We start from the raw sequence: 67,299 nt of genomic DNA, 5'->3' as shown, positions 1-67,299 counted from the left end.
AATATATAATTTTTACTGAGGCAGAGATTTAACGAGGTGCTCCATTTGTCTAGCAGAGTCCCTCACTAATGATATATAGAATTAAAATTATATTTCCTTTATTTGACCCAATGAATTTGTAAGCAGTTTGCATCAAGTGGAACAATTCTGACAAGGAAGATTAAGCTCCTTTGTCACCTTTTCCTTCTGCAACAGCAGCTGTTGGCCTGATTGGTAGGGGAATTGGTATAGAGAGACCACTACATTGAATGGATATTCAGACACTAGTTGGATCAAAACCATATCTACTGTACCTTAGGTGAATATTTACTGAACAAATGAAACATATGCTCCTTTCTGCCTGAACAACATAAATAATGTATTGGGGAAAAGGGAATAGGCATCTATGAATAGAAGAAAAAAAAGAATTTATTTTCACAGCAGACAGATTTACTGAGGAAATAAAAATAAAGAATAGTGGAGTTATGGTATAATAGCACAAACACATCAAAAGGTCTGGATAACTAGGCTAATAAAGCTAGGATCAAATTTTAATCAGCAGAACTACAGAAGTTTAAAGTAAGCATAATAACACAGTACTGAATTCCTCTTCATCTATAAAGTGCTAAAAATTGCTCCGTAGATAATGTTAGAGATATTTTCCCCTATGTTTGTTTTAAGACTCCAGGTTTGTTTTAAGACTCCTAAGTTTGTTTTAAGACTAACCTGACAAAGACCCTAAACTTAGTGTCTATAAAGATTTTTTTTACAAGCAAATGCATAAAGTGGACAAATATGTAGTTTCTCATTTGATTTCTTTGATTTTTCCGATTTATAAGTACAAATTAAAGTAGCAGACACCATTAATTCTTCTTATTGATCACATACAGGTACTGTTTGGGTAGGCAATTAGAAAATTCAGGACAGGAGAATGACTGGCATGAGTATTGTTAGTAGTCTCAAACTATGCGCTACACTCCCTAATTTTCCTGTGGTATACCTCATTACTTTCAATGATTTGCATAACTAAGTATATGAAACCGTTGCTAGCTCCTCAGTAAAAGTATTTGACAAGTCAGCCACCAGGCAGGCTGAAATATTTGCACACTGCAAGAAAGTTGGATCAGTCTGGTCCTGTAGTTCTTGAAGGATGTTTTTCCTTTTCCCTCTGTATTGCCATGGAGCACCTCCTGCTGTAGTGTTAATGCATGTCAGTGACAGGTTGCAGTCTGCTGTTTGGTTTAACGTAGAAGAATTTGGAAGCCTTGTCAAGGCACATCTAAACTTCCTATGTCTAAATGGAAGGCTAAGGCTGCTAGTGTCACTGTGCTCCTCTTTCTGCAGCAGGCAGGGCCACGTGCATAGGATTAACCATGGAAAAAGTGAAATGAGTGAGGCATAATAGTTATCTTGCTGTGGTAACCTGGAGGACATAGAACTCATGAACAAAGGCAAGGGCTGTAAGAGGTTAGAGACGGTTGAGGGATAATTAATTTATCCCATCCTTCTGCTAAAAGCAGTCTGGCAGACAAAATGTGAAACAGCTCTTGAAGACAGATCTGGAAAAGAAGAAAGCTGCGGGGAGTAGCGGAAAGTAACAAGAGGTAACAAATCAAACCATGATGCAAGGATCTTGGCCCACGCTGACAGCCAATGGTAAACATCTAACCTTCCTTCAGCATGGCTACACAGCATCCTGAATTAGCACGGTTCTGGAATGAATTAACAAGACATTACAGACCTTACATCCTTAACAAGGACACAATGAACTGTGGTTACAGCACCTCAGCCTGTGACACTGTTGTGTTGATGAGTCAAGGCCTGTGACATCTGCCAGAAGTTTAGATGGTAAATTAATGTGGAAAATCCCAGCTACTGCAGGAGACTGTGTTGGTGCTTCTGTTGTGCTGTTTCCATTGCACAGCTTCTTCCAGTTCATCTCAGAGAGTGCATCATAGCTAGACAGCATTAGACAGATAGCTGTAAAATTGGAATGGTATTAGTGATGCTCAAATAACATGTTTGGTAGGATTAGAAATTTAAGCATTATTATCTGGATTTAATTAAATCCAGATTAATTCCTAATTATAGCCTGCAGGGCCATGTGCAGTCACTGTGTTCACTGGGAGAATTGTCTCGCACCTTGCTTGCTGGTTTCCCTCCCCAGACTCCACCACAGGTTATGCCATGCCTCAGCACTGGGTTGGTGTGATGAGCTTCCCATGTGATGCCATGCTGGTAGAGGCATGGAAAACCAGACACAGATTTCTAGCTGCTGCATAGCTCTGTAACTGTATACCCACAGCAACATCTGCCTTGTGACAGTGTGTGACTGCCAGGGGACTGAGCATATGTTGCCATGGTGGTGGCAAAGGATGGGGAGGGAAGAATATTGGGGCAGAGCTCGGGGCACAGGCATTTGAAAGGTTGCATTTTAATGGTTGGTCTTTTCTGACATGAATGATTCTATGATTCTGTGATTCTATTAATTCTTCTTCTAGCTATGGCTTTATTCTAGTTCCAATCTAATATTCTTCACCCCCTGTCTAAAAATTTTAACATTATTCTGGATTTTTTTTTTTTTTTGATTCTGTTTCAGTGACAGCTGTATGCGGGAGCAAGCAAACTAGTATATGCCTTGGAAGGAAAAGATGGCATATGAGAAAGAATTTTTGGCGAAAAGCTCAAAACATACAAAGAACAGCCTGATTTCCAGACTGGAAAAGAAATTCTATTTTTGACAAAGAATGCAAGAAAAAAATAAAAAGGGAATGAAAAGCAACAGATAAAAGAAACAGAATTATTTCCAGTCACTTATTAAGATAGAAGAGGCAATGTAAAGGATGAAAAAATAACAGATTCATTTTATTAGGAATGATGCAAACTTACAAGGTCTTGGCTGTTCATGTAAAGGTATCACTTTGACTTACAGAATGACAGACCCATCATGATCCAATTAGTGGTTCTTTGTGACTTGAAAAATAATTTTAAAATTTCAATACAGAAAATAAATCAAGTGTGATGTCAAGAGTAAAATAATCAACAGGTCTCTGCATTTCATTTTCACATTTGATACATGAAAGACCAAGAACTGGGAGAGGTATAATAAGGTCTGGCATTCAATTCTAATGCTTTAGTTATGGAGAGCATATATTAAGGCATCATCTGAAGCACAAATAGTGCTACAGTTTCCAATAATCAACATTTAAGACAACTGCAGTTCTTCTGAGTATAAAATAGTTGCCTATTACAAATTGATAAGATTTTTTACTAATGTCATTGATTAAAAAAAAATTACCATAATTAACTCCTAATATGTCTTAGGCCAGCTTTTCAGTCCTCTCCTTGTCTGTGAGTATCATTTGTGCCTACTTTTTGACACCTGAAAATACAGGAGAGAACAGCTTTTTGTAGGGGCATTGCTTGCTGCCTAACTGGAATATAAATCAAGAAAGAAGCACTGGGCAATGGATGGGGGAGTGCTAGATAAATGTTGTCATGCATAGTGAAGGCATACTTGTGAGAGTGTTAAAAGAGAAAATCACATGAATAAATCCTAAAAGAGGACATAGCAGACAGATAGCTATAGTAACTGAATAAAGATTAATAGAAAATCAAGCTCTAATCGTGTTTCTATGCTCATAGTTTACTAGGTGGCAATTTAAAATGGAATTTATCTGAAGTCTTCTGCAAATCTTGACACTGGATAATATCTAACATCAGCTGTGAAGAAATGGTGAAGAAAAAGACACTTTCTACAACACAAAGTACAGTTTTGTTTAATAATGATGGCAACGCACAAGTTTAGAAGTTAAAACAGAAATATATCCTGTTGTTGAAGGAACACATTAGGTTGGATTTTCCTAAAGGGATTTTGGTGTTCAAATTTCTCTTTTGGCTTTATAATGCGAGCCTTTTGGTATTAGCACAGAATTTTATAGATTTATGGTTGTGAGGGAGAGACTTAGTGAATATCTCCTTTTACTTCTATGTAATTGCCAGCCTTGGAACTGGGGAGCTCAAGGGTTTTTGTTCTCAAAAGCTCCTGAGATAGGTCTGTACAAAATCCATCTTAACCTGTATATCCATAGAGACCTGTGTCCTGTGGATGTTAGTTGGCACTAGCCAATTGATACCAGTTTGGAAGTCTCTGAGTGTTATAAGAATACTATAAGACTTTGAAAGGCTCTTTATTTTTAAAGGCTTCTGCAAGTGGAGGAAGCAAATTTCCATTTGAACTGTTTCCTCTGTTAACTTTTAGTTACCTACTTTAGCAACCTCTAAGAGAACTATTTTTGAAACCATTTAGGGGGTAAAGGTGTATTTTGGCATGCCTGTCAGGATTAGAAACAGGAATGGCTGCATCCAATTAAATTTAGGTGATAAAAGGAAGTGATAAAATTACTGTGATAAATTTTCCAGGCCCATGAACAGATTACAGGACGTAATCCTCCCTTCTTCCAACCTGGGAATAGTTAGGCACCATTCAAGACCTATCCAAGATACAGAAATTTTGTCCTGTAGAGTTTCTTTTTAAAAATGTAGGTATTCCAGGGAACCCACTGAAATTAACAACTGAAAGTAACCTACACCCAACACTGAGAGAAAAAAAGATTCCCGATGGATGCTTGAGGCCTGATTCTTTACTACTTAAAAATAAGTTAATTAAGAGTATGTAGAAATTTCCCCTTCTGGAAAACCAATTCGAATGGGAGAAGATTATGAACAGTGATAATTTTCATCTCTTCTCTGGAAAACATGTGAAAAAAACCCTGACATCAGTAGCTGGGATCAGAAATAGTTGTAAACCGCAGTGATGGTGAAGTGAGATTTTGGCCACTAGCCAGCAGAGAGCTCCCCTGAGCTGGCAGTTATCTGCTGCAATAGCTGTCATAAGAGAAGCTATCTCTCTTTTTTAGCTACTGAAGAGAGGCTAATGGGATAATTGAGCAGTTTCCATTTTCTCATTACCATGTATTCATCACAGTGCATACAAAGTATCTGTAGTTAAAATATTAACTGACCACTTTTGTTCATGGCTGGTCTCTGTGTTGTATTTCTGAAGTGTCTAGGTTTTTAGATTAATATTTGATAAGTTGTGGCTGAAGTCCAGCATATTTAAATTAAATAATTACACAAACTCATGATTTCAGTACTACATTCTAAAAGAAACAGAATGTTTTGCTTAAATCTCTGCTTCTCCTCCAGAGAACACGCTTATGGTCTGTTCTTTAGGGTCACTTTCCAGGGACGCTACAAAGAACATATATCCATGAAAACATTAGGGTACCTAGTACACCTTTGATGAGCTGTTAAAAATTAATTTGTAGCTAGTATAAGCTGAAAAAAGCATTTTTAGCACAATGTTGCATTTTTAATAGTCTTCTGAGTAAGTCTATTTCTTGAACACTGATAAACTCACAGATGCAGATATTGTCCTGCTCTGCTTTGTGACAAGTGGGGCAGTTCAGAATAAGGGCAGTCAGAGCACTTGAGTAGATGGAGTAACTGAGATGAGAGCTCCAGAGCCTTTCAGTGCATCCAAGTTGAGGAAGGGTTTTCAGAATCATTGTTTGGGTCCTGGGCACCTATCTTTATAAATTTAACTGAAGAAGCCAGAGATTTTTGTGAACTATAACTTCAAATACATAGTTGTTATTCTGATGGGGTAATTTTAACAAACTCAGTATTTTATTTTTGAAAAGTATGAAAAATTACTGAACCTGCTTTTTTGCACGATGAAGTGGTATTCTTAACATGATGCTCACGTGAGTTTATTGGGAGATCAGCTGCCGGCTGTAATCACACACAGTCATCCTCTAACATTAGGTCAGATAAAGGAATTGGATGAATGAAATATCAGTTAAACATAGTCCTTTGAATCCATATTAAAACAGATAACTAAAGAAGTATAAGAAAGGCAACCTTAGCTATCTGATCACTGATATGATTTTAGAGACCTGATGGAAAAAAAAAAAAACAAACAAAAAACAAACACTACAAAACAAACAAACATACAAAACCCAAATCCTTCTCCCCAAGTCTACAAAAACCAGATCCACCAGTATTAATTAGCTACATGCAAGCACCTAGAACAGCAGTCTAGTACTTTGTGTTGTTCTTGTAATGTGCTGTGCCTTTCAAATTCCTACCTCTGTGCCCTGATAACATACTGTTGTTATAAAGTCCAGTATAGGTTTTACCTCGAAGGAGCCTAACAATAGCGTCTGTTCTAGAACAAAAATGGCTTGCTACAGAGCAAAAAAACCTTTTGTGAGGAGAAAAGTTGAGCAAAACAGTTTTATACTCAGTTGTCTTTGTTTCCAGGCAGGCAGCTAATAATGTGCATTTGTTATTTTACTACTTTAACACTGTTCCAGAAAGTGGTGCTCTTGGCCATGACACATTAGGGTTGCTCTGTATGGTTCATTACCTGCATAGCCTTCTGGGAAAAGAACTTTACAGCAATTCTGTTTTAACTAACCTTTGTTTTGTCCATACCTATAAATACGGGATGTACTTCTATTAGAATTTTACCAAGCTATTTCTAATGGTGACTTGAACTAGAATGAAGTGGACATGAACGAGAAGAAAGATCTTACTCAGGAGGTAAGGGACTGACTGTGAATGATATCTGAGCAGATAATATGATATAAAATACATTTTATATCTGCTTCAAGATTTTAAGTGAGCAAATACTTAATTGTGGTGTATGTGTATGTCTTCATGCATGTGTGTTGTGCATGGTCTAATTCTGAGCCAGATGCAGGTCAAAGAAAGACTTCTGGTTTAAGCTCAAACAACCATTTACCTTAGAAAGCAAGTCTAACACATTTTAATTTCCTATATCTTTCATTTATAACTTTAGCAAAAGTATCAGAAATAGAGGTCTAAAATCTGACCCATTAATATTTGTGGAAAAGTAGATTGACACCATTAATGTAAATGAAACCACTAAGATAAATGTCTGACCTGAAAGTGATGCTCTTAATTTGTTCTAATGAGCTGAGTGGAGTTGGAGCTGCTTAGTTTCTACATAAGTGCATTTTAAAGCTGATTCTGACCCTGAAGTTGTAATAAATATTTTCAACAAAATTAAAAACAAACAAAAAACAACAACCACTGTTATCTTGGGTAGGGTCCAAGAGATCTCATTGTGAAAAACATGAAATTAAAATGTTTAATTAAAAATACCAAGAACGATATAAGGTAGCTTGGAAGTAAAGGTGAAGGCAGACTTCCTGAGGCTACTAAAATTTTTTATCAAGGTGAACAAACGAATACTATGCCAGAGATATACCTTCTCTGAGTCACTAGCTGCCTCCCAGACCATCTTTGAATATGAAATGAGTCATAGAAATTAGACATAAAAATCCTGTAGATCATTAAGTCCATTTCCTTGCAAATGTCTTCCAGAGAGAGGATCAGTCATGTGTTAAATGGATCCTGCTCTTACATCTCATTTACACTACTGCAAGTTGCAGATGACACCACCAATGTACTTTTCTGGTCCAAAGTCATTTTGAAAGCAGGATCAGTTTCTTAATTTTGAGACTCCATCTTGCTTTAGGGAATTTTCTTACATGTTGCAGGTGGCACAGTCCAAGGGAAAATATTTGCAAATAACTTTACCATAAGGACTCTGCAACCTTGAAGCAGTGAATCAATGACCTTGAGAGCTAATCTACTAATTGGATATGTAGCATGAAGGCTTTGGATGGGAGTAGCAGATGAAGGCAGATGTCAGATGTGAAAATAAGTGAGCTAAACTCTTCTATTCATTTTCCCATGAAGGACATTAATAATCCTGAGTATATTTAAAAGTTTCAAAAAAAGAAAGGAGACTTTGCTTCTGCTCCTAACATTACCACACATCTTCCCATGACCTATGGCAAGATTGTGCTTCACAGCTTCTCTAACTGCATAACAATCACATGTACCTAATATTTATGCCACTTGCAGGTCCTTCACAGGGAGGTTTTTGTAGCAGTAAATCACTCTCTGAGAACCACTTTATAAAACAAGGTCACTGAGAGAGAAATTAGTTACAGCAATAACTTGACAATGTGCTGTAATCTTCATGTCTCTAGCTTACAAACCACCAGTGTCTACTGACAGTAGCATACATTGTTTTAGCACTGCAGGCAAAAAAACAAAATCCTTCTCTGTTCCTGGAGCAACTCCCTGGAAATGTCTGTGCTGTCTTCTGTGGCATTCTCCTCCGTGGACCAACTTCCCTCCTGGTATAAATCTGAGTAGCTCCAGTGACTCTAGTGAAGCTGCATTAATTCCCAGCAGTAGATAATTATTCCATCATCCTCTGCTCCTTTGCTGCCTGGTTTCTGGAGCAAGCAGCTGGGTAACCCTTTCCATCTGTCAGGGGAAGAGACAGAGAAAAAAACTTGGACATGGATGTACTAGATTTACGTACACTGTTATATAATGTCTTAAGGAGCACCTCTTGTTAAGACTTGAATTTTAGTTTTTGAGCTTTGTTGCCACATGAAAACATTAATTAACTTGACTGTACCAAACAGAGGAAGCTGCAAAGGGTAACCTGGTAACAGCCAGAGTGGGTCAGAGAAAGTTCTTCAGCATTTACTGTTCCATAACAATTGAAAGATAAAGTGCAATACAAAAATTGGTTTACTTTTGAAGTCTGGAAAAATGCTCAAACAATGTGAATAAGGCCAGTTGTCAACATCATTTGAACAATATTTTAAGATTTTTTTAGACTGGAAATTAGACTGGAAACATTTAATTTAAATTTATCATCACTGACTTTTATGATAGAAAAACAAATTCAAACCCATGTGAAGCTATTTAACTTTAAATAAATAAAACATTCAGCCAAACACACCTTACATATTTTTGAATTTTAATACCAGATTTTCATGTCTTGATGTTCTATGCACAATGAGTCTTCCATTCTTGAAAAATCTTTAGTGATAACAGAGGAAGATCATCACAATTTGACCTCCTGACTCCCTGACCTCCTAACTAAATAATGGCTACAATTGGTTAATAATCTGAAAGAGTAGAGAAAACAAGAATGTGATTGATACACCAGTGCTGTTTGCTGAGTGGCTGCATTACGTTTTTGGATAGCCAGTAGCAGAAACATTGGGTTATCTTGTTGATTATATATATAAAAGCTGCTGCTGGAGTTTCACTGTACTCTCTTTCACTTTCTTCTGTGATATAAATCCTAGTGCAGCTATTCATCTGCAGTTACTCAGGGAATCTTTTAAACCATATTTCTTTTCTCCCTTTTTTTTTCCTTTCATGTGCTATAGTATGAGTTTTTTGTTATTTATTTTATTTATTTATTTATTTTCTCATTTCTCTGTCTCTCTCTGTCAGTAGATTTTTTTTAGAGAGGTTTATAAATCCCAATAATGTTTGAGTTCTTTCCTAAGGTCAGGAAGGAAACAAAAGGTAAGAAAAAATAGAAGGTTCCCTCTGCAACCTCTGAATTTTTCTCATAGTACATTGCAGATATATTTTGAGTCATCTATAAAAGCCTTTTAAGGCAAAGGTTCAAGAACTGTCTTGGATTTTCACCTGTTCCACACACCAGATATTCCTGTGCTTATTATTCCTCCCAAAGGCAACACTTTACATTTCCAAATGTTCTTGGCTTGTGGATTGGCAGGTTTACAGATGAACTGCCATTTGGCAGTGCTGTATTTCATGATATAGTTAATGTTCCACTTCAGAGCTTGAACAAAGCTGAGAAGTGAACACAAACTGATTGAGATAAATTGCTTTAGATGTATGGCTTTTGTGTTGCCACAAGATATAAAATGTCTTTCAGCTGTAGGAGCCTGATGACATGCCAGCAGTGGCATGTAATTGGGTTAAGTAGAGCAAGCAATTTCATCTGCACAGGGCTGAAATATTTGCTTGCTAATACTGTCTTCTATTCTCTACACCTTTTACCTGCCATTGTCATGTGAGAGCTGAACAGCAGGATATTCTCTTGTATAGCACCCTAATACAACGGTATTAGTGCTATACTTCATATAGTGCTATATTTTGTATAGCACCCTAATACAGTGCTGTAATACATAAGTGTAGCCCTGAAGCACTGTTTGTAGTTTGAGAACTTTGTTCTGTTGATAGTCACAAACATCCAGACTCTTGTGCACATGACATGATACACTAGGTGTCTAGTGAAGACATGCAAAGCTTTTATTTGTGTGAATTGAAATTATTTAATAACAAGACATTCAGTCTATTTCACCCCTAGTCTTCCTGCCTATTGTAGGACTCACAGTGGTCCACCTCTACTGAAAGCTTTCCAGGGCCAAATCCCCTGTGCAAAGGGGATCAGTGTACCAGCATGAGTTACAGCACTGGGGCAAGAAGTCCCAAGAAGTCAAGACTTGGCAGAGTACCGATACCTGTCAATGACATTTAACATCAGATACATCTTTTAGAAAACTTAAACTTTAGATTTATTGCATAGTATTGCATACAGTGTTTACATTTTGGAAATAACCTTTCTGGCAATCACCACCTGAGTATTTATGAGTTAAGAAAGAGAAGAAAACTTCAAAACTTTCAAGATCTTTGACTTAGTGTGTCAGTAAATATTTGAAAATAAGAAACAAACAAACAGACAAAAAAAACAACCCCATGAATGATTCTGAAACAAATGTTGGCTGAAAGAACTTTCACGTAGCTATAGTAGCTCCTGTTAATTGTTGCCACACGGTAACAAAAATGTAGGAACATTCAGTAATTTCAGTAATGACATAAAAAATAATTAGAACTTTTGCCATATTAGTGCCATGAATATTTTTTTTTCCTTTCTGCATAGCAGGACACATGGTTCAATGAAATTATGTCATGATCACTATCCAGCTAAGTCTTTCAAGCTGATACTTGACTTGATTCTGTATTTTGTAAATGAATCTTTCTAGAAATAATAAATTAATGAGAAAATTCTTAGGTCCTATTTCCTGGGTTCTTCTGCCTCTGTGTCCAAGCACTAGACTCTTTCTGGTGGTAGACACACACATAAACTACTAGATAGTAAGGCTGTATAATAACTCATGCATATGACTATTTTTAATATGAAAGGATGCTATAATTGTACCTTGCAAAAACTTCAGCATTAGTCCGCTTCAGAAAATGACATTAAATTACTTTAAAATGAAAATCCATACATATCTCAGTTTATTTAGAAGAATCATTCTTACACAGAGACAAAATCACAGAGTGCCCTGTGCTGAGGGTCCTAAGTAATGCATAGATTGTTCTCTGTGTAAATGTAAGATTTCGTTTTCTTTAAATGCAAAAAAGGTCAGTGTTCTTATTTAAGAGCAATGGGCACAATACCTTTTTCTATGATAAATATCCTACAATAAAAATGCAGTACCGTAGCCTCAACTTCTGTTGAGAAAATAAATTATTTGCAGAGTACTATAGCCACATTGGCCATTAGAATTTTATTATGAAGAAATGTTTCCATTAATGGATATACAAGTGGTCAGTCCTTATCCTTCTCTTCTCTGTTCAGAAGGAATTTGTTTTGGTAAAGATTATAATGTGAACCTTGTGTTCAGGAAATCATTTAGCATGGTTAACTACACGAACAGGTAGATTTCTGATGTTTTACATTTGTTACATGAACTACTCTTTGTCTGACTTCAATATCTAAGTATTATACAAAGGGACGTGTTCATATTTAGTTATGTTCAACATATTTTCAAAGATCTACAATAGGGACAACTGACAAGAATTGAATCTAACATTAGAATTTTCAGTAGTTATCTTTAAGCACAGAATACAGAAATGCATTATAGGGCAGAAATGCAGATATTGTTATGTTATGTTACTGATTTCAAGCTATTGAAGAAGACAAAGGAAATATGAAGACTTCATAAAGAGGAAATCTGAATATTTTAATGATGGCAGCCTTTGCCGCAAAGGATGTTTAAGTAAATATTTTTCATAAATTCATTAAAAATGCAATCCTTTAATGATTATAGTTTTCATAGATGAAACTCTTCTCTCCTTTCAGAAAAAAACATTTTATATATCTAGAAATTTAATTTGATGCCTATTTCATTTCAAAATGATTTAGGTTTCTCCATTTGGCAATCAGTAGTTCCCTAGCTTCACTTAAGCTGTATTACTAATGAGGATGTTAAAATGCTCCATTATAAGCAGTTCTTGTCTGCTTTGTTATTCAGGAACATTACTGAATGTAAATGAAGGAAACTTCATTACATTTTTATTCTGTTATGATACAGAGCTGTAGGAATTAGGCCTATTCTACATGGGTGAATGTGTAGAGGTATCAGAGTACACCCAGAATCATTTCATGAGAATAAACCAAAGCTTTTTGATGACAAAATGGAATCATTAGAAACTGAGTGCTAAAATTGAGGTAAGCAAAGATTTCTGTTGTCAATGAGACAGTAATCATGTCAATTCAAAGAGCCAACCAAGTCACGGTTGTGATATGTGCAAGGGAGTTACACACAGAGAATGTCATGTCCTTCTTAGAGAGCTGGCAGTCATCTGCTTTCTGGGCTAGCATGAGTGTCCCAGTGAGCTCCAAGAGAAGCTGTAGTTAAGTGCATCACAGAGATTCAGAGCAAGGGGGAGAGAGGAAGGAAATATTCCCTTGAGCTCTGTTTCAGGAAAAAAAAGTCTTATGCCTTTTTGACTGGGGCATTAATGGAAAACAGTGTAATGAGTGAACATAATGAGAAAATAGGAGGAATAATACAGAAAAAGGGAACTATTAATTATCTTAGTGGAAGCCATGTGACTGTTTCCTTCCATGTATGTTTCATACACTACTGCCTTTTCTTCTAAATGCTTTTGTCTGCCAGCAGGAAGCTCTTTTGCCTTATCCAGACTGGCATTCACTTTGCTTCTGTGCAGATCCCTATTTCTTCTGGAAATTCAGAAATTGGACAGAGTCTAGTCTTTGTGGAAAAGGTGAAGAACGGTAATAAAGATGGTATCTCTCAGTTTCCCAGTGATTTTACAGGTGTTAATTCCAGTCCGACCCAAGCAAACCAAGAACTCTTGGCTAAGTTGCTTAGTCATCCATAAATGCTTGAGCAGGATTTCGTGAGTAATATAACAGTTTGTGATCAGCTATGGAGTGATATATATTTTGGTTAAACAGTATTACAGAGTCTTCATTGGGACATCATGAAATGGAGAATTTGATCCCTACCTTGATAGTTTGTAAAATAATTAATTACGCACAGTGATGGGGTAATTACCCACAGTAATAGGACCACACATGGTCCTATCAGTTTACTTAGGAGAGGTGATTCAGACACTTCTTGATATTCTCTGGGATAATGCTAACAGATTAATTTTTGTTGCTTCTCTTTGCACCATCTCCATATTTTTTATATCAATTTAAAAATCTGCTCCCAACACTACAATGTAAATCATATCAATGCCAAATACAAAGGAAAACATCATCCTCTGGTTCTTTCCTCAATATATATACAAATAGAGGTTTGTTCATTTGACAGCTGCCCTTGGAGTTTAGTTATTTGGCCAAACTAGATCCTTGAAATTCAGTTAAAGCCAGATTATTTTTAGGTTTCACTTCCCATACAATCCCAAATGATTGGCAGCGTTTTGTGTTTTAAGGCAATTTATTTCTTTTATAAATACAAATGTTTTTGATATGAACAAGAACATGTATAAATGTAATGATTAAAATACACTTTTTCACATTTAAAAGCCACATTTTTTGGACAAATGATGTCACACAGTGTACAGGGTCTTATATTTTCATTTATTAAGTCTGCCTAAAAATTAAATTATGAAGGTACTTTGACCAGTTTTGTTTTAAAACCTAAGACCTTCTCACTCAATTTTCAGTAAGAAAATTTTATCCAAATAGCATAATTTGAAGGTAGTAAGTATCCACAGAGACCTCCATGACGAAGAAGTGATGGAAATGCCACAAGGTAAATGAAGCTGGTGCTAGTAGACCATTCCTATGTTCTGTTTCATTCATGCATATTATTTAGTTGTATATTTTATTGCTGGTTACAGAACACATCTGGAAGTGCCAATGATGAAGTTGATGGCAACAATATATGTAGTTTCAGAAAGAAAAAAGGAGTCAAAGGTACAACAAAGCATGTTCCTCTGTTAGAAAATGAGAAGACGGAGTTGTCTCATACCTCGAAAATCCCAGATCCTCATCATCTTCAAGGAATCACTGGTTGTTCAGAACCACCATCACATCAATCTCTTCAAAACCTGACTAATTTTCCTCCAGTGCAAAAAGACAGAGGGGATAGTGGCAGTTCCCATTTTGTCAGCAGCGTGAAAGAAGACATGTCGGGGGAAACACATGAAATCCCAGAAAATTCCGGCACTGGGAAAAAAGTAATAGAAAAAATGTGTAAGAAGATAGATACACCAGGCAAAACAAAGTTGCCTATGGGTGCACAAGCTGCCAGCAACACAGAAAAAGCTGGGTGTGCAGACACAGTGTACAAGGAAGAGGACAGTGAAAAGATGGACTGTATACAAGAAGAACAGGGTAGGATAGATGAAGACAGCAAGTTTCATATGACAAAGACAGGCTTCCTGGAGAGTACTGCAACCACACAAGGAAGAAGTACTGCAGAGTCCTTCACACCTGGCATTTCTGAACAAAGTCTGGAAGAGCTGAAAAAACTTCTAAGTGAAGGTCCTCTGCCTGACTATGGGCCCAATTGCAGTGGCAGGTCAGGTGGCACTTTTTCTCAGCAAAACCTGAAGCCTGGGGAGAAAATAGCTGACAAACAGGGCAGATCCTTTGAGATGTTTAGTCTCCATTTTGGAAAAGAGAATCAAAAGTACCATAGTTTCCACAAGGAGGGAGTGGGACAGCAGAGCAAATCTCTTCTGGTCCTCAGCTCTGCTGGGTCTGATCAGCAACAGCCAGCAGGCGGTGAGGTGGATCAACCTATTCTGAGACAACCAGCAACTTCTACGAGTGCAGAAAGCACTGCTCTGGAGATTGAGTTCGGCTCTTCTGCAAGCCACACCGGTAAGGATATTTAGCCATCACCTGCTGTGCCGTTAAAGAAAATGCTTCTGTTATTTTGTGGGGTTCTGTGAAGTTGCAAAATTCAGTCAGAACTAATGAGAAAATTGACACCCGTAGTTTCTGTATCATTGGGGTGGATCAGAAGTTCTACCCTACATCTATGTTGAGTTTTTTAGAAAGTAAGGCATTTATGATGCCAAGCTGCCTGCCAAAAACTGCCATGCACAAGTGGTCATGTCATGTTCATTAAAACTGAAATATTTCCTCATTTAAACTAAGTGCAGGCAACATTTCCCAAAGGTCTGCTAGACACTGAAAAACTCTGAAGGCATTTGGGCTTCTTAAAATTTCCTTTTTGTTAACATATCCAGCAGTGGAAATTGCTCCCATGTAGGGATGATGTTTGCAATTATTAGTCCTGTGAGAGGACTGGAATGCAAAACATCTAATATAAACTATAGGGGAAGAAAAGCAAATGAGGCAGAGAACTTCCACTTATCTTCATGCTGTTCAATAAGTCCATTTTGGAAGTGTTTATAGAGCCAATTAATTGCTACTAATAGGTAGTGGTTTCTTTGAAACCGTAAAAACTAAACTTCTGGGCTAGCTGGATCAGCAAGCTGAAAGTTACTATTAACTATAATAATGTAATGGGCTTGAGCAGTTAGTTGCTTTGTGTCTGCTCCAGGAAGGACGCAAACAACAATTTGCCAGTTGAAGAGATATCAGGTTAATAAACTTCCAGGAGTATCAGGATCAGATAACATCATCAGCTTCTCAGGGCAGATATGATGTCCTCTGACTTATCTGACTGATACAATAAATATGAATCTTAACTCTTCATTAATAAAAAAAAATTGTCCATCATTGATTATATAATAAAATGTAATAGTCGCAATTAAATTTGTATAACAATATTAAGTTATTCTGCTCTTTGAAAAGTCTGCTTTCAGATGGTAGAAACACGGTTGTATGTGCCCTGAAAACAGACAGTTTGAATATACCAAATTTTGTTGGCCACAGGAGGATTTTTCAGTAGACATTGTGTTAGCCAGTTTGAACAAATTTAAATAAGATATCCATGAATAGTTGTACTTAGTGGGAGGTGTCCCTACCCATGGCAGGGGGCCTGGAACTAGGTGATCTTTGAGGTCCCTTCCAACCCAAACCATTCTATGACTCTATGATCATCAGAGCTAATTCAGTGCACTATATGAGAAATATAAAGGTCTGAAAAGATATTTTGTGCTCAAACCACTCTCTATTTTTGTCTATTAGAATAAACAAGTTAGAGGATTATTTCTTAGCCTACAATGGATGTTGTTCCCTTACAATATTGCTTTTTATTTTTATTTTTTATCTTTCCCTGCTGAAAGGCTAGCAAAATTCATTGCCAAATTTAGATTACTATTGTTTTCTGCAAAACCAGAAAATAAGTTTTAAAAAATATAAAAAACTATTCTTTGTCATAACACCATTAAAAAAGTATAAGGAATAGATTAGATTAACTGTAGACTCCACAGAGAGATTTTAACCACAATATTGCCACTAAAGTGTCTATCTAGTCAAGCTCATTTCTTTGTCAGTAGAGAAAGACAAAGACAGTCATCCTCTCTTCAAAGGCAGAATGGTTAATGAGAAATTGGTCTTGGGAAATTGGCTTCTCATTCCCCTCAATGGGGAAGAATTCTACATGTTTAGTTTAGATTATTTTCCTAACTCTGAAATGCCTAAATGAACCTGGTGTTAATTTTTATCTGTGTCACTGACAGTAACAAAGACTGTGAGAGAACTCTAGTTGAAAACTAACTATGAAGGGAGGTGAGGGAATCCTGTTTTGTCATATCTAAAACAAAACAAGTCTCGTAAGGTTTGGATTCTGTTTGTCTTTGACCAAACAAATGACAGGGTGCCGTGTATACTTTTATAGTTCCATTAATAAATGAAAAAAAAACACAACACATTCTTTGTGTAGAAATAGTTTCTACTTACATAGAAATGTGTGTGCTTTGAAATTAATCTTCATTGAATATACTTGGTAGCTCAAATGAAGGGAAGAAAGCTTTAGATAAAATTCTGCAGTCTTTAATGAGTCTTTGCATAAACAATATTTCATTGCTAATTAAGATTTATAAGAAAAAATCCTAAATATTTTATTTTTATGACTAAAATATTATCTTGAACATTCTAGTTACCAAAGTGATTGAACAAAGGTCTTGGATCTAGACATGTATACTGTACATCTATACTGTGTCTATCTCAAATACTACTCATATTCAGCAAATTTCCAAACATTGGATTTACAGATTGTTCTCTTTGTGTCTTTGTTTAATATAGAATATAAAGTAGGACAGCGTTGAAATTATATGACTATAATAAATAATTATTAGATAAATAGTGCCCAGTGTAATTCTTTAGTTGTTATGTTGAGCACTTACAGATATTTGGATGTCTGGAGTATACCTTACTGTTCTAAAACTACACACCTGTCCTTTCAGTTATGGGACAATCACTAGCTGGAAGCAATAGGAGGGCTAAAACATAGCTGGGACTTATTGTAATGCAGAGGATTGAAATACAGCCATGCTAGTTACCTGGTTAACATCTCTCAAAAAAAAAAGTCCATACATTTGTTCCAAAATTCTGTTTGGAAGTTGCATGGGATTTCTATTCATCTTCTGAATACTTTATATTGCTTGCCAGCTCTTTTGTGAAAAGAAGTGTTTGAGGGCAATAATATATTATTATTATTATTATTATTATTATTATTATTATTAACTAACAATGCAGGATAATAATAATAATAAAAAAAATAAATGACACCCAAAGTATTTGGCCAATATGAAAAATACTGTTTAGACACTGTCAGTGAAACTGGAGCTGAAACTAAAGCTCTTTGAATTTAAGTCATCACCATGGAAAGATAGAAGCTAACACAGCTAATTAGTCAACTCTACTGACTGCATTAATATGAATTTATGAATTTTATTTGCATAAGTATCCATATATGATAATTATGGGCACTTCTGCAAATTAGCGTGTAGTCATTAATAATCAGATGCTTCGTAAGCTGTTCACTGCCTGTGATCTTGGGAGACCAAGAGAGAGTCTTCCAAACAGTAAAAATGCAGATGAAGTTTCATGTGTATAGCATTACACAACACTTTATAGCATGTAGATATACACACAGGAATGCACGTATTATATATGTAGTATATAATATAAATGTATATTAACCTCACTGAACTCAAAACATATCCCACATTGCTTTACATACTGCTAAACTGGAATGTTTATACTGTGGTAACCAGAGAGGAGACCGAAGAAAATTTTACATGAGAAATCTGGAGTTCCCAAGGATCATGATTCACAACATGGGTGGGGTTCTCTTTGTCACAGAAGGAAATTAATTGCCAGAGTCGGGGAGTGCAGGTGGCTTCAGCAGCCATCTGGGCCACCCAGTATATGACAGAGGGACCTGAACAACCTGGTGCCACTGCACAGGCTTAGGACAAAACTCTCCTCTGGATCTTAAGAGACAGCAGCATCTCCATGTAGCTGTAGGTGGGCAACACACTGTAATCGGGCTATCAAGGGGGCTTCAAATGCCCTTTTGTACATCCTGGTCTGTAGCTGAGAAAAAAAAAAAAAAAAAAAAAAAAGAGGAAGAGCTAAAATATGCACAGCTCCAGGAATGAGTCCTCTCAAAAGGGCTGATCTCGTGCATATGTCAAGTAAGGACATGTAAATGTGACCAGCATTGGATCAGGAACTGCAGGAGGGTGGAGGAAATTTCTGAAAAATGAAAATATGTCTTAACTATAGCTGTAGGCATCACAAGTTACCTAGTGACTGTTGAAATGTTAGGTGCACAGAAAAAAAACTCCAACATGAGAAGTTATTCGCGTGTTGACCCCAAATATTCAAGTTACTATTAGGTCCTTTGGTAAATTCTCCTTTTAAGGAAAAACATGTCATAGAATCATAGAATATCCTGAGTTGGAAGGGACCCATATGTTAAATAGCTGCTAACAGGCTATATTTCTTATATTTCTTAAGAGGGGAGCTAATCGATTCTATGAGCACTTTTCCATTACAACGAGTAATCTCACGATGCCATTCTTAACATGTTCAAAGCTCTCACTGTTGGTAAAAAGGCAGTTAGAAGGGATGATAACTGGTATTTACAGGCAGAAGTATGAAAAGAAGACTTTCATACAATGCAAATAGCATAGACTTTTTGCTCCACAGAAAACAATGTTTGTCCACATGTTTTTAACAAAGTCTGAACTCCTTGCTGCCAGAGTTCACCATCCCCTGTGCTCACCTGGAAGAGGCATGTCTGTTCCCACTGATTTTGCTCAGTGATCAGGAAGTAGAAATGAAGACACTTTAGGAGCTGTAAGTGGAGACTGGAGATGTTTGTAAAATCCTGTTCTGGGCTGATCATGTTCAGTACCTCTTGCAGTCATTCCTGCATGACCTTGGGGATTACTGTGGGGAAGACAGTGTTTTTGACTTGTTGGTCTTCTCTGCTTTATATTTTATATAATCTGTTCTGTTCTCACAGCTCTCCCAAAGAGAAAAAAACAATGCTATGCTATTTCATCATGTTCCTTCCTTATACCCTATCTGCCATTCATTTTTTTTTTCTGATGTTGCTTTTTCAACATTTTGAACTCAACTTGAATATAACTTGGCTTAAGCGTAGCTTCTTCCTAAACCTTCTCGATTGCCCCTATTTTCTGTCAAACAAACCATCATATTTTCTTTTTCTTTCATTTTCTCCTTAGAGCTGAGCTGTATATAACTTGCTACAATTTTTTTTTTTTGCCTCACAAGCTGTAAGAGCAGATATTTTTCTTTAAAGCAAACCAAAACTCCTAAGTTCTTTATCTTCCATACCGATAGCTGAAAATCTCTTCCTGCTGTGTGACTCTGTATGATTTTCCATTTTTTTTCTTGATCTATACAAAACAAAAATGCTCAGATAGCATTTCCATCCTATCTTTCTGCTCTATTATGTACCCTTTTGGGTGAAATTCTTCTCACCTGTCTCTGGTGCCTGCAGTAAGCTAGTCATCCTGTAGCTCTGTGAGAAAAAGAGTTATAGTCAGACAGTAATTCTTCCTGTCCTTTAGAAATGCTTAGTTTCTCTCTAATAACAGTGATAGTAACAATTGCCAAAACAATTAGTTTAGACCTATTGTAAGTGAAATAGATTCTCTGCTTGATTTCTTTGCTTGCCACCTCTCCTTCTATAATGTATTCAAGAAGAATTTAGTCTCTACCTTGACTATTGTGCAAAACCTTCTTTTCCCTAAATAATTTTACTTTTGGCTAATGTGGTTCTTGCACTCGTTTTTTTTTTAAGACTTTTTTTTTTCCTCATTAGTTCAAATATTTTTAAATCAGAAGGGGCTATCTAGTTTGCAATACTGTATAACTCACTTCATGGAACTTGGCTTAATGATTCCTCTCTTAAATCCAATTTTTCTATTTGAGTTTGAAGAAAGGCATGGCACTCTAGATCCATCATATTTAAGATTATCGATTAGGTATTACTCACATTATTATTTTCAGACATTTCTACATATTATATTTTCAAATTCTCTTGTCTAGGTGGAATCGTCTCTAACTTATATAAAACTGTGATCATTTTCTCATTCAATACAGAACAGCCATTTTATAAAACACCCTGGAAGATAGAAAAAATGAGTCTTTTATTTTATCTTCCATCAATTGGTAAATAAAATAATATTTTGTATTTTAATTCTCAATAATGTAGCTCCTCTGAGAAGCCATGTCATGTACTGTCATACAGTTTGGAAAGAATAATCTATGGATGGTTGAAACTGGCCTCTAAATTAGATATGAAACTCATGAAAAAGAGCTGAACTTCTCTGTGACCACATTAGTTTAAAAAGCCATTTTCAGAGTTAAGACTAAAAAGGAAAACAAGATAAAATGAGACAAAGAAACAGATGGAAAAACATTCCAATATGAAAATCAAACAGATCAGGGAAATATTTTTACTTTCTCCCACACTTTAATAATTTTTTGGTATGCTTACATCTTTCTTCCCCTGTCAAAGGTCTTGTAGGGGAGAAAAAAATAAGAGTTATGGAACACCTTTTGACTGCAGAAATCAATATTGTAAACATTTTTGGTGAAACTATAATTAGTTGAAAATAAAGTTAAATTACTTAATGTTTTCAAGTGTAAATGTTTCTGATTGCTATTCATATCAATACTACTATTTAAATATAACTCAGTACTCCTACTTACCATGTTAAAAAACAGATGGGGATACAAAAGAGATTTTAAATACTAGCAGTAAGAATGATGTATAGCATTGGAAAGGCTGTCATATGAGGTTTGAGAAAGAGGCTGTTAATGTTTTAAGACAAATGTAAGAATATGCTGTACAAACCAAGTACACTGTCTGCTCTTGAATACACAGACCAGAGTCATGTAAAGATGAATGGCTATATTTAAGTTAGTACTGACAAGTATTTTCATAGGATTTAGAAGGGTGTAAATGTATTTATCCCGTGGGACACAATGCCAGTGAATATCATCTACCCCAGACTTATAAAGGGGGTCAATATCACACAGACCTTTAGAGCACCCAATGACAGCTTTCTAAGGGCACCCAGACCCCTTCTCATGGGACAGGAAGAGGGAGCAGAGCAGCTATGTGACTGCAGCAGGGTTGTATCTAGCACAGCTGGTGCTGCTGGAAGAAGAGACTTGAGGGGACCAGTGGAAATGTGGTCCATTCTCCAGTGCATGATCTGTATCTGGAGACTACCTCCTAGTATCTGCTGTTATTGCCTTATGATACCTTGGTGGTTGTATTTCTCAAAGAAGAGTTCCCAATATTACTACATTTGTTAGGTCAGCCTTTTCCTGTCACTGTTAAGTCCCCTGGCAACATGTAACACGTTCTTTTCATTTCATCAGTTTGACACAGTCACCTCTTATAGAACTGAGAAATTGTTTGCTTTAGATGCTGTGTGATTTAACAAGAGACCATGGGAAAGAATTTCTTTGAACAAGCAGGTAACGACAGATTGATCTGGGACATGCGGACTTTCCTTCTGTGATGGTACTTTTCTGAGAATATAAAGCAAATGTTAACAATTTGCCCTAGACAGAAGTCAGCTGTTCTTAGGAAACTGAATGATTTCAATAGTAATGATTGAAGAATGACATCACTCTTCTGCTAGAAATAATCATAATACTATAGTTTGTAGAGTTTGTAGATTTAGGGGGTAAAATAATATTTATAGTTTTGTATATTCATATTAAAAAAATATATATGTAGATAATTTACGTGGATTAGTAGCTAGTTTGTAGTAATTGCAAAATAAACATAAGCCATACTAATTTTTTCTCTGTGGTAACTTGAATTGGAAATACAGACAGAAACATAGAAACATTGAATGCTTTCCTGTGTACTACTGATTAAACATAAATATCTAAAGATCTACATGTATCATTTTGTTTTATAAAAGAAATACAGTATGGATTTATAAATATTTTTTAAAATGAAAATCTGAAACGAAATCTGAACACCCTGTGAAATGTACATACATGTTTCTGTAAGTAGAGTTTATGAATTGAGAATGAATTTGTTGTTACTTCTACAGTCCCAGGGAGCTAGGGAAACAATTACACTCATGGATACAGTCCTACCTCATAAGAATGTAAGACTGTGCATTAAATTCAGGTAGAAACTTATTTATTAGCTACCTTCTGTCCAGTAGCTATTGCTCTAGTTAAAGACCATATGAACTGGGAAAAGACAAAGTACTCAGATCCTCAGTACACCTTTCCAAACTTTAGTCATCACTAGCTTCATGGACTTAGTTTGCCAGTGATTTATACAGCAGCTACCAACAAAATATATTTTTGGGACTTGTGCTGGAGAAATATAAGTATTGTTATTAATCAGTCATTCTATATATTATGCAAAAAAAATCCCCTTTCATATTTTCAAAATCAGAGATATTAAGTCTTAAGACAGATATTAATATTTTTATCTATCATATAATTTACAAAAGCTTATCATTTCAGTGGGAAAGACAACATACAAATGATATCATAAATGACAAAGTGCCTCTAAAAAGTATGTGAAAGTTGTGGGAGTGTTTCTATTGATTCTAACAGATTTTGTGTCAAGAATCTTGTAAATAAAATAAATATCTGTCTTTTGACTATTGTGTTGTCCAAATTAGTATTTAGGCTAGTTTTAGACTACTACTAGGTCAATGTTAATTTTAGTTTTAGATAAATCTAGAAAAATTTATCATTAGTCATAACAAGTCCAACTGGAGAAGACAATTTTTGCTTTTTCAGTTAATTGTTTTTTACTTTTTTAATGTTTACACATGAGTTAAACACTTGTAGAATAAAGGCTTGAGCACTGTTTTTAGATTGAAAAACCTCAGGCTTCTTACACTTTTTAGAATGTTTATGAACTCTATCCATCTGATAAATAGCCACAGTTTATTTTCTGTTAATAGATGGCTAATTGATGGTCCGTAAGGAGGTCAAATTTGCTAAAAGTCAGTAAACATTTATGCTGTAAAACAAAGTTATAGGACAACTGAATTGGAATTCAAATAACAATTACTTGGATGACATAAGTAAGATAAGGATAGTTTACATATATTCTGTGCTTACTAGTTGTGTTTTAGCTGCTATTGTAACACAGAATGTAACACAAAATTTAAACAATACTTCCTTATTCAATGTACATCTATTTAAGGACATAGTGCCCTGATGTTTATAGAAGACAGAAGAAAAAAGGTATTTCAATAAGCAGCTCACAACTGAAGCAAATGAAAGGGAAAGAGGTCATAAGAAGAAGTGGATGTTACAATTATTTTTTTTTCCTTGGTTTTACCCTTTTACTTTATACTTTTTTTTTCTTAATATCAGATTTTGCCCTTGATTTAATAAGTTTATTGTAGTAGATTGAAATTAATGTTTTATTCAGTTTAGCTTGGATAGTAATAATACTTAGATACTTAAAAGGAAAGCCATCTGGCAGATGAAGAGGTTTGTGAAAAGAAGTTACAGTGCCTAGGTCTCTGCTCCATTATAAAAGTTATACTCAAACGTTACTGCTTTTATATCAAGAAGTTTATACTGTCCTACAGCTGCTGTAATACAGTAAAGAGGGCAACTCTATTCCAGTAAATGCATAAACTTCTCTTAAATGTCTGCTGCTTGTGGAGAAGACTGCAGGCTTCCTCAGAAGGTATTGGGAAAGATTTAATAGATAAGTGCCCTTTTTATTACATTTCTGTATCCACATGCTTTTCGAAGGCATTAAAGAAATACAGCACCCGAATTCTATCAGGTTTCAGTGAGAAATAGATATCCAGCTGATATTTGTGCTCCTAAATTCACCCAACAAAACAGCTGAGGTATCCCTAAGAAATTCCTGGATTTACTACATGATACTTCTGTGTTTTCTTATCACAATAAAAATTCATTCAAATTATAGACCACTCCAGAAAACAAGGGATTCTATATGGATCCTCAGGTGAAAAAATTGCCTGTTTACTTACAAAAATGTTTTGTGATCCATATCTTTTTCTCAGTTCTGTTTTTACACTGTTTTTTGTCAGTTTGCCACTATTGCACTTTTTTAGGAGAACAACCTGTATTCCAGCATTCATTATTTTGTTTGATGTGAACATTCCTCTTCACTTATAGCATCCAGCAGAGAGCCTGATATAAACAGCCTCAGAAATCCAACTCTCCTTCACCTCTTCTCTCATATTGAATTTATTAAGCAGCAGATGGCCAGAGACAACATACAGTTCGTCAGATTTGAATCAATAGACCTCCACGGTGTGTCAAGATCAAAGAATGTTCCTTCTCGCTTTTTTCATGTAAGTATTTTGGTTTTTAGGTATATCATAATGTATTTTCATGGCATCATCCTTAATTTATGTTATATATATATATATTATTTTTGAAGTGCAGGCAGAAAGTTCAACTTCGAACAAATTATCTGTTCCTTCTACTTATTAATGTTCCCAAAGGATCTAGACTTTCCCCCTCCCCCCCCGCTATAATTTAGATTACCCTCTTTTCCACAAAAATGGTAATCTAAATAAGTAAATCTAATAATTTCAGTTATTTGCGCTTCTAATAATCTCTTTCCTCAGAATTATCAAGTTCAACACAATTAAAGATTTTGGTTCCTGAATATCAGTAAATTGTAAAGAGAAAGTGTAACCACTAACAGAAAGAAAATGAGGAAATGAAAATGCCTTTAGCTATGAGTCAATCAGATGAGAAAATAATGATTTAATAGCAATACTTGCCATATGATGATTCAGGGAACAAGAACCAAATTAAGAAGCAGTTGTATCCCTGACTAGTCAGCCTTTTCAGTATATTGCTTCTGTGATACTTCATGTGCATAGCTATATTATACTTTCACTCATATCAGTACAAATATTTTAAGCATGATCACAAAAAAAAAAAAAAATCATCAAGACAAGATATAGAACACTTTTGTTTCAAGCTACTTCTGAAGCCTGAGCAATATTTTCATTATTTTCCTTTTAGTTTTTCCTAAACTGCATCTGTATCATCTAGATACAATTTGATTTCATTGGTGTTACTTAGATTTTATCAAAATAAACTGTCTCTCTGTCATTTTAATTGTTTTGAGAGGTTAACTGCAACTTAACTTAAGTGAATTTGCAAATGTCTATTTCATTTTGTTAAAAGACAGCCTCTGTGTTTACCTTACTTACCAGCTCAAAAAATGGAGGCCTTGGGTGACAGATTAAATTTTTGGACACTGAAAAAATGTGTATGTGTATACACACATATATCTGTATGTATATGCACAGAAGATAGTGATTATTTATTTATTTATTTATTTATTTATTTTTTGGTGGAGGTTTTGGTGGACAGAGAGGTGGGTGTAATATAGGGCGTTTACCTTCAGTACTTCTTCAGTGTTGAATGGGCAGCTTAGATACCTTGCAGCAGTATTCACCAAAGTGGGCAGTTTTGTTTATGGGTGTTAGTGAGAATTGTCACCAGTGGATTTCCATCTGTTCTAGAGAAGGCAGACATTTATTTATTAATTTTAAGAGGAGCTGTTATGTGCAGTTTGAAGTGTTTAAAAAATATTCCATCTGGATAAGCAAAATTTTGTTTTATCAGCCAGAGACAGAACTAAAAGATTTCCCCCTTTTTAGGTTCATTTTGTGTCTTCTGATCATTCAGATGGCAATCCTTTCTCTTAGATGAATAAATGTAAGACATAAACATGAGCCAAGTTTCACTAAGTAGGTGTTGGCATAATTGTTGGCCCCTCCCCTCCCCTCCTCTCCCCTCCCCTCCCCTCCTCTCCCCTCCCCTCCCCTCCCCTCCCCTCCCCTCCTCTCCCCTCCTCTCCTCTCCTCTCCTCTCCTCTCCTCTCCTCTCCTCTCCTCTCCTCTCCTCTCCTCTCCTCTCCTCTCCTCTCCTCTCCTCTCCTCTCCTCTCCTCTCCTCTCCTCTCCTCTCCTCTCCTCTCCTCTCCTCTCCTCTCCTCTCCTCTCCCTCTTTTTTCCCCTTATTTGACAGATCCATACATTTTTGGCTTAACTTTGCAACTGAAAAATGGTGAGGTATGCGTTATGACATTTAACGGGAAGTGACAGACTGAATTTGTTTTGCCATGAGTCTTGTATGGTCACTTGGATCTATGTAAAGTAAATGCTCTGAGAATGTGAAAGCCTAAAAATGTGATTATAAATAAAAGCTTGACTTGCAAAGTTTCCATATAACTGATGATTCCATAATTGTACAACGACAATGGAAGATTAGGTGTTGAACAATTTTTTTTTTTTTTTTCAGTTATGGATGGGAATTTAAAAAGCAATCATCAGGGTATCTGATGCCAGGGTTTTCATTGGGTTTCACATTGACACCATAATTGGCTGTTATCCACCACCTCAGTGATAACTGTCTTAGGTGTTCTTTTATTCCTGCTAAGAGTCTGTGTTTTGTAAATTTAACATACATAGAAATACTGTTCGGTTCTTTCTCATTTGGTAATCTGTCATTCTGCTCTGTGTTTAGGAAAAAGCAATTCATGGTGTTGCCATGCCCAGAAGTTATCTTGAACTGACCCTGAATCCTGAGGATAATGAAATAGATTACATAAATGCAACAAATTTTAATTGTGACATAATCCTCAACCCTGATTTATCAACGTTTCGAATTCTACCCTGGACTGAGCAGACTGCTAGAGTGATATGTGATTCTTTCACTGTACTGGGCAACCCTCTAATGACCTCACCTAGGCACATTGCCAAGAAGCAGCTGAGCCAGCTTCAGGACAATGGCTTTTCTCTACACTCTGCCTTCACTTATGAATTTTGTATTTATGGCATTACTGAGGTTGTAAATTCAAAGACAATATCCTTTCCTGCAGCAACGATACTAAATAACCATGACCAGACATTCATTCAGGAGCTCATTGAAGGAATGTATTATACTGGAGCCAACATTGAAAGCTTTTCTTCTTCCAGTGGGCCTGGACAAATGGAGATCACTTTTCATCCAGCATTTGGAATAGATGCTGCTGACAGTGCCTTCACATTTAGAACAGGCATTAAAGAGGTGGCTAAGAAGTATAACTATGTAGCTAGCTTTTTCTCAGAATCAGGATTCTACAATTCAGGGGCTCTTTCACACAGCCTGTGGGATGTGAATGGCCAAAAGAATTTGTTTTCTGCTGGTTATGGAGTTGAGGAGCTCACAGATATTGGAACAAATTGGCTATCTGGTCTCTTGGCACACTCAGCAGCTATTAGCTGTTTGATGGCTCCTACCACCAGCTGCCGTAAGCCTTATTCCAAATACAGTAAAGAATCAAAGGAGACTGTAAATGCAAAATGGGCATATAATGATAACAGCTGTGCCTTTAATGTCAAATGTCATGTTGGAAAAGGTACTCATATAGAGAATAAATTAAGTTCTGCTACAGCAAACCCCTACCTTGTGCTCGCTGCTACAGTTGCTGCAGGTCTAGATGGAATAAAAAGAGGACTTAGGTATGATGATATGTCCCAAGAAGAAAAAAGTGTTTCTGATCTGAAACCTTCATCCATCCCTTTGAAGCTAGAAGATGCTCTTGTTGCACTTGAGAAAGATTCATGCATTCAGGAAGCATTAGGTGAAACTTTTATCAGATATTTTGTTGCCATGAAACATTATGAGTTAGAAACTGAAGAAATGGATATTGAAAGGAATAAATGCCTGGGGTATTTTATTTAGAAGGAGCATTCTTCTGTAGTAATGCTGTGTAAATGCATATACTGTAGACAAGTATCTTGAAATTAATAAATATATTTTAAATTATTTTTATTTTTTATTTTTAAAAACAATATTTTTAAAGTGAATTTAAGTGAACAGACCTGCTGGTGAAAAGAAGAAAAGAGTAGATGAAATAGAAAAGACCAATTGTACAACTATAATAGGACTGTATAATGTGGAGAAAAGCAGGAGTAATGGGGTGAAAGGTGGCAGTCAGGAAAATTGAAGGTGAAGGAATTTTTGTTCCATTTGGCTTTGCGATTTCTCCCAGCCTATTCAGTAGGTGAAAGGTTGATAAACCAGAAGAATTTAACTTCAATTTAAAACTTCAGCTAGAATGATGAACATTGTAGAAAGAGGGGCAAAAGACACTCCCAGGCCAGAGAACCTGAGAGACAGGAATCAGTATTTTAGTAGTAAATAAAAGAAAGGAGGGAGAAGTGGGTATGAAATAATCTATACATCAAGAATACTGTTGTTGAACGAAATTTGCAAAAAATTCCGTTGGATAAAGATATTAAAAGAAATTAAATGGTGGCATGAAGAAGGAATGATTGATGGAAAGCTAGGAGAATCAAGCCACTATGCAATAAAAAGAGTTGGTATTATGAGAGTTTTGATGGTTAATGGGTTAATTTAGAGTTGAATGAGAAACGAGAAGAAAAAAGGCAAAGAAGCCAGAGAATAAAGAGCTTAAAATGAGCTTTTTAGGGCAATCTGATGTTATCAAAGATGAAGAAAATGACTGTGAAAAGGAGTCAGACTAAAATCAGAAAGAACAAGTGAAAATATGAACTCAGAGACTGGAAAACAAACATTAATACAGTGGAAGAGAAAACCCATCCTAAACTAAAAAAGAGTACCTAGTGTAAAGTTTTTTTTTTTTTTTTTTGAATGGCATGAGGCAGATTTTAGGTTTGCTCTCATCCTTTAGGTTTGCTCCCATTTTTTATTGTTAAAAACAACCATCATTTTGTATTCCAACTCCACATTAAGAATGGTTTATGATGTTCTTTATCCTGTTGCAATATTTTGGTTGATGTGTAGGAATTCCTGAGTGAAAATTTTGGGTCACTAGTGGAGTGGAAATAAGGTTCAGTCACTGCCTCTGTCAACCTCTTGAACTAGAAGGTGAAAGCAGAAATGTGTTACTTGCTTATTGATGGACCTGCCACTCTTCCCCTCCAGAGTGTTGTACTGGAAATTTTCTAAGTTATAGAAACTTAGATATTATACTTGTGCTGATAGTTGAACTGCAACTGTAATAATGTTGAAATAATTTTAGAAGACTTTGAAAGCAATACTGTTTCTGATCTTGTTTATTTGTTGTAGTCTCAGCCATGGTATGTACCATTTTCTCAAGGCACATTGCCTGTCCCGTTACTAGGCTTCTGGCTAAGATCTTCATAAGCTGTACTCATACACTCTTGAACTTTGGCCTTAAGTATGGTTCCTGTTTCACTGGCACAGTCTCAGCATGGCCTTCTATCAGCTGCAGTAACGAGGCCATGTAGTTCAGTTTTCATAGTCTCGAATAGAAGTTATCTTCATTAATTTAGTACAACCTTTCTCAGATCTTTACACTTCTGTCTACTTAAAGGTTAAAGTATAATCTTCAAGGACATGAGACAAATGAGGCACCTGATATGCTAAAACTTGATGTAGGATTCCAAAGAAGAAATCACTTCATACTCACATAACAAGAGGATATGAATAGATCTGAGGAAACATAATAAATGTGTTCCCTTGTCTCAGTTTGTGGTTGGTGGGTGGATTTGCTTCTCTCCCTTACTCACCTGACACTTGTTTTTTGGGTGCTCCAGATTTTTAAATAAAAACTATTTTTATCTGCTCCAGGCTGATTTGCTTTACCCAAGTCTATTCTTGAATTTAAACTGAGCTTCTCATTCTGAAAAAAAAAATAATATTTGTTTTGCTGCCCTAAAAGTTCTTCAGGGGCTTTGTGAACCTGTTGTTCTTTACCAAGACCTGTATTCTATTTCTGGTAATTTCTTACTCTTGTTTTCACAAGCTCTTGGCAGAAAATACCCACAAAAATATTTTCCTTGCTCAGACAACTTTCTTACCTTACTCCTTGTTCAGTCCCAACAGTAGCACAGGTTAATAGCTATTCCTTGTTCTTCATCTGGCAAGGATGTATTAAAGCCTGTCACTGCATATAGGATGTGTATTAATCTGATGAAATTTTTATGTGGTGGTAAATACACTGGCTAAGCAAAGCTGTACGAGAAATGGCCATGGAACATGCATTAAGCTTCTGCAGGCATAATTATCTTAACAAGTTTAAAGTTTATCTAGAAGTTATCTTGAAATAGAAATGCATTCCCACACTAGAGTTTCCAAAATCCATTTTCAGGTCTATATCTATTTTTCACAAATTATTCCTATAAAATAAACCAGGTTAAATAAAACATAAGTTAGCTCACCCTTCCCAGAGAGACCCAATGAAATACCTTATAAAACAGAGATGTTGCTCTTTCAGTTCTTTTGTGACTTGGATAGCCAACCTGTCATAACTTTGAAATAGACAGTTGAATTCTGTTTGAAATAAAAGGTTCACAAATGCAGCTTGAAGTTATTGTATCTTAAATTCTGTTCAATATTTTGTTCAACACTGGTTCCTAAATATCTTCTATATATTAAAAATAAGATAATTCCAACTCTGGGGAAAACATCAAAAATATTTCTTTCAAAATAAGCAGTCCTGAATTTTTAAAGCAGTCTTCATCCTTGAGCAAATTTTCATGCTTATGCTTGAGAAAGGCAACAAGAAAAAGACAACTATTTCTTACTGCTCAATTGAAATCAATTACTATTGACTGATGTATCACTAACATTTCATCGCTGGAAGTGTTGTTTGGAAAAATCCTTCACTGATCTACAGATTCAGGATCGATATCTTGAGCATCACTAGTTTGGCAATTTAAACGTCTGCATGTTTTACATTGAAAAAAAAAAAAAAGAAAAAAAAATGATATGAAATCTCTAGCTTTGCATAAGGTAGTGCTGATTTCCCAGGATACTATAGTCAGATGCTGCAAAGCTTTGCATAAGAAATTTCTGATATTAATAAAGCATCTTTTAATTTCTTCAGATTTATCCAGACTATGTATTTATTTATTTGTTGACAAATTAGTACTGCTTTTGACATTGCACAATGTCACAACTTCTTTTTCTATATATTTGTACATGCCAGGCCTTGTTTCCATATCATGCAAAAGAATTATAAGTAACATTGTTCTAAACTCCTAGACCTCTAAAATATCAAAAGATGGCTTTTTGTAATGCCAGTATGGTAAAGGCATTATGGCAGCATTATGGTAGTTTGCAATTCAGAATACACAGGTAAATAAGTAGTTGCTAGGTTGTCTATGCCTTTTGATCAATACCATTAATAATTATTAAAGAAACTTTCCCTCAAAACTTTTTTTTTCCTTTCAATAGAAAAGTTAGACAACATTTTTGTAATTAACAGTTAGTCTATAGACTTTTATGGAAAAATATTTCATATTGCATACATTTTGTAATTTATTTAGAATTTGCATCGCTGCCATACATCACCAAATCTTTTATATGAAAATAGAATATGGATAGGTGCTATGATTTATTTTTCATTAAAATTTTGGGATACTTTTCTGAGGAAAAACTTCCACCTGGAATTGCCTGCTGGGGTTAAACCACAACAATTTGTAAACATTTTTTTCCCTCCCCTTATATTAAGGACAAGATTGAAATAAAAATGGTGTTAATAAACTGGAGAAAAATTCTGGAAAAAAAAAAGTACTTCAGTAAGGGTAAATGCAAAATACTAAATTGGGACAAGGATCTGAGCTGCATAAGTATGAGTTTGTTCAGAAGGAGTCTGGGTTGTGTTCCATTTCACTAGCTCAGCAATTTTAAGGAAGTACAGATTGGAAATAATAAAGAAAACTATAACCTGCAAGAACCACAGATTTATAGTTTTCCTTAATGTAATTCTTTTCAGGATTTGATAACAGGGTGCCACACCTTGAAGACCTGTAGATTAATTAGTGAAAATCCAGAGATGAGCAAAGGAAATGATCGTAGTTCTAGGACCTATTTAGTAGAAAGGACTGAATGGCTTTGTTTAGCTTAGAAAGAGGGAAAGAGGGGATATGGTATAAGGGATTATAACATGTAAAAGATGCTGATAAGTAGCAGAATATAATATTTTCTTCCTGTCCATTGTGGTCAGAATGGAACTAAGAGAGTTGTATCAAAGAAGATTTTAACTAGACAGTCTGGAGACCTTCATAGTGTTCAGGATATTGAACCAATAAAAGTGACATTTAAGAAAACTGTGGAGTCTCCAGTACTGGTAATCTTCATGTTATCAGCATGCTTTTACCCAGTGGATGTCTGTGGAACATGGCAGAGTTTTGAAAAGAGTCACTGAACTGTAATTTAATATTTATCAGGATAGGTACATCCTTAGATGCATAAGCATTAATAGGAATAACGAGCTGGAATAATAATAATAAACAATTCTCCTTGTTTGCAGGGATCCCATGTTGTTGTGTGTCAGTGGAACAGACAGTTGGACTGTGAGCTTGTAGCTGAGTTTATAGGAAAAGAAATACGTTTTACTTATTAGCCCAATGATACATAAGCCCATCTCTGAGTCTAGAGAGGAGGATGAGATCACTTGCCCCGGCTTCCAAATAATTAAATATGTAGTTTAAGGTAATCAGAGTAAGATAGACTTAAAGACAATTAGATAGCAGAATCACAGAATTGTAGGGGTTGGAAGGGACCTCAAGAGATCATCGGGTCCAACCCCCCTGCCAAAGCAGGTTCCTTAGAGCAGGTTGCCCAGGTAGGCATCCAGATGGGCCTTGAATATCTCCAGAGAAGGAGACTCCACAACCTCCCTGGGCAGCCTGTTCCAGTGCTCCATCACCCTCACCATGAAGAAGTTCTTTTGCATATTGGTGTGGAACTTCCTGTGCTCCATCTTGTGGCCATTACCCCTTGTCCTGTCCCCACAAACCACTGAAAAGAGGTTGGCCATATGCCTTTGTCTTCCACACTTCAGGTATTTATAAACATTGGTAAGATCCCCTCTCAGTCTTCTTTTCTCCAGGCTGAACAGACCCAGGTCTCTCAGCCTTTCCTCATAGGGAAGATGCTCCAGGCCCTGTGCTGGACTCTTTGTGGCCCTCCGCTGGACTCTTTCCAGGAGATCCCTGTCTTTTTTGTACTGGGGAGCCCAGAACTGGACACAGTACTCCAGGTGAGGCCTGACCAGGGCAGAGTAGAGGGGGAGGATCACCTCCCTTGACCTGCTGGCCACACTCCTTTTAATGCATGCCAGGATCCCATTGTCCTTCTTGGCCACCAGGACCCCCAGGTCCTTCGCCATGGAGCTCCTCTCCAGCAGGTCATTCATCCCCCAGCCTGTACATGCGGTTGTTCCTTCCCAGCTGCAGGACTCTACACTTACTCTTGTTAAATTCATTTGGTTTCTTCATGCCCTGCTCTCCAGCCCGTCCAGGTCTTGCTTGAATGGCAGCACAGCCTTCTGGTGTGTTGGCCACTCCTCCCAGCTTTGTATCATTGGCGTACTTGCTGAGGGTGGACACTGTTCCCTCATCAAGGTTGTCGATGAAGATGTTGAACAAGATCAGACCCAGCACCGACCCCTGGGGAACACTGCTAGTCACAGGTCTCCAGCTGGACTCTGCGCCACCGATCACCACCCTCTGAGCTCAGCCAGTCAGCCAGTTCTCAACCCACCTTACTGTCCACTTGTCTATCCCACTCTTTCTCAGCTTTGCTAGCAGGATGTTATGGGAGACAGTATCAAAAGCCTTGCTAAAGTCAAGGTAGATGACATCCACTGATCTGCCCCCATCTACCCAGCTGGTGATGTCATCATAGAAGGCAACGAGGTTGGTTAAATGTTTGAGCTACTTTCATTTACTACCTACAGAAGTGACTTAGGTGTTTGGCCTAGACCACACAATTTAACTTTTAGTTGGTCATCTCATTTCCATATCAGCAACGCCTACAGACTTCTGTGAAAATTAATCATACATTTCACATAGATTTTTGACTCACCAGGAGATGAATTTGGAAATGACATTCTTCTGACTGTGCTTCAGGTTTTGTGAGATATAAAAACAAAATTTGATTTATTAAGTAACATTTCTCCAGTATGTCAAGCCACTGACACCATGCACACAAAGTGAATATTCAGCCTTCCTTCTTCCAGGCTCCAGCCAGAGGGCAGCAGTGTACTGTGCAACTTTCCTCTGGGATCTCAAATTCTCATGCTGTGCTGCAAAATGCCGCTGTAGTGGGTTTACGTGGCAAGGTTTTGGTAGCAGGGGGCCATAGGGGTGGCTTCTGTGAGAAGGATCTAGAAGCTGCCCCATGTTTGGTAAGGGCCCCACTGCTGACCAGAGCTGAGCCGATAGGTGATGTTTTGCGCCTCTGTGAGAGCATATTTAAGACAGGGGGGAAAAAAACAAAACAACGCTGTGCCACACAGCAGCTGGGAGAGTGAGAGGAATAAGGAACAGCCTTGCAGGTGCCACGATCAGTGAAGAAGGAGGGGGAGAGGTGCTCCAGGCACCGGAGCAGAAGTCCCCTGTGGCCTGTGGTGAGGACCATGGTGAAGCAGGCTGTCCCCCTGCAGCCCATGTAGTACCACGGTGGAGCAGGGTTCCACACTGCAGCCCATGGAGGAGACCACGGTGGAGCAGGTGGACCTGCACCGACGGAGACTGTGGCCTGTGGAAGACCCCTGCCAGAGCAGATTCCGGGCCGGACCTGTAGCCCGTGGAGAGGAGACTACGCAGGAGCAGGTGACCTGGCAGGAGCTGCTGCCCATGCGGGATCCAGGTTGGAGCAGTTTGCTTCTGAGGCATGGACCCTGTGGTACGGACCCATATCTGGAGCAGTTCTTGAAGAGCTGCTGCCTGTGGGCAGCCCACGTCGGATCAGTTCAGCAAGGACTGCATCCCCTGGGAGGGACCCCACAGCACAGGGGACGAGAGTGACTGAGAAGGAGTGGTGGAGAAGAAGCGCTATAGACTGACCATAACCCCCATTCCCCCGTTCCCCTGCGCCACTCGGGGGGGAGGAGGTGGAAGAGGGTGGATGGGGGGGAAGGTGCTTTTGGTTTCTTTCCTTTGTTTCTTGCTTCTCTAGCTTGTTAGTAATAGGTAATAAATCTTACTATCTCCCTATGCTGACTCTGTTTTGCCCGTCATGATAATTACTGTGCGATCTCCTCGTCCTTATCTCAACCCTTGAGCCCTTTTTATCATATTTTCTCCCCATTCCTCTTCGAGGAGGGGGAGTGAGAGAGCGGTTGTGGTGGAGCTCAGCTGCCCACCCGAGTAAAACCACCACAGCCACATAAAAATATACCCATATATTTTAAATATGTACATATAGTATTTTAAAGAAGCATAGCACAGCAGCTGAAAGCTAATTCATCTCTTTATCATTTGGTCAGATAAGCCTAATTTACTGTAGAATTTTTGGTAAAGGATGCACTACAAGACTTCTCAAAATACTATGTTAATTGCTAATAATATTATATAAATTTTTATATAATCTTAAAAGTGCTTGTCTATATTTGTGCAGGTGTATGCATATGCATATATTTATATACTTTATATATTCTCTAACATAGCAATTTGTTATTTAATAGCAGTATTCAGTATTTGAATGTATGCCTTCACTGCAAGCTCTTTCGTACTTCCATCTGATTAAAATGCTGTGGAAAATCTTCTTGCTTATAGGGATTGCCATTTTACATATACTAATTTCTTTCCTTTCCAACACATTATTTGTTGTCTGCTGTGGGAAAATCATAAATACATAATAAATGCACCCTAGACACAACTATTCCAACTACCTTTCTATTCCTGAGCAGAAACTTTACACAGAATTTAGATTATAAGGATTTAGCTATACAGTCTATATATAAGTCAGCATGTGGGATAGACATTTTAAAGTATTTCTGCCTAAATATATATATATATATATATATGGCTTCACTCTGTAAGTCATCTTCTACATCTCATATTTCACATATTTAATCTCTTCACAAAGTTGCGATGTTCATCTTAACAATCCCTTTCTTCTAACTCTTTCTTTGCAACAACTTCATTTTTTTTTAAAGAACTCAAATATGTTCAAAATACTTCAAATGCTTCAAATATAAATTGATCCTGCAATGTTGTTGCAGAACATTAATTTAGCTGCTCTGAAATTATTTTGAAACATTTTTATACACTATCTGTGGAAAACAGACAAATATGGTCCTACAATATGCCAGGAAAAGAAGTAAAGAGGAAAGGAACTATTCACAGGCAATTTCACCAAATGTCTATGTTAGATTTCAACAGTGGAAGAAATATGTGAAGACGGCTGAATAGGTGAGAGTGCTCTGTGCAAACTCTAATTCACCACCTGAGAAAAACCCAGTAAGGCAACGGTCAGGAGATCAGGTGCTGGGTGAAGAATGATTGGTTGAAGGTGAATAAAACTCTGACAGAGAAACTGCTTGGATGAGTTTGCAACTGCAGAGCAATTTTCTTTGATTGAAGGTATGCAACAACAATTGTTCAATTTAATCTGTAATTTAAGAGTGCTTTTTGATTTCTTTGCTGATACTAAGCTCTCATTGTAACATCCACAAATAGTGCTTTCTATCATCTCATATCGGTGATGATATTTCATCCTGATAAAAGTTATATCCTTAGTGTTTTGCTCCCTTTTTTGTTTGCCTTATAAAAATACAGTATACTGAAGATAGAACTTACAGAATTGCAGTTAATACATGATGTTGTGCCTCTTCCACACATACTCTAAATAGTCTTTTTATAGAATATTGAGCCAGTTTTAAAGCTTTTGGGTGCAGACTTACCCCAACAAATTTTAGTCACTTAACTGGTGCACCTCAGTTTGGAGCTTAGTTCTCATAGATTCAGTGGCAAGGGATTTTCAAAGTTTCAAAGTTTCCAAAGGATAACTGATATTATTTTTTTTATGCTGTATTTTAACATTTCAGTTGCAGTAGCTTTAGAGGTGGGGCTAAAGACAACCTTATTAAAGCCTGCATCATTCAACTACTACATCATTCAACAGTATACTGGTTCTGGCTGTGGTGGAGTTTATTTTTTGCAGCGGCAGCCTGCAAAAGTTGCAAAAAAAAAGTTTGCAAAAGTTGCAAAAGCCTGCAAAAGTGCTGTGTTTTGGATTTGTGACTAAAACAGTGTTAACTGTGCACCAGTGTATTAGCTACTGCTAAACAGAACATTAAAGTTTTCTGTTTCTCATTCTGACTCCCCACTGAGTAGGCTGGGGCTGGGCAAGAAGTTGGGAGGGGAACCAAAGGGGTATTCCATACCATATGCCATAATACTCAGCAACAGAAACTGAGAGGTAGTTTTTCCTAAAGTAGCCATTGCTTGCAGACTGGCTGGGCATTGATCTGCCTGTGCAAAGCAGTGAGTGATCCTTCACATCACTTCCCTTTACCCCTTTCTTCACTTACTAAACTGCCCTTATTTTGAACCATGTGTTTTTTTCTTGTTTGCTTTTCCACTTCTCTCCCCCATCCCAATGGAGGGGGACAGGGTGAGCGGGGAACTGACTGTGTGTTTAGTTTCTGTCCAGGGTCAATCTACCATAAAAAAAACACATTTGAATACTGTGAATACTGAATACTGAATTTGAACTTTCTCCTGGTTAAAGAGAACCCTAGGTGAAAGATAGTTCATTAGCTAAAAATTTTGGAGTTTTTGGAGGGGGAAAAATGATGTTTAGTATTAGTAATGCTAGAATTTTTGTGGAAAAAAGTGGAAAAGTTTGAGGCTTCTGAAACCTGGGAGATATTAGGTATACATAGTATGATCTTTTTGCCTGTGTGTTTGATCTCTTGAAGAAAATGGTCTTTTATGTATGGTGCCTTATTCTTGGGTGGAATAGCAGCTAGTATATTTTAATACAGATGATGTGCTCTGGAGGATGTTTTTTATATTTAATTGGCTGCAGATTTGTTTATCACACAGCTGCATCAGTGGGTTGTTAAGGTTGTGGTGTACACTTGTGCTCTGTCTGCATGTGCCTAGTGGCATGCTCAGCCTTGTCACTGGCATGGAGCTGTGCCAGCCTCACCTCTATCGGGCTATTTTCCCCTTGTATATATAATTCGTTTTAAAAACGAGGTTAGACAGATTCTGATACAAGAGACGAATACAGGATAACCTCCCATGAACTCAGAACAAAATAAGTAGAAGGAATGTCCATATAGCTTGCCCCTGACACATCTTTTTAAGGACAAGAAATATTTAATAAGTATTCCAGCAGTTCTGTGCAACCTTCCAACATGTGAAGATGCCTGTCCGTTACATTTCAAAGTAATTGTAACTTTGTACAATTTCTTTAGCAATAAGATATTTCTCAAAATCTCCTATGATATTTATTTCTTAAGTCTAATATCTGATGGAATAACAATACAGTTTCCTACGTTGCTGTTTACACAGGCCTGCTCAGGATCTTTGGCTGAAAACAGAAGAGGCTTTTATTGTAAAAATTCTTGGGTAATAGAAGTTAATCTGAAGTTTAACTTTGCAGTGTCTCTTGCTAACTGCTGACTTGCAAAACTTAAAATACTGCTAATATTTATATATACATATTTATTTTGTAAGGCCAAATTATTCAAGTGAACGTGTTTGGAACAGAACCATAAAAATATTTGTTTTTTCTACAGTAATGTTAAGAGGTACAGATGTAGGGAACATGAAGAAATAAATGATTAAGCAGCACAGTAAACTAAAACAATCATTGCCACCTACTAAGAAAGAAAAGAATGTAAATACTGTTTTTATTCTCTTCCTTTTCTTTTTTGGGATCCTGATCTTGGAAAGAAGAGAAAGAAAAACAGTATTTTCTTCGTCTGTGGTTCACTCTGTCTAAAGCATGCATTTTTTTTCCCCCATAAAAGAATATCACTTTTTAATATTTATGTATTCTCTTATACCAATCAAAATCAGAGCTATTAATTATCATAATTATCATTAATTATACTGGTAAAAGATATGTTAAAATTAAGGGTTTTTAAAATATTCTCTTTTCATCATAATCTCTTGTCATTTCTTCTTTTATGTGCTGTTCTGCCAACAGGGTGCATAATAACATACTGCATTTTTAAATCTTTGTTCAGGATTTTGGATGAAATGCTGCCTAACCATTCCTTTCTGCAGCATGCAGGTCAAGTTATCTTACAGTTCTGTCCTATACAAACTGTCTTTTTTTTTTTTTCTAAACAAACTAGCAAAAACAAACAAACAAAAACACACACACAAACAAAACAAAAAAAAAACCCTCACACATCTGTATTTTATTCTTAAAAAAAAGTTTGAACCTACACTATGATTAAGAATTTAAATGGAGAACTTTGCGGGGGGGGGGGGGGGAAGGAGGGATTTATTTTCTTACAGAAAATAAATCTCACTTTCAGTGATATATATGGAATGTTATTTATTTGAGTGCAATTAACCCAGATAATCATAGCATTCAATTCTTTGATTTATCTTCTAACCTGTTTAAACTCTAGGGCGCTGCATTGTAAGTTTTAGCAATTTTAAAGATAGAAGTGAAAAAAAAAAAGGCACTTCTGTTTTTTTAAAATCAATAAATCATTTTGCTGTGTAAATAACAACAATGAAAATACTTCTTAGCTTTAAGAAGATTTATTCTAGCTTATCTGATGCTTTAAACTTATGTCCTGATATAGTAGGCTATAGTATCAACGTTTTGCATGTCAGATTTTATACTGCGAAAATCCTGTCTGATCTCTGTAAAAGCTACCTTTTTTTTTTTTTTTTTTTTTAATTCCCTCCCCCACAGACACTTACATTTCAAAATCCTCTCCTCTATGTTTTCTTTTTACATAAGTCTACCCAACTGTGGGAAGCCTCCTTGGTGTTTGGAGTCTTGCCCCTTATTTTATTTATTCTCATTTTATATCAGTTTAAATCCACCTATAGTAGAGCTGCTCTGAACTTACACCCTGGTGATAATAGAGTTTAACCCAATAGTTTAGCCCTTAATTACATCTTCATGGACAGTCTACTTAGTTGTTTATTCCTATACAGTGAACAGAAGATATGTAAAAACAGATCTTCGAATGAGTGTACTGTAAGGGATAGTTGTCAGGAAGGATAGGCTTTGGTGTATTCGTGCTTTGTGGTGCAGACTCTTATCTTTTATGCTACTGCACTGCTGAGGAGCAGCTGTGAATCTCCAGAAGTAGCCTGAACAAATACGGGCTTCAGTCTTATGAAGTATTACTGGAATTGTGATGTTGGTCAGAGATGTGATGAGGAGTGATTTCTGAACTTGCTCACAGAGTAGATCACATTTTCCCAAATAAAATGTTGCATGACTACAAGTGATGACTCTTATACATATGCTTGTCTTGTAAGTCTTGCAAGCACAAGCGTCCTTGAACCCTGATCATCCAGAATGGGACACAGCTAAGTGTGCATCATCCCAAAGAAGGATAAAACAGAATGTGGCCTAGTCATGGACATCTGGAAGATCCCTTGCAGCTACCAATTTAGACAAAGCTCAGAGGACTGTGCCTATGCCCAGGGCACATTGCGGGACAGTTCTGTGCAGAGGAGTTTTGCTGTTCTATTAGGAGGAAATTCGTCACTTAGAGGGTAGTGGGACACTGGAACAGGTAGCCTAGGGAAGCTGTGGATGCTCCATCCCGAAAGGTGTTCAAGACCAGGTTGGATGAGGCCCTGACCAACCTGATCTAGTGGGTGACATCCCTACCTATGGCAGGGGGGATGAAATTAGATGATCTTTAAGGACTCTTCCAACCCAAGCTGTTCTATGATTCTATGCAAGGGGTTCATTTCTTACTACATTCCGGCTCCCCTCTATCAGCAGAGACTTATAACTTCCCTTTGGTAGGTTCTTGGAGATGCACATGAGTTGCTACTGTACTCTTGGGATTGTCTGGACTCCCATAGTGAATTGCATCTTCCTCAGCTATGGTCTGATGAGGTGAAAGAGAAAGGGCTTAAATCTGCTATACCTTAGATAAATGCCCACTGTCTAAAGACTTCATATGGTCTCATTGGCTGCAGCACTCCTAAGCATGTAACGTATTTCTCCTGTTTGCCTGGGCACTTTATACTGCTCTGCATGGCTCATTATTTGTATTGCAGAAGTGCCTACAGCAGTAGCCTGCAAATCAGGAATTACAATTGGGAGCAGAGGGGTAGCAGGAGATATAAGGGAGTGTTATAAGAAATTGAGTTGTTTTTTACTGTATTTGAGGTTGCATGTCTGGAGGCGAGCAAGAAGTGAACCTGCAATCATAAACAATTTGGGAATGAAACCCATGGTCTCTAGTAATGACTAAATCCTAATAGCAAGGCACTGTAGAGATAGCACTTGGAGACAGAAATATATGTCTTGCAATCTATGTATCTATTTACTTAATTTAAAAAGGTAGGGGTGAAATGGTATCCCTTCATCAATATAATGAACAGTGATATAAATGTCTGAGAAATAAACGTCAAAAATGTTTCGGCCAGAGACCAGAAGCATTTCACTTCTCTGGGAGCTTCCTAATGGTGGTTTTCAGAATGGGGAAGATAAAATTTGTCTACACAGACACACTACAGTCTGAGAACTCCATTCAGGAGGTTGACACATTGCAAACTGTTAAGTAGCTATGTTTCAGTAAATCAAATAAATGTCTAATCAGTACCTATGCATTATGCACAGCTACTTCAAGTTGTCCACAAAAGGATTCAGGATTTGTGGAAGGATTTTGCTCTCTTTTCTTTTCCTAATCAAGAGGAAATAATCTGACAGGTTCATTCCTCATTTTCAAAGGGTCCTCAGGGTGTAGTCACAACAACTATGTTAGTTACAATTCAATTAATTGTCAGTCTATGCAGCATAAATCACTGATATCTACTTATACTTAGAATTTTCTAATGATCTGTAAAGCTTCACCAATGGACAGCAAAGTCTTAGGCATTTTGAAGATTTTCATCAAAGTAGGGTTTTAATGTTTCTGGTTTTACAATTCTTCCCTGTATTGCATATTTTTTTCTGTAAAAACATTGAATTCCAAAGCTGTGATAATATTCCCATTTTCATCCTAGCTTTTAATATTAATTAGTTGCTTATATAATCTCCAGTGTGTGAATATGTAGATAGTTTTTTTTGGCTTAGGAAACAAGCTAAATCAACAAGATCTGAATGTATGAACAATATTGGCAGGACAGATCAATGTTAGTTATTTATTAACAATACAGCCATGTATTAGTATTGATATAATTTCTATGGAATACAGTCCTGCACCAAACAGAACAGAGATATTCTTATCCCCAGCACAACAGTGTTATCATTGTAGTCAAATTTCTTTCGAGCATCCCTTCTGAAGATAGTGCTGTGTTCTCACCCCACCTGCTCATCTTCACAAAAAAACAATAATTAATGATAAGACCTCAGCAGTATACAGCCAGGTATGAAACTAGGCTGTCTCTTCTCATGTCTGCCAGTTACTTTCTCTCTGATCTTCAGCAATTTCTCAGACTGATTCTGGGTAAAATTACATGTTGTGAAAACTGTGATACATTTGTCTTCTGTTTCAAAATAAATTGATTCAAATCTATGGTTCCATGAGACTCTCAGGATCTTTGGTCTAAACAAAGAACTTCTAAAGATAATTAAGGACATAAATGTAAACTTTCTCAAAGGAAAACCTTTGAGAATGTCTATAGTTTGAAAAACACACATACACAAAAGTTAAAAAATACTATTTTAAGTCTGGGTCTATGCTGGAGTCTTTTTATGATATAGTGATGTTTGTTGCAGGTATCAGTGTCATAGCTGTGATGGTATGGAATCTGGAAGGAGAAGTAGTATCTTCATTATATAAACTTTCATACTTTAAAAAAACATGCATTTCTAAAGATAAAATTTGCTTATATTTTGTAAGCTATGTTAGTTTAAATAAATATTTTTGGTAAATTTCGTAATAGCTTTCAGGAGTGTTCTATAACATTTGTAGCTGTAAGTCTTAATGTAAGCACAATTATACCGGGGAAAAACTGGTTTTCATTTGCTGAAGTGAAGCTGGATATGTTATGCTTCCAAAAGGTGTGTCTTAGAAATGTTTCTTGATACAGCTGTACAATAAATCTTTTTCTAATGACAGCTAAGCCTATGATCTTTCATTTCCCTTCACTTCCCTCTTCCTTTCCAGAGATTATCCTGGTTTATTTGGACTGGAGTTCTTCTCATTGAAGTTATACTTGCAAGAATTTTATAGCACCAAGCCATAGCTGAAATTGTAATACATCAAGGATTTGATGGCCTCTCAAACAAACTTTTTATAGACTGAAAGCCTTTCTGTGGGAAAGTTGAAGAAAGTTGGTTAAGATGTTTCAGCAGATCAATGCTGTACCAGTATACGAAGTTTCAGCTACAGAGGGATTTGCAGATCAAAACAAAAGCCCGAATATTTTACAGAGCTAAACAAGAGTCCTTGAAAGAGAGACTTATTTCTCACTCCAGTAAACAAGTTGGCAGCTACTTTCAGCACAAGTGTAGATTTCTGCAGGCCTTCAAAAATAGCTCGTCTGGCAAACATCTCATTAGTTCATCTGGGAGACCTCAAACAGGCATAAACTTGTGCAATGCATGACAATAATAGAAATGGTAGAACAACTCCATAAGTACTCTAGCTCCCACATCCTTCAGTCTGACATATCTTGTTATGCAAGGAATATATTTACTTAGGTGGGTATAGAGAGACTTTGCATGAAATCTCACGGAACTCTTGCTTTTGTGAGGGTAGGTGACATCTAGTTTCAACTGCTTTCTCACATTTAATGAGAAGGGGACTCTTCAATGCCCTAAGGGAAAACAACCTTACTTTCACTAAAGTCTTCCTCCCATCTCTTTTCCTGGAGCCCACAGTGAAGGCTGTGCTGTGATGCCTGACCTCTCTGTGCTCCATCTCTGGGAAAGTACATGCAGATCCTGCTCACACAGGGTTTTGCAGGAATAGATGGAAGCCTGTACTGGATTCAGAGCCAAGTTTCAAGAGAGAACACTGTCAGCAGCTAACAGCCACTATTACAGAATCACAGAATTGTCTAGGTTGGAAGAGATCTCCAAGATCACCAAGTCCAAACTCTGACCTAACACTAACAAGTAAATTAAACATTAAACATCTTCCTCTCCTACTGTCTTTTATTTTGTCTATGTAAGTATATTTAAATTTTGTAAAACTTATTAAAATGTAAGACTTTTTAAAAAGTGAAAATAAAAAGATGAATTTTCTGCAGAGTTTAAAAATGATTACCATGCCAAAAATAAAAATATAATAAATGATAATATTTTTGCAATCCTATGTATAGATGAGACAAAAAATATCTTTGTAAACAAAAGAGCCATGACCGTGTACTAGTAATGCAAGAAAAATGGTGGAAAAAAAGAAGAAAATAGTACTCCTTGTCTGAAGATTTAGTTTGCTCTGAAACATAAAGAAATCTGGATTAGCTCTCATGAAGATCTTGTGTGACTAAAAATTGTCATTTTTTTTTCCAATTACATCAGTTGCTTAATAAAATATATTGCCTTTCCCCTACAAACCTATTATTTAAGCCGTATTGCACAGGGTAAGGAAAGAGAAATAAAGTAATTCTCTAAAATAATGCAATCATGCTATCAGTTGAGATATTTGTTTATACATGGTGCAGCTACAGATGGAGTGGAAGGAAGAAGGATTTTAAGTTACATTTAAATATGTTAGCAAAGTCATTAAACAGCTCTTTCACAGAAAGCAGTATACTCCTTTCCATCCACTAGATAGAGCTAGGGGACTTTATGCATCAGTACAAAGTTCTTGGTGTGACCTGTTTTTTTTCCTTCTGACAGGCAACCTGTTGCTCCTCCGTACCAATCAGGAAATTAAAAAAAACACATTTTCAAAACTGGGAACTGGGTAGGTTTCCACATTTAGAAACATATTTGAAAACTCATTTTATATCATATGTTGAGTATCTTGCTGGGGACAGTGAAATTAAAAAAAAAAAAGTGTTTTTTTTCTTAACTTATGTTTGTAGGATATGGCTATGAATCCTCTTATTTTGTATTTATTATGTTTTATCTTGCTTCATGTTAATATGATTATTTGATCTTCAAATCTTATATCAGCTGCACCTTTTTATCTTACCTGACAAAATGACCAAACAGCTAATTTAACCACTGAAAAACATACCTTTTGTAATTTAATGTCTTTAATTATTAGAATTTATAGCCATCTGGTGATTTAATATTTGACACAAATGGGAAATTGAACATTATCTTCTGAGATTTATTTTGGTAAAATGTGAAATTTTGACCTTAATGACATTTTTTTTTCCTTGCTATTTTCAGTGTTCTAACTATTCTTAAAGAAATGTACTACAAAATTGAATTGGGATAAAACTAATAAAGTTCCATGGATATGACTCCAAAAAGCATAGCTTTTCTAATGATGCAACAAAACTAGGGAAATAGATTTTTATTGATTTATATATATATATACTGCCTTAATGAAGGTTTTTGATAAAAGTACCATTTGCTGTTACATTTTATTGAATTAAATAGAATGCTTCAAACAGCTCTGTTTTAAAATGGTAATTGTCTGCTATACTCTTTTGTGCTTTCTCTAAAGTTGCTACACTTGCAAAGGAAAAGGCTGGCACGATATACTTGTGGTTAAGCAATCCATCTCTCTGAGGGAGGGCTGAGCCTGCAGGAGGCAGATGGGAGAGGCTTGCTCTGGAGCCAGCTGGCTTGCTCTTTGGCTCTTGCTTACAAAGCTTGCAACAAGGCCATCAGAGCAACTAGGGACAGAAGTGCAGACATTTGAAGGATTTGAGTGGAATGCTTGTTAAAATGGAATATTTACATTTTCCTGTATTTGTTGCTTTTCTCTTTCCCTTCATTTTATAATATTACTTGAGTTTTATGGAGCTCCATTCAGATGCCTAAGTGGGGAAGGATGGAAAGGATAAACATGAGAAGGCAAGAGGGCTAAACCATCCTTCTGTGGGTAAGAAGGAGGTGGGGAGGAATAGATGTAAAACTTTCCCCCATAGGAAGAATACAGAGCGATTCAGGAATCCAAGAATTTGTTCAATCTGTGGAACCCTGTCATCCTACATTTGAGATTTTTCTGTTCCCTGGTTTCTGAACTGGTTAGATCTGGTTATCCTGCCTCCTCTAGGGATATTTCTGTAAACAAGTTTGACAGGCTTTAAAGCAAAAGTTACAGCACACAAAGTGTAAAATGTTGAAAAAGACAAAAGCAGATACTGAATTAGGATGGATATCCTCCTCTTTCAAGTCTCTCCGTAGAAGAGGGGTAATGAAAATTTTGTTTCCCATGGTATGCTCTGTGCATTGTACACTATTCCTGGTGATCATAAAAGAAAAATTATATGTGGTTGCTGTGTAGAATTGTGGTCTCATTGATAAAAGGAGAAAGCTTAATTCTGTTGTTTCATGAAAAGACAGATGTTTATGTATTAAATGTATTCATTTAATGTATTAAAGTATGGTCTCCACTCCTTGCATGTGATGTGCTCAGATATAGAGCAAAAATTACAAATTTAAGTGGCCATTTCATGTTTATTTGGGTCATCATCTTTCATATCGAAATATTTGCAAAGTCAAGCTAAGGACTTTGGCAGAAAAGTTGAATCTCAGGTACGCTTCTCTTCCTAGAGATACTATACTATCCTTAGACTATATGTATGTATCCTTAGACTATATGTATGACTTTACCAGTTACTTCATTCACCAAAACACACCTAGGGAACCCTAAGGCAGGAATGGAACAAACTGGGATTAATTTTATTTTTGAATGGTTGTTCCCTCCCCGCTCCCTTTACAGTGTTCTTTGCAAAATCCAGTATGCCCATGTGAATACAAATGCATGCACACATTATCATCCAACATAGAAATTGTTTGAACCAAAAAGCACAGTTTTTAACATAGAGCTAAGTATTTCAGTTGCTAACCTACAGACTGGACAGGTAGAATAGGGATTTGAGGTTTCTGCCTAAGGAAATTTACAACAGTTTTTCTCTATCCTAGTAACCCACATCTTTCTCATATGAAATGAGTAATGGTTTCCTGTGTCAATTTACTTATACAACATGCTCTTCTAAGAGCAAACATATATTTATCCATGTTTTGGCTCCCAATGACATTTCATGAATGTCCTGATTGCAGATTGAATTGCTACTGCCAAGATTGCAACATTCATTTGCCTGCTCAGTGGTTGAGATGGAGATGCTCCTTTGAGTCAATGAGTTCCATATTTATTTGTATCATTTTCCTCCATCTTCATCACAAGACTTAGTACCTGATGCTACTAATCCTGGCAAGCTTCAGTGAGCCGACTGAACGTACGTACTAATTTCACCATGTATAGTCAGATATAAAAGACTTTGATCATTAGTTTTGAATGAGAAAAGTGATGCCAATATTTTGTCAGGCTTACTATTACATAGACTGACTGGAAAATTGACTTTCTTTTATTTTCTTTCATAAAAGTTTAATTATGCTTTCAAATATTTTTCCACGTTTGATTTTTTTTTTTTTTTCTCCCCATTTTTCTAACTGTGGGATCAGTATAAAACCTCAGTTTATTAAACTGTGTAACTCAGAGGACATTCTTATGTATCTATCAAAGAAAGCAAACATAAAAATAGTACTAAATTGATATATAGAATATTGTAATTCACTAAGCTCTTTTTTTTCCTAGAATTGAAGAATACTTTTTCATCACTTTGTCTTTTTTCTTCAGATCCACTTTCCTTAGCTTTTCTTTCTAGATCTAAACTAATGTGGGATTCTCTTGAAAACAATAATATTAATAAATATCAATGGGAATCAGTGGCTCCCAGAATTCAGCTGGAGCTGTTTCAAGTCATTTCTTTTCTCCATTGAGCTAATTCTGCTAGGCATCAGATTTGGTGAACTTGAGGCATATGGCTGGACTATCTGAGTCTTGGTCCTTCCTGCATGAGATGGATATCAGTAATCTCATTTTACTTTAGACACACACAATGTGGGTATTTACACCTAACCTAGTTGTCCTGGCTCCTAGACCTTTCTCAATTTTGATTAACTTGACCTGTTACAGACTTCAGGTTCAGGACTATATCAATTATAACATAGATGTATTTATTTCCCCTGCATAAAATGGTCCCACAAAGGTTAGCTTAATTCAGACATTCACATTATAAGCATCTTCATTTGGACAGATTAATCCTGCCAGATTAATCTACTTGTCCATTTTATGTGCATGTGGTATGTGCAACTACACTCAACTGCTGAAAACAATATGTAAAAACTCCGCTAGTACTATCTCATTTATAGCAAACTCTGTTTAGCACTTGTTTGTTACTGAATTATCCAGTATGTATATAAGATACCATAGCTTTCCTTATAAACACTAAGTATACTCAGATTGGAGACCTGATGTTTGGATCAATAGTGGCAATCTAAATAAAAGTGTGTTTCTTTTTAAATTATAGATGTCCTGTTAAATTACACTCTTTTGTGCATTGCTGGCAAAACGTCAGACAAGTCATTACCAAGACAGCAAGAGCTCAAAATCACTCTACTTTTCAAATATGCAAGTTTTAAATAGGGAAAGGCACTCCAGGGCACTTTTTTTCCCCCATAAGGATATTAATAAAAATTATCCTTCATATTTATAGTCATTTTCAGCATCGTGCAACTGATTGATCTTCAGCAAAGAGTGCTTTGGTTTGCTTATGTGTATCTTTTTCGCAGTAGTTCATGAAAGACAAATATGTCTAGGCTTTTGCAGAAAGTGAAAATGTTAAATAGGAAGGTGCCCCAAAAATGTCTTTTTAAATTCCAGAATATCTTTCATGTTTTAGATACTGTACACACTGATAAACACAAATTTTAATATCTGTGTTCAAATTATATGACTAGAACATGAAACAAACTGCCAAAATGTAATGTGGAATTTAACCTCTTTTAAAAACCAAAAACAATAGCAACAACAACAAAAAAATATGATTAAGGTATCCAAATAACTGTGAAATACTGAAATACTGTGAATACTGTGAAATACTGAAATACTGAAATCACTGTGAAAGTTACTGCTAGCACTTTCCTAATTAAAGTCACAGTGTTCATAACAGCACTGTAGCATGGGTATTGAATTCCCTATTAAAATAATCACAATTCATGCTCAGAAGGTTTCTGCTCTGTTTTTTCATGTGCTTGGGAAAAAACAGTCCAGTTAATGTTGCCACTCCAGAATGCTTGAGTATGGCGCAATGAGTCATTGAAAATACGTAATGTTTCACCCATGAAGGGTGAGTATAATATTTCTTTCACAAGTATGAAAGATTCATTGCAGGTTTTGAAGTTTTATTTTTATTTTATTTTATTTTTTTTAAGGTGACTGAAATATACGCTTCATACACATGACCTATTTTATTTGTTCTGTCGGGATTCATTGCAATTTGTTAATTCGAACAAGTGAAATTTCAAAGCCTGGCATTTTGTTGTGTCTTTGAGAAGAAAAGATGAGGTAGTAGATGATGCTGAGGGTGGGCTGAGGGCAATCTGTGTTAGGATTTATGCTTTCCAAGTGTTTGAACATCATTGTCATAAAATGGACTGTAAATTAACTGTCCAAATTTATTAATTCAAAGAGAAAGACATCTTCTAAAGGTGTAATATTTTGCTCCTGAGTATGCAAATACAGACCAACTCAGGACCATGAAGTTCAGTTAGAAATATTCCATGGCCTGTACATAAAAAGAAAGTAAGTGTAACTTATTTTAAATTAAATATTTTTTTTTTCTTTTCACTTTCCTTATACCTTTCCTTCCAAGAACTTCTTAAGTGAGACATGAATTGCACAGTGTTGTGGGTGAGTCAACAGCAGCCAGCATCATGAATAACAAATCAAAATCCTTAGAACTCACTTTAATGTGGGTGCAAACAGAACAGAAAGTTGTAGGATTCAGGAAGTTTAACATCTGATTTCTCTTCTGGCCAAGACTACTTTATATTCAACGTGCATATCTTATACCTTCCATTCCTGAGTTGTGGGACACAAATTTCCAATACGTACTTTACAGAGTAACAAGGAATATAATATATAGATATATAACATCACGTTGCATATTAAAATAGAATTTCCTTTATAATTAATTTCTGTTACACTAAAATTATATTAATGTTTATATTTTTGGTAATTATTTCTTTCCTGGTGTATGTTTGTTTGCTACATTGCTAACTACAGGAAGGAGTTGGCTTTTTGATCTGTGTGTAAATCAGAGTTTTTCAACCTTTTTTCTATTTGCTGATCATTAACTGCTTTTCAGTAAGATCACAGCCAAGCTAAAATATTTTGCATGCATATGATGTTGTGTAGCATATATGAATTTCTTCCCCTTGCCCTTCTCTTTCTCCCTCTCCCTCCCATTTATCAATCATAGAATTATAGAATGACTTGGGATGGAAGGGACCTTAAAGACCATCTAATTCCAACTCTCCTGCCATGGGGAGAGACACCTCCCATTAGACCAGGTTGCTCAAAGCCCCATCCAGTCTGGCCTTGAACGCTTCTAGGGATGGAGCATCCACAACTTCTCTGGGCAACATCTTCCAGTCCCTCATCACCACATAGTAAAGAATTTCTTCTGTATATCTAATCTGAATCTACCCTCTTTTAGTTTAAAGCCATTACTTGTGTTATCACTACACTCCCTGATAAAGTGTCCCTTTCCAGCTTTCTTTTAGGCCCCTTTTAGGTATAAGCCAGTATAGGGTTCCCTTTCCCTTCTTCCCTTTTCCCACAATTTTTTTGCAGGTCTCACAAGCAGATTAAGAGTTTCTGAGAAGAAACCGAAACTTCTGATTTAAATATTTGATTCACTGATTATGTTACAAAATAGATTAAATGATTTTATATGATATACTGCCATTTCTATTGAAATAGGAGGATAATCAGTGAAATAATAATCAATTTGGAATAAGTCATGCCCACTGATGGCTTTGAGAAAAGGCGCTTGTACAATTCTTTACTTTTCAGACATTGACATGCACATCTGGATTTGAGAAAGTTAAGAGAGGAAAAAAAGATTTTTTTGAAAAGTGTTTCTAAAACTGTAATTTGCAAAACTTTTGTTCACCGTCTTGGTGATCTCCTGATGTAGTTTTCTTTTTCAATGGGGCAATCAAACCACTATGCATAGTGAACATTATATATTTTATGAATTCCAGTTTGATTTTATGGCATGATTCTATATAATATCTAACCTTTCTTTACCCTAAACTGTCTTTTACCATTTTTGGTAGGTGAGCTGGGAAGAGATAAGAAGGGAGTAATGTTACGTCTCACTGTGACAAGTTAATTATTATCATAAGTATCTGAATAAACTGCACAGATGAAGATAATACATTCTAGGTAAAGATAGTTTCTTATGAAGTACTGGAGTTTAGATGTCCTCAGGAGATCAAAGAAACTGAATATAGTTGCTCTGTATTGAAAATCACTGAAGTTAAAAGATTCTGGAAGAACTCGAAGGGATTCAGAGAAAAATGTAGCTTGCTTGAAGAAACAAAAACTCTGGCATTGTAGCAGAAGAGACGTTTTTAACTACAGAACCCATAGGGGAGAAGAAAATGGGCAGCATAAGAAAGACATTTCTATGATTTGGAGGAGGAAATTGGAGGACTACTTGCTGGACTGGCATTAAAAAAACAATATTCAAGAACTGTGTAAAATTATTCTCCTATTTTTTTCTATTAGTTAACACTTATGTGCCCTGAAGAAGTAAATGGTAAACCCTGGAGTACCTGTAAAACTGTAGGAAAAAATGCTCAAACTAGCACAAAACCTGGGGTGGGAGGAGGGAATGGCTGTGCTTCACAACACATAAGGAAAGGAGCTTTTGTGTACCTCCATTCAAGAACAGCCTGTGTGCAGGAGCATGTCAGAGAGGCCCAAGAAAATGTGTTTCAGCCAACTGGGAGCTATGTTCAGATTCATCAACAGTGGTGATGAATTTAAATAAAAACAATAAAAGTGGCCTTGAAATACAAAATATAATTACTTCTTTTTACCATTTTCCACCTTAATCTGGATACAAACCTAAGATGGATGGCTAAGAGGAGTGAAACTATGAATATATCTCATATGTATGAATGTGATAATTCTACAATTTGTACTGTGTAGGATATAGTAATGTATAATTCAGATGTTAAAATCCAACAAAACTGTCTATTTAGCTCAGCCATTAACCAGAAACATTAAAATTATGTGCAGAAACCCTTTTATAGACTTTTTTTTTTTTTTTTTTTTTTTTTTTTTTTAAATCTAGCTATGTCTAATTAGTTAGTGGTTTGGAGCTTTAAGTTAAAGTACAATTAAACATCCAAATCTTTTCTCATCTGAATGTAACCAGAATACAAAACCTTTTGATATTTATCTATCACTAATTAATGAACTATAGTATTTTAGATTGTAAGGAAGAATGACATTTATAACTGAGATTTTCAGTACATCAGGCAATTAATAGAGCTTTTATCCAGGGATGGAGAGCAAGAGAAATAAACTGACAAGAAAAAAATCTCAATTACATATCTACATATTTTTTTCCTAATAGTCAAAAACCAATTGTGTCCAAAATCAAAGCAAGTAGTTTTATTAATTATTTGGTATAAGGTTAGATGTCAATATTTTAAAAATTTCTCAATTTTGAATATTATTTCAGAATTTATTAAAGATATCTTTATGAAAAGAAATTATATTTAAATTCAAGTTAATTGTATTCTTATATTCACATGGAATATTCTGGGTTGCAATTATCAATGAATATATATAGAAGAAGAAGAAATTGATTCATGTGTGTTTCTGGTTTCTCTAGATTTAAAATATTACCTGGGTTGCAGAGACAGTCTCATTTCAGATTTTGTTTTTTGTTTGATAAAGTAATCATAGAAAATATCTTGTTCTTCCTTCAAGCTATTCTATTAATGTTTACTACAAAATAGAAAGGTGTTTTGAGAGATGACGTCTAATTATCTATTAATTACCAAGTCACCCCACAATCTCTATTTAGGATCTGCAATCATAGAATCACAGAATGGTTTGGGTTGGAAAGGACATTAAAGATCACCTAGTTCCACCCCCCTGCCATGGGCAGGGACACCTTCCCCCAGACAAGGCTGCTCAAAGCCCCATCCAACCTGGCTTTGAACTCTTCCAGGGATGGGGCATCCACAGCTTCTCTGGGCAACCTCTTCCAGTGCCTCACCACCCTCATAGCAAATATTTTTTTCCTAATATCTAATCTAAATCTACCCTCTTTTAATTTAAAACCATTACCCCTTGTCCTATCACTACACTTCCTGATATAGACTCCCTTTCTAGCTGTCTTGTAGGTCCCTTTTAGATACTGAAAGTCTTGTCTCTGTGTTTTGGAAGCACTGGCAATTTTTGTGTTCACATGAAACTGTTCTGTTTTATTAGGAATGGTTTAGGGCAGAAGTTTTCCATATACTTTTTTTTGCTCCTTTTTAGCATTTCATGTTTTAAAAATTTAGTTCTCTCTCTCTCTCTTTTTTTTTTTTTTTTTGATTCTTTTACCTGATAAATCTTTATTCGGACTTTTTTTTTTTTTTTTTTTTCCCATATGTAACTGGTTTCTTAGTGAGAGGCATGGTTCAGATTTTCCTTCTAGCTAAAATCTCTGCTGGGCTGGCTCTGTACCTTGCTGTTTGTCCCTTGTACCTTGTACATTTGTATCTTGGGTTTGTCCCAAGAGTAAACTGAAGATCTTGCTGTAATACCCCCTCTTTAGTCCAACTCATGCATTCTATGTGGTGGCTACCAGTCTATGTTGCATTGGATAACCAAACTTACCAGTGAGCATTTGAAATTGTACTCAGCAATAAAACACTGACATTCAAAACAAGTAGCTGAAACCCATGTTATTCTCAGGGAGGTCAAAATAGTTGCAAAACTTTTCATGTTTTTATAAATTGACACTGAATAGCAGGTGGACAAAGTAGTTTTTCAATTGAAAAAAATAGTAATTACTAAGCATATGGAGTCTTGCAGTTTGCAAAACATGCAGTATAATTTTGTCAAAATTGCTCTCCCTAGCAATGGTCTTATAACGAGTAGTTCTGTTTTCTGAAACTTTATATCCTCCATATTTCCACTGGTTTTAACCTTGATGTTGCTGAAACATTTAAGCTAAGTGCCTTTATTTATTTATCAGTGTAAAAGTGGTCCTGTATCCTCCTCTGTGGGACTTAGGCCTCTGGGTCTGTGTAGTAATAGATCATATGTGTCACTGTAGAAAATTACTTGACACACGTAGTTTAAATCAAACCAGGATCAAAGTGTTTTATTGATTTATTAATGACACTGTTAACTGGCAATCAGTGAACTATACATTCAGGATCGATACTGGCAATACAGTAGATAAACCACAACCCCAGATGCTTGAAAAATATTAATATATACAGATTTCCAAATATCCTTCCATAACTAATGCCTACTTGCACCCCTGAACCTCCTCTCTGTGCTAGTTCCCCCCCTGGCGCCAGGTGTTGGGTGCAGGCCCCACATGTTGTCCCCCACTTGGGGCCATCGGCCCCACGTGGCACTACATGCACACCAAGCAGAGGTGCCCCCACACTGCCCCCATGATATGGGTCTCTGTCTGGGTAGATTGTCATTCCTAGCCAGAACATTAGTCACTGCAGACTTTGAGCATGGAGACTGAGGAAAAATGTTTGTGTTCAAAAGGCAGTTTTGTTTCAGAAATCATGCTGTGGCATCATTTCCCAACCAATGGTAAGAGTCATACGGTATCATCCCACTAGCAGCAGTAAATAAAAAAGAGGCTGTATATTCCTACAAAGACATAGTTTACTGCCACAGAAGTAGTGGATTGCAAATAACAAGTACTTTTCCAGCACTTGAAAAAGGGATCTACAAGAAATAAAATGGCCAGAGACATTATGTTCTGAAACCATAAAAGCAGGTGCAACTTATCAAAGCCAACCACCTAATTGCACCATCTGTGTTACTGTTGTGGTTTAACACAGCAGGCAGCTCAGCACTACGCAGCCGTTCGTTCACTCCCCCCCAGTGGGATCGGGGACAGAATCAAAAAAAAAAGGTAAAAACTCATGGGCTGAGATAAAGACAATTTAATAGGACAGAAAAAGAAGGAAAAATAATAATAATGATCAGAGAATATACAAAGCAAGTGATGTACAGTGCAATCGCTCATCACCTGCTGACTGATGTCCAGCCTGTCTGGAGCAGCAGTCTCCTCCCAGCCAATTCCCCTAGCTGTTATTGCTGAGCATGACAGCACATGGTGTGGGACATCCCTTTGGCCAGCCTGGGCCAGCTGTCCTGGCTGCATCCCCTTGCAGCTCCTGGTGCACCCCCAGCCTCCTCGCTGGCAGGGCAGCACCAGGAACTGAAAAATCCTTGGCTTTGTGTGAGCACTGCTCTGCAACAACCAAAACTTCAGTGTGTTATCAATTTTATTTCCATCCTGAATCCAAAACACAGCACCATACCAGCTACTAGGAGGAAAATTAACTCCATCCCAGCTGAAATCAGGACAGTTACTCCATTTTCAAAGCAAATAAAAGAGCAAATATTGCATGGGTCCATTGGTATGTGAACAAACATGCTTAGTAATCTGTGGTGCTATTTTCATTTTGCAGAGACAGTGGGCATGACTCCAGTATTCTCATCCCATGAAATCCCCGCTGAAATCTTGTCTAATCAGTCCTGCAGAATTAGGTCAATATTGATGTTTCTAGCCCAGCATATCAGTGAGGTTAATGCTGTTTCTCTGACTGTATACCATAAAACTCACTACAGACCAATCTGAAGAAACTCCAGGCTTTAAATTTAGCAGTGTCTTTATAACTGCTTCAGAATCAGTTTTTACATATGCTGTGTTTTCAAACCTCACTTTTTTTTTTTTTTTTTTTTTTTTTTTTGTGTGTGTGTAGAATAGAATCATAGATTCATAGAATGCTTTCAGTTGGAAGGGATCTTAAAGATCATCTAGTTTCAATCCCCCTGCTGTGGAGTGGGGAGTAATAATAATAATTCAGAATCAAGTTAGTCATGTTTCTTCACCCAGAAATATGCTGAAGATGAACACATGGGAGTCTTCCTATGTGGAACAAAGTGCCCAAGGAAGAAGTGGAGTTCCTATCCATGCATGTATTTAAAAGACAAGTGGACGTGGCACTAAGGGACCTGGTTTAGTGAGGGGACTCAGATGGTCAGCCTGATGGTTGTTTTTTTTCCAAGGTAATTGATTCTATGATTCATGCTTAAGCAGACATAATAAGGTTTTCTTAGGGACCCTTGCAGTCTGCATTTTCTCTTTGCTCCCAAGTATCCAGTGCTTACAAGAGGTGTTTGGAGGACCCTAATAAAGCATTCCTGAAACAGTTTGGGTCCAATGAAGCAAAACTAGAGAAGCTACTCTGTGTTGAGACATTCAAGAACACTCTTTTGCCTGTTTAGCCCCTTCCTTACTCTGTTTTTGCAAACGTGTCCCTGGTTATTCAGATCTGTCACAGTGCAAGATTTTAAACTTTTAAAAATACATCATTTGACAAGGTCTGAAGGTCAGGCAGGGCTAGACAGGATCAATTTATAGCAAGAACTATGGAAAGTTTTTAATGAAAACTGGTGTGAAATAGAGCACATAGACAAAAGAAGAAACAGCTTTCTATCTTTGATGATAACATTGGATTTTAAAATTAAGCACAGCAGGTACAGAGAGATGCCTCACAGATTTCAAAAGAGGATGCATGTCCTGGTGCTAACACACACTTCAAAGTGCTGTGGAATTGAAAAATCACTACGTTTAACAATACCTTTAGCTTAACATAAACAATGGTACCAGGCAGCACTGCTACTAATGCCAAGCTGCTATGCAGCATTTAACACACCTGAAGCATACAAACATCAGTAATGACAACTCTGTATTTTCATCTAGTTGCTGCCAGTACAAAGGTCCCTCTGTTTTGCTGATACACATCCACCAGAGCAGGGCTCTCATTCAAGTCTTTTTAAATTTGTAGGCTCATTTCTGACTTAAAGAAAAATGAGAAGCCCAAACAAGCCCTTCTAAATTTACTAGGAAATTTTAGACCTTCCATCTTGCTGGTATTGCATTAGCTAGAGACCAGTTTTGCCCCTGTCAAGAGTAGTAGGAAGATAGCCCTTGCTTATATCTTTGATTGCCCTTGTTTTTCATTGGAAAATTGGAAAGTTGCAGTTTTCTGCATGCCTAAATCCTCTTTTTAAATAGTATGATGAATGGAATTCTGTTTAGTTTTATATAAGAAAATTTTTCTGAAGGCAGCAGTTCTCTAGCAAGACAGAAGAGTTTATGGTGATGGACAAGGATAATGAAAAAGAATATCATGCATATAAATCGTTGTTATTAGGGGTTAAATAGGATGTGTAATGACCTGTGCAGATATTAGAAATGCTAGTTGATGCTGTGTGTATCAGCATGGTTGATTCTTGCAGGCACAAATACTCAGACTTAGAAAAGTATTAATTTATCACTGAAGGTTTAAAACACAGGACTTCTTAATGGAAGTTTAAAAGGTAAATTTGTATAATCTTGAATTAAACCTTAAAAACTTACTTTAAGTGTCAGAAGAAACTGCAGATGTATGAACTGCAAAAATGCTCCTTTTGAGCGTGTTTTACCAGAAGCAATAAGAGCAGAAGGATGCTAGAAGGAACAGAAGTGGTATTTACTCATGATATTTTTTGTTGTTTGAGGAAAACATGAGACAGAAACTAAGGAACTGAAAATAATCATTGTAGTAGGAGGAAAGAAAAAAAAAACCCAAACAAACATGGAAATAAAGTATAATTTTAGAAGAAATTAAATAAGCATTTTTCTCCACACTCAAAGGGAAAATAAAATGGAAAACTGATATTTTAAGTCCTTTTGTTCCATACATATAATATTCATGTTAGTTTAGTTTCCAAACTGCCTGTGCTGCCTTCCCCCACTTTTAGGAATTCACTTAAAAATCTGATATTCTGAATCAATAAAATAGAATTCTTCTGATTTTTAGTCTAAATAACCATAAATTTTCTCCCTACCAAAATTGAGCTTATTTATTCCATTGGTGTCTGAAACACTGTAATAGATGGCATTCCTAGAGGCACCCATGTTTTCTCTCAGTGCCATATTGAAATAGAGGAAGCTCAGAAGTTTCACCCTGTCACAGTGTTGTTACACAGTTCAGGACCTTCACCTGGACATGGCAGTAGTGTTTTTAGACCAAACACAACAGAAGAAAAAGCTGCAGGAATGTGGTTAGGTTTCTGAAAAATGTAGTAAAACTTGAAGTTTCAGCTTAGCTAGAGAGCAGTGCAGTCAACGAAGAAAACCTTTTTTTGCTAATGATGTTCCCACAGGGCTATCTACATCTCCTTTTGCTCCTTCAGTGCCTGAGCTTGTTCAACAGTTTGCTATGCAGGCCAAGGGGGTAGTTTGCCAGTTTTCTAATTTCAGATTTCACTGAATCAGTCTGAAAAAAGGATTTGTTCCTGAAGTAATTTGAAAGGCTGACAGGCTGTGAACAATTAAAGCTACATTTTTTTTTTTCTTTGCAAAACGGCATTTAAGTAATGTCAGCAAAGGTCAGTTGCTGGAATTAAGTCAGTTAAATGCTTAAATGTTTTTTAATCTTCTACTCAAAATGCCATGTGCTGGCATGATAATGCTGTAAAATGTCAATGTGGGTATTGTTAAATACATTTTAGACAACAAAATCTGCCACCCAATCACACATGGTCTGGAAACAACTATCCACTCTGTCAATCAAATCTATAGGAAAAATGAATTTTGCAGATTGCCCATGCTATTGCATTATATTCATTGAAACATTCTGGAATTCAAAGATATTTGAAACCTGGATCCACTTCTTGTTTTTACTTGTTTGTGGTTCTCCTTGTTATAGATCAGGTTGGCTGAATAATTTGTTTGCATACAGGGAAATTAATTATTTTGTGTATACAAATGTATCTCGGAAGACGGGTATTCAGTTTGCTTGCTGGCCTAAGTGGGAGAATGTTAGAATATCATTTTTATTATGGCTAAAAAGTATACTACTTTTCAGTAAATTTAAACAGATTTTATTATAAAGAGAAAAATTCACTCCTTGCACAGAGTGGCATAAGGAATCTCTTTATATTGTTAGGGAATCAAAAAAATTGTTAGGGAATAAAAATATCCATGAATGTATGTCCTGGTCTTCCCGAAGCCAGCTTTAACTTGTCGAGGATTATGAATATTTATCATAATACAGGATATTTTCTTTTTAACCAGACTTTGATCGAGTTTGTCAAGAATTTCTTAGCTCATATCATTATCATTATCCACTCTGAGTGAAAGAGCAAGTTGGATGGTGTACATGTACATCTTAGTGCATGATTTATCTCACTGTACTGATTGACCCCAGGAAGCATAAAACACTTATTCTGTTTGTGCAAGAGAAAGGAACACAACTTTAGAAAGGAACACAATTTTACAAGGCACTGAAGTGAGACTGACAGGCCTGTAACTGCCAGGGTCTTCTTTTCTTATCCTTCTTGAAAATTTGAATGTTTGCTAAATTCCAGTTGACTGGGACCTCACCAGATTCCCAAGACCATTTAAAAATAATTGAGAGAGGTCTCACGATGACATCAGCCAGCTCTCTTAGTACTTTGAGATGAATCCCATCAGGCCCCATAGACTTATAAGCATACAGTTGGAGCAACGAATCCCACACAAGTTTGGGATTACTGCAGTTATAGTACTCCAACTCCAGGGTTCCCAGAGCCTATAACTGGTGTTGAAGTCAGAGGTGAAGAAGGCATTAAACATCTCTGCTTTGTCTACATCCCTATTTGTGAGGTGAACATCCTCATCAAATAATGGACCAATGTTTTCTTTGTTCCTCCTTTTGCTGTTAACATATTTTAAAAGAACATTTTTATTGTCCCCTACAGTACTGGCTAGCTTCAACTGTAATTGAGATTCGGCCACATGAATTTTCTCCCTAAATTTTGATTCTATAAATCAAATAAATATAAATAAATAAATAAATAAAATAAATTCCTATTTTGATTCTATAAATCTAGTATCCAGTGCAGATGACCATGAACACTGCTGCTGTTCTGTTTTTTGGAGTACAAGCTGTGTGTACAAGCTTTGTATGTATGACTTGCCTGTCAGGATCTGCAATAAGGGACAGGGTACTTAGAGGGGGCAATGGTCTGCATTTCAAATGCATAGACCCCAAAATCTTTAAACGTGTTAATTTCAACTCAGAAACACATGAATCATCATCACAAAAGACATATCCAACTCAAGTGGTCAGTTAGTTGTATTTCCTCTTTTTCTTATCTATATACCATCTCTTTAGTAAGATGTTCTGAAGCCAGGGACTGGGTATTCTTTCTTTTTAATTAATTACCTGCACATATACTTTACTTATCTATGGTTGTACTTATCCATCAAAGCCTTCAATTCAAGAATAACATGGTAGATGGGAATCACCTCACCTACTTTAAACATTTAATTCTAAATTTATTTATTTGAAAAGAAATATAGGTCTCAAAAGAGTCATTCATCTGCCCTAAAACAGTGATTTAGAATAAGATGTACTGTCTTCAAGAAGTGACTGTTTCTTTTCAGTGCCTATAGAGAGACTCTAGCAAGAGTAGGCCAAACCTCAGATGTTCAGTGTTAGGGCAAATTAATTCTTACCATATGGGTGTACAAAAAAAGATCAATACTGACTTGGAATAATTTATTTAACAATGATGTAGGTCTTCGTTTCACAGTGCATTGGGTCTTTCCTGGTTTTACTTTACTTTTCCTGGTTTTACTCTTGCATTACGTTACCTTATTGCTGTGCATCTACTCCAGACTCTGGTGTTTCAATTTTCTGGCATAATAAAGGAAGTGGGTCAGAATGACTGAGGTGGAAAGAAAAGGCAGACTGAAATACTTTGAGCTAATATTATTTTCTCTGAACAATTCATATCATTAAACTATAGCCCAGGGCCAGACAATTAATGTAAAACTACTCTCAGTATTATTAAAAGATGTTGAGATTTACTTCAATGCAAGGAGAAACGTTGAGTTTAATTGAAATAAAAAGTTAGTGAAAAATATTCTTTCTCACAATGTTTCTTTTTTTTTCATATCTGATGAAGGAATTCTAAAAGGGTATGCTACTAAAAATAATAGGATAATTTTACTTATAATATTTTCAAATTTCAATTTTTTTTTTATTCTTCCCACTGGAAAGACTGGAAAATTTGTAAAAGTAAGGCAAAAAGTAGATTTTACTTAAATTTTTATTTTCCCTTAGAAGAATGTGAAAAAGTTTCAAACAGTGTAAAATAAGGTTAAGTAATTAATTATTTTAATTTTTCATTCTATACTTTGCCAGTAAAATTAGTACAAAAAGTGAGACTGTGTGCAAAACCAAACATTTAAAATCACGTTTCAAAGCAAATGAAGCATGGAATTGACTAAATTGATTTTTCTCTTGAGTAATTAAAAGGTGAAACATTTAAAATTAAATTAAGACTTTTAATTTTCTTCTACAGTTCTTTATCTCTCATTTTTTAATAAATTACATTATTTAGGATTTTACTATGTTAGCATCAAGCAGACTTGCACTGAGTGCAGACCTGCACAAGGTCACACTATGTTAGGCCATATGTATGATTTAGAAAAAAACAGTCACTAATTCAAAACCAGAAAAATTAGAAGAAAGGTGGGTTGCTCAGGTAACTCGTATGACCTCAGGAAGGTCATTTAAACCCCTTCATAACTCAGTTCCTTACCAGTTTAATATGGTGGAACTATATCCATTTTTCAGTGAGATGTAAAGAGGATATAAATATATTACAGATTTTATTTATTTTCAGCGACTGTAGTGATGACAGTCTAGTAAGGATTTATTATGTAAACAGATAGGTCAGTAACTGAACCATGGCTTTTGAAGCTTTCTATCCATTGACTGCTTCATTTCTTGTTAATTTATGTCTGGAACATCTTTATTAAATCTTCTTTTTCATATGAAGCTTTTTTAAAAGTAGGTCTTTATTTTTTTTATTTTTCTTTTTCCAGGGAAAAAACATTTATTCTTATCAAGCTCAGCTGGAGAATGAAATAAAAATAATGTAAAAATAAAGCAGATGTCTTCCACTCTAAGGCTAGAATCTTTTACCTTTGAATCTTACAAAGGGGCGAGAGTAACAAGTATATTTGCCATGTCCTGCAGAGCTCTGCACACAGTCATCCAGTTTCTCAAATAATATTTAAACTAGCTTCAAACTTTGCAATTACATTTTCCCCTGAAGTAAAGTAATGGCATTTTTATCTTAATTTTACTTTGCCATCTATAAAAGTAACATTACTTCATGCTGTATCCTTCACGTTAGACCTTGGGATGTGAGAACATTATGTAAGTCTGGAGTTATCATGGAAGAAATGTACTTTGCTGCATCACACAGTTCAGTTTAGATTAGGAGAATGAAAATAGTATTTGGCAGAAATGAAGAGGAAAATCTAGTCTTAAGAGTTAAAACATTAAAACATTGAATGCAGCTCTGTATGAATGATTCTGAAACACCTGTAAGATGTTTTATATACAATCACAGATTTCCACATTATCTGTTTGTGTACTTGGAATGTATTAACAAAACTTTAGCTTAACTCCTGACTCCTAGGTAGACTAAAAAAATGGTATTGTCAGAAATGCCAAATTTTCAGCAGGCTCTGTTGATTTTAGTGGGGACTATTGAATGTCCAATCTTTTGAAAAGCAGATGAGCGAGGTTCCAGTTCTGCATATATTCTACTTGGGAACTCTTCCTGAATTCAGTAACTCCTCATGAGAGTTAGGAGTTGAAACAGAAGTCTAGACCTTTACTTCAGTGTGTATATATTTCAGAACTGAACCTCTGTAACCTTTCTTTGAAAACCTTCATCTATGGATTTGTTCAGTTTGAATTTGAGTGTAATGGATAAGTCACACTGAATTATTTCTTATTCAGTCGCATTTCATTATCTGTTGTGACCTCTAGATATGTCATTTCATGACAGGTAAAATCAGTGTCTTGCTCCTGCCACAAAATGTCAAGGGGGTATTATTTCCCCAAGATTTATTATTATTATTATTATTATTATTAAAGATCTATTTTCTAATAATATTCCTGACAATCTGCATATTATATCTTTACAGGGAAAAAAAATCAGTAGCTAAAAATGTATCATAACTTCGCAAAAAATGACAGTAAATAATGTAGCAGAACTAATGTCAGCAGCCCTGCATACTTCCTTTGAGAGTCTACATTTGTTGACCTCTTTAACTCTTCCTCTCGCCGCCCCCCCCCCCCGCCCAGTATTTCTATTTTAACTGCATTTTGATGAAACTTTTATGCCTGATTCTGTAATACAAGGAGATGTAAATACTTATGGTAGGCTTTATTAAAAAATAAATTAAAAATAATGATTTGGGCTCTTATTCTTCTCCCAGGAAAGCTTGTCAAAACCAACAGACAAGACGGCAAATAATTCTTTTATGAAAGTAGCACAAGACAAGCAAAGACAAAGAATAACATTGGCTGGTCATGATGATTTCTAATGAGATGAGAGAGATCTAATCAGCTGTCTGAAGAATCCCATGAAAGAAAGAAGTACATATGGATGCTGACTAGGATAATTTATGATAGACAGTTAAAAGCAGCAAATAATTGCTCTCCCAACACGTACTCTAAAACTCTAATAGAGTTTTTCAAAACATATCACTTTATCTCAGCCTATGGTACCAAAATTGGTCCAAAGCTTAAAAGATGCAAAGTAATTAATCACTGTCTCCATCACAGTGGAAGTCACAATCATCCTATTGCACTGTTGAAGGCAAGATTTTCTAACATCCCCAGATTTTTATGTGTGGCCATAACTTAACAAGTATATTTGTGAGAACTTGGAATTGGAAATCAGAAAGACAATCACCACCAGCACCTAGGTTGCAGGTTCTTCTCAAGCAGCCTGCTAAATGTATCTTCTCATGTGTTGACTTTATCCAGAAACGGGACAGAGTAACTATGAGAACAGAGATAACATGGTAACGGGAGAGTGTAATGTTAGGAAGTATCTTGGAGAAGCACCAGGTTAGGAACTTATTCGATCCTAATATGCCATGTAACCTTAAGTAGAGGAAGTCTGGACAGGGATAAGAGATGCGCATGGTAATGGTCAGAAAAAGAGGGAAATAAGTGAGGGAAGAAGGTTTAAGAGTGATTTGAAATTATTCAGGGTAACAAGAAAAGGGTAGGTTGTGAAGAACTAAAAAAGGCCTTATGAAATACTATGATTAGGCAATCAAATGAGAGGTGGAATTAAGTTTTATGTAAAAGAATGAATCTGGCCAAAACTAGTCCTATTTCTACATCTAAAGTGGTGTGTTTGAGATGACTGTTATCACTCAGCAGTGAGATTTGTGATTCTGGTCTTGTAGTTCCCTGAAAGCACCAGCTCATTGCTTAGAAGCAGTCTAAACCAATCCAGAGTTAAGAATTGTAGGGAAAGGAACAATATAAACCAGAAAATATCATTATGCCATTGATATAATTTCTTTGGCTCTCTCACACACTGTCTGTAAGTATGCAGTTTTGATCCTCACATTCTAATGAAGGACATAGTAAAATTAAATAAGATTCAAGGAAAGGCAATACGAATGATCAGAAGCAGGGAACAGTTCCTGTGTGAGAAAGGACTGAGCTGATGAAGCTTCTGCAACCCAGACAAAGCTGATGTAGGGGGAATATGACAGAGATCTGAAGAATGATGTGGAGACATGGAGTGTGTGGTTAGAAACTGCTCAATTTCTACTACTGAAATCTCCTACTCTGCCAGTAGGAGATCAAGGGAATTGCAGTGGGTATAAAATCCTATGGAAATCCTTTCCAAAAGATGTGTAAGCAAAAAAAATGTACATGTATTCAAGGGACACTGGACAGGTTGTTGGAAGAGACATCAGATCAAGATAAAGAAATGACAATCTGCATTGGTCTCGGGAATTCCGCTGACCATAAAACGAGTAAAGGATGAGAGCATACTCATGGGAAGTATCATAAATGTTTGCTTTGTTCTCGCTTTTCTCTAGTCTTGTGTTTATGGCCACTTCTGGGGATAGTATAATGATGGGCACATTTTCTGAACCGCTATAGCTATTTGTAGGTGACTGTCATTTGATCCCATGCTAAAAATCATATTTCTGCAAACACTATTTCTGACAGTTGCACAAAATTGAAGTGATATATGAGTGTGGCCAGATTTCCTTTATTTTCTGAGACTATTAGTGAGCTTATTTACATTTCACAGGAAGATGACTTTTCTGAAGAAATTCCATTCAAACAGAAAAATAAATGCATTATTTAGGATGCTGCTCAAGTATCCGAAAAATAAAGTGTTTTAAGTCAAAGTGAATTTTCACACCTTTGAATACCAAAATCCACAGACGTTTCCAGAATTTACACTGAAAAGAAATTTGGATCAGTAAACCATTATCCCAGACTGAATTACAATCACATAAATATTTGTGCAGTGTTTTTACTTCCTTGTTTGATTTTCACTCACCTTGGGCTATTTATGATGTAGAAATAAATGGATGTATTTGTAGATAATATATTACTACATATAAAATATGATTACTACTTATAGTAAAAGTAAACAAAATGAAGTGAGACCTCACAGTAACAAAATGTTTAATTCACAAAATTCTTTGAATTATTTTAAAAAAGAGGTATGTTTTATTAAAGTCCTATATTGTCCTATCTGTGATATTATGTCCTATCCTATAAAGTCCTATCTGTGATATTATTTTTTATTTATTATTATAATAAATAAATAATAATAATAATAAAAACTCCACACATAAAATGTTAGATACTTGAAGTATATTAATATCTTGTTGCCTGGAACATCTGCCTTCTAACACAAGCTGAGTTATATACTCTCTGTTTCCACAGCACATCATTTAATTGTAAGTCAGAAAAAGAACAGTACTTAGAAACTTTAAGCATAACTTCACCATATGCTGTCCGATTACAGCATCTTTGCTCAGTGAATTCACTGAGCAAGAGTTTATTGGCAAGCTACCAGATCACTAGCAATTTTATTTGTTTAGCGATATTTATAATTTTAATTATTTACATGTACTATATTTCAACTGCCAGAGGTGTTTAGATTTCTAAATGGGACCCAGAAGGATTGTTTGACAATACTCCGAAGATTAGATGAACAAAGGCCCTTTTTTCCTTAATTGGTTGCAGGCACAGACTGTGATTAAGTCCCTTTACAGGCTTGTCACTGAATTGGGTATAAATGATGTAGCATTTCATCATTACTATATATAAGATAGAGTAATATTACACAAATTAGCTGGAAAAAAAAACAAACACACACACACACAAAAAAATACCCTACACAAGAGTTTTCTTTTTCTTCCAAATACAGTGTCTTAGTAACTCTAGCTAAGCATAGAAGCAGAAAACATTTAAAAGCAAACAGACTTTAGGAAGCTGAAGCATACCACAAAGTGAACCTAGTAGGTGACAGCTCTGCACCTACATTGTCTCCTGATTTTACCTCACATCCATTTAATTATTTCATTTATATAAAATCTCTGGTGAGGTTAGCTTTGCACATATGAGAATAAGCCTTCCCCAGTAATTTGCCAAAACAGC

The 67,299-nt window shown here is 36.2% G+C and overlaps 1 protein-coding gene across 1 annotated transcript; it reads left to right on the top strand.

Annotated features, from left to right (window-relative positions):
* The first annotated feature begins 6,558 nt into the window (after window positions 1–6,558).
* LGSN (lengsin, lens protein with glutamine synthetase domain) lies at window positions 6,559–28,320 on the top strand. The gene is made up of 4 exons (XM_040550809.1): window positions 6,559–6,588; window positions 14,026–15,013; window positions 24,746–24,924; window positions 27,121–28,320. Exons 1-4 carry the CDS (start codon window positions 6,559–6,561, stop codon window positions 28,318–28,320), a joined length of 2,397 nt encoding a protein of 798 aa, XP_040406743.1.
* Window positions 28,321–67,299: the final 38,979 nt, after the last annotated feature.

The sequence above is a fragment of the Cygnus olor genome, chromosome 3 (genome assembly GCF_009769625.2).
Source record: "Cygnus olor isolate bCygOlo1 chromosome 3, bCygOlo1.pri.v2, whole genome shotgun sequence".
In the NCBI taxonomy this organism is placed as follows: Eukaryota; Metazoa; Chordata; class Aves; order Anseriformes; family Anatidae; genus Cygnus; species Cygnus olor.
This window is presented reverse-complemented; position numbering and strand designations above follow the sequence as displayed.

Excerpts from the sequence above, each read along its gene's own strand:
- LGSN (XM_040550809.1), top strand. The coding sequence starts at position 6,559 with ATGAACGAGAAGAAAGATCTTACTCAGGAG. Across the intron at positions 6,589-14,025 it reads AGAAAGATCTTACTCAGGAG|AACACATCTGGAAGTGCCAA; the intron begins GTAAGGGACTGA and ends TGCTGGTTACAG. Across the intron at positions 15,014-24,745 it reads CTCTTCTGCAAGCCACACCG|CATCCAGCAGAGAGCCTGAT; the intron begins GTAAGGATATTT and ends CTTCACTTATAG.